Genomic DNA, 72,089 nt, shown 5'->3' with positions numbered 1-72,089 from the left:
AGCCACTGTCGGCCCGTGGATACACAGTCTTTTAATGTATGTCTCCGCTACGCAAGAGACAGCATGGAATCATTCAAACTAACCTTTATCTGAGAAGGTACGTCTCCATGTTTATTTGCCCTGTTTATTGCTATGATGTCTACAGCTCAATATGCGCCACAGTTCTGCCAACAACAGCTTCAGTTCTGCTGTGGAAGTTCATCGATTTTCTAATTAACTGTGATCCATTCGTTCATCATTATGACTTCCAGGAAACACATCGCGGCTAACATTTTCTTCATTCACTGCATATTTACAGCTGTTCTGTGTTAAAATCACTTCTATAAAAACGATTAAGTGCTTAAGCTTACAAAAAGGGCACAGCTGGGAAACCAAATGAGTACCGTTTAGAAAGATATTTGCTTTTGCTATACAAACGTGCACGAGTGATATTGTGTTGCACGTAAGCATATATCAAAGCAAATTCGAGCCTTTAAGCTTCATTTTACTTACTTTTATTTTCATATAAGGCATATTGATTTTAACCTTTAATGTGTGAAACATCAAATATATGGTATGAAAACAATAAATGTTGCATGTTGTGGTTTATATGTCTTTATTAAAAAGCTACACGCTGTGTCTGGAAACTACCTTTATTTGCCACTTTATAGCAAGCAGCATTTATAACGGTGTAATGTTCCACCGTTATTCGTGTGTCAGCTGTATTTCACACCATTCTTTAGAATAAACACCTCATTACAAGTAAACTATACAACTATTTTGACACCACACGCTAGAAGGTGAAAATATCAGCAAGATAATAAACAATTGCCCACACGAGATGAATTTGTACATTGGTATAGTCAGGATAGTTCTATATTCTGAAACCACTGCTAACTCACTATACAAGTACCGCTACTTCATAAACTGTGACGTGAATATACCGAGTTCAAAATCTGACATTTATGTTCTGAAGGTTTTTGTGTAAGGCTCACGGTAACCTACAAAACACGGTTGTCACCTCTCTGAGGACTGAGGGGATCAAGTCCCATGAGTATTTGATACACAAACACCAATCTTATTTTACTATAACATTTGCTTTCACAAAAGAGACAGTTAAGTGCCTTTTCTGTTAATGTTTATTGATATTTTTTCTTCCTCTTATTTTCTTTTCAATGTCTCTCTATATACTGCCATGGTGACGTATAATCAAACTTTCATACTAACCATGCTAACAGTCTGTGTTATTGCCTTGTTCGGCGATGATGTTATCGTTGTAGCTACCAGATGGTCCAGCGAGTCAAAGAGTCATTCATTAAAGCGAACGCGAAAGCAAATAGGCCTAAGTACACGAAAAGTTTGAAGCTTTAACCAAAGTTACACATGACATCATACTGCAAGATTAGAAAGAAGTTTTGACCGAAATTACACATGACATCATACTGCAAGATTAGAATGAAGATTTCGCCGAAGTCCCATATGTCATCGAACTGCAAGGTCAGAATGAAGTTTTGGCCGAAGTTACACATGACAACGTACTGCGAGATCAGAATGAAGTTTAGGCCGAAGTTACACATGGTATCCTTCTGCAAGATTAGAATGAAACTTTGACCGAAGTTACACATGACATCGTTCTGCGAGGTCAGATTGAAGTTTTCGCCGAAGTTACACATGGCATCGTACTGCGAGGTCAGAATGAAGTTTTGGCCGAAGTTACACATAACATCCTACTGCAAGATCAGAAAGAAGTTTTGACCGAAGTTACACATGTCATCATACTGCAAGATTAGAATGAAGTTTTCGCCGAAGTTACATATGACATCGTACTGCAAAATCAGAATGAAGCCTTCATCGAAGGTACACATAAGATCGTATGAATGTATGCTTGAGGTTTTACGTTTATCATTCATATGACGACACGTGACAGCGTACTGCAAAATGATTTTAGCTTTGACCGAAGTGCGCATTTTACTAAAAAAAAGGTAAGAATATGGCGTAAAATGAAGCATTCTGCTACAAAGTTCTGTTGCGAATTATGTAGGGTGTTCTTGCTTAGACTAGAAATTTGTCTCTATTGGGGTGCTTTCCCTGTACAAGGCAGATAGCCTATAGGCATATAGCCCTATATTGGAGAGTAAGATGGCGCGTGGACACAACCGATGTCTTATGGGCTCAGATAACACACATATGTGCCATTGCGACAAAATACGATTGATTTGGAAATACTAATGGTCCATTCGAGCAGATGATAGCTCCAGGTAGGAAAACGAGTGGAAAAGTTGGAGGTTGAAGGTTTTATTTCTTGAATTTCGGAGACATTGCGTGGTGCCGGCCGAAAGTCGATTCATATCTTTACATCTTATATGTAAGTAAGAGGCTAGTATATGGTATATATTGGGTTAACGGACTGGATTCCTTGACCAAAATCACACGCCGTAGGCTTACAATAAAGTCCTTATAAGCCCTTGACCCAGGTTACGGTCTGTACTAGTAAATCCTGAAAATCTTTTGACCAAAGTCAAGCACTGTATTGTTGACAAGATAATCTCCTAAACAAAGCTCCCCACTGTCCTGAAAAGTATGACTAAAGCCTTGGCCAAAGGTAATCTGTATCATTATCAAACCCGTAAGGTACTGACAATCTCTTGACAGAAGTCACGCACTCTGCTGTAGAGTATGAATAAAGCCTTGCCCGAAGTTAAGCTTTGTACGCTGATGTCAAAGTGAAGTCTTGACCGATGTTACACAATGTACTGTGAAGTCCTGACATGCTCTCGACGGAAGTTACGCACTGTACTGTAAAGTCCAGACATGCTCTCGACCGAAGTTACGCACTGTACTGTAAAGTCCTGACAGCCTCTGTAAAGCATGAGTAAAACATTGGCCGAAGTTACGCTTTGAAAATCAAAGTTAAGCGTTGATCGATGTGGAACAGTCTATAGGAGTCTTCTTCATGACTTTGGGCCGAGAGGAATGGCACGCCAGGACGGCGCAATGCCCCAGGGCCTCCCACCACTGGTGTCGCCGTGGGTTCAAATCCAGCTCATGCTGGCTTCCTCTCCGGCCGTAGGCCGTACCAGCAACCTATGGATGGCCGTTGATTTCTTCCCTTGTTCTGCCCGGTTTCGGCCCATCACAATGCTGTCCGCCGTCGTATAAGTGAAATATTCCTGAGTACGGTGTAAAACACCTAAATAAATCTTCATGGCTGGACGCATACTAACTCCTCATTGTCGTCTTACTTTCTTTCACAATTCCTGTTCATGGATTAAAATATTTCAATGAATTTCTTGCTTTGTTTCTTCCTTTAGGTAAATCACCAGAAAGATGTGCAACTTGATCTCGAATTTTACAGGAGCACCCGACATCGATGATCTGCAGACGACCCCTGTGGACGGTCTAACCGGATGTCAAGAAGCCAATACCACCACGCAGGCCCCAGTCACAATGTGGCCACAAAGACCCCTGTCGGCATATCCGGAGTACAAAGCGTCGCAGATTATTTACGACTATAACTTATGGATATTCTGGGCCGTGGGTTTGCTGGGGAATGTCGCCGCACTGTTAACCATTACTAGGATGAAACCTTTCTCCTCCGTGCTCGTCTACATTGGCTGCCTGGCCGTGTCTGACATAATCTATCTCACCGTGAAGCTAGTTTACGAGCAAATGCGCAACAAACTCAAGTATCTGGGAACGTTCGGCTGTGGACCCCTTCTCTTCTGTCTTCACTGGACCGGAAAAACCTCACACTGGATCATCCTCTTCATGACTGTCGACAGGCTTATCGCCATATGCTTTCCCTTCAAAGTCTCTGCGGTGTCCACCAAGAAGAACGTCACTCTGGCAATGATCTCTTTGGCGCTGTTCCAAGCCGGCGTCAACTGCCATTATTTCTTCTCCAACCAGGAGACGTTTCGCGGCGGAGGCATCACTTGCACAACCAAACCGGAGTTCAAAGACTTCCGAACGAAGACTGTCTGGGTGTTCTTCACGTTGTCATCCATCATACCGTGTGGAGGCGTTTTGCTGATGAATCTCGTGATGGGGGCCATAATGATACACACGTCGAGAACAACGGCGAAGCTAACAGAGGACGAAAAGATGACGGGAGTGTCGAGACAAACCCGTAAGGTGACGCTGATGTTGATGACGGTGTCGGTGGCATTCCTCGTGCTTGTGACTCCTGGACCGGTGTTTTATCTGTACCTCACCTATTGGAACTACCGTGCCAGCACCGAGCAGACCGCACTCTACTACTTATTGCGAGAAACCGTCAACGCGTTCATCAACGCTGATCATGCCATCAACTTCTTTCTCTATTTTCTCAGTGGGACGAAATTCCGAACGAGTTTCTTGGCCATTTTTAGAGGCAGCGGAAAGAAATCGCAGGTGTCACGTTCCACCGTGTTAACGTCATCAAACACAGCCAGGTAATTCCTACCCCTACTTTTTACACATTTCCTGCATTTCTAAATCAGTTACAAAGCGACATTTTTTAGGATCCACGAACTTATTCTACACCTTTTTACATGATATTTTGCAAGGTCTCTCCAGATGAAAGAGAAAATTATCCCATCGACAGTAAGCGACTATTCTACAAACGTGGGGGAATATATCCGTTCGTATTCATAATAGTTCTCGAAATTATCTCAGAATTAATGTGAACAAATAAGGAATAGAGTCAAGTAAGTTCGTGAGAATCGTGAAACCGCACAAAAGCAGTGCGGCCATTTTGCATAGATGTGGGTGAAGCTTGCTTGAGGTATATTTCGAAATAAAAAATTATGCATTTACCTATGTCAGTCAGTTCCCTTACAGCTAATAGATTAAATCTGGACTAAAGCGATCTTCTGTGAAAGTGTCCCAGTTAGTGATAAATATTAGGTGGTCACGATACCGCCAGGCGCTTAAGGTGTAACAGACGTCGCCCAGGCCGACTAAGACCCTGAATTTTCTATAGTTTTACCATGACCGATTACAGAATCGAAGTGCCCGTTGCAATGAAGAAATACGTTTTCTATTTGTTCATTTGATTGTTGTTTAATGCCAGACTCCAAAAACTTTCACTTAACGATATTATTTATGTTAACTAGTCTTGAGTGGTTTGGTTAATCATGAACCCTTGGGCACGTTACTGACGAACTTTCCAAAAAGTGACGTCCAGACTTGAACGTGATATTGGTGGTGGTAATATTGGTGGTGGTAATATTGGTGGTAGTAATATTGGTGGTGGTAATATTGGTTGTGGTAATATTGGTGGTGGTAATGTTGGATGTGGTAATATTGGTTGTGGTAAGATTGGTACAGGTTTTCAAAACATTAACTTTGACTATATACTAACGGAGCCAATTTGGGCGCTTGTCTATTCATCTAAATGAGTTATTGTGAATTATTCACTTATCTGTACCACGGTATACAGTCATACAGTGTTGACAGAATAAAAAAATCGACAGGTCTTTTATAATGACAATAAGAGATTTGCCAAAGCCCACCGTTTGCCATTCTAACACTCCTGCGGCACAGCCCCTTTTGTCGCACACCTCTCTGTAATTTTCTAATATTCCGTTCAGCCCATCACAAAAAGACTGGCTGCTGTACGAAATAACATGCAAATACTTGCATTTGAATTTTACGCTTTATTATTTCCTCATTTCTTTTCATCTTCGTGTGAATGGATTGTCAAGGACTTTTATTTCATAATGCTAGTCAGTTAATTACATCTGTTAAGTGAGTGCATAGATGACGTCTAGTGCTAAAAGCTAAAAAGCTCTCGAGTTGTGGAGAGTAAAATTAAGCCAATGGCTCAGGCGAAACATAGTGGCGAAAGTTTAAAGAAGGTGTTTTATTGATTCACACGTTAAAAGGCAGAAGGGAACAGCTTACAGATTGTCATTCTGTTTGTAATTGACTAACAGGTACATTGACGCTTTTATTAGAAAATAACGACAGCGTGACTGTCATATAGCTAACAACAGTGTATCATTCATTTTTATTGTGATTGAAGTTGGTAAATAAAGTGTCCAGACAACATTTAATGAACAAATAAAAATATATAAAAAAAACCCCTAAGAGCTGACTGTACTTCTATACGTTTACAGGATTAATTGTAAATCCAAAGTGCCATCATGCAAGCACGAGATTGCGCACTTGGATCCACTCCCAAGTAAATGAAGAAATTCTAACGTGTCGTTTTGAAATGCACCAGGAAGATTATATCAGTAAGAACATGCAATGGAATCATTCATTTCCTTAATGTTGAAATCAGGCAAAGATTGTAAGTGTATGCAGAAAAAAATAAACAAACTATACATGCTTACCTAAACCCAAATGCGATATCTTGTTAATTATCAGTAAAACAAATAACAAGTATAACAACCATACAAGTATATAATGTAATCTTATTTATCATATATGATTTCTTAACTCGATATTAATTTCGCTTCACCTGTTGTCACACATTTGTCCTATTAAACACGACAACAATTCAGTATATCTTCGCTATTTCTCGTGCTCTCCTATCTCGCTCGGTCGCACAAGACGCCAAACATTCATGTAGATGTAAAGGTCAACTACGGACGGTCTCCCTGACATATGACATAGTCGACTATGCGTTAAAGAATATTGCTGATTAACGTTTACACACTGTACCAATTCCTAACAGTACATGTTAATGGGGATCTTATACAAACAATGAAAGCCTTGGTTTTCATAATGGGATATCGTGACATGTCATAAGAGCAGGCTTTCTGTGAATCGAGGTAAAAGCCATAGCGGGAGCGGACGAAAACGATAAACAACATGCACTCCAAGGGTCAAGCAGCTGAAAAACGTAAAGCTGTTGGCGAACATTTTCCGCCTTTCACGAAATTAAGGGGGCTTGGATTGGGCTTGAATCCAGTGTATCTATTTTATTTACTCGGGGTATTAAGAATGTTTATTGGTGTGCTTTGCTTAGGCTGTAATTTCCTACAGACTCATCAGTGTTTTAGGTTCGAGACAAACATATACTAGGGGAACACATAAAAGATTACAATTTTCTCATGAATCTTTCAAACGATGATATAAAAAGGAAAATTGGCAAATTTTGCTATAACTCGGGGGTACGTAAAGCTATTTAAAACCTTTACTCTGTTGCGCTCAAATATCACCGTTAACATTTTAACTACAAACTCTCTTAGATGACAAAAATTGAACCCGTTTCGCCTTTTCGTCTCATAATCATCTGTTACAAAATCTCACAACGTTCATGAATTTGAAGGTCAATGTCTTCGTGACGATCGTGTTGACGTTTTCTCTGCTGTCCAGTTAACCTTTAGAGAAAAGGTAGGTGAGATTTATACGGATGGCGATCAGTAAAAGCCAAGCCGCACCTCAGCGAGTAGCGCGGTAAGACGACGGCCAATATCTCTTAATGGAAACCTCTTACCGTGGACATCCCGCTGTCGCTAATTGGTTGCTGAATCGCACGGACGTCTAACACGGGTTTTAATTGGACGAGAACGGAAGAAACACCAGTCACCGCCTTTGAGAAAGAACTGTGATAATGAAGGTCAGCCCTTGGAAGTTTTGACAGCATGATCGTTAGCCATCGTATTTAACCGCAAAACACAGCAGGTATCGACTTTTAAAATATGTATATGTAGACATATTTGTAAAGAATTGTAAAAATAAAGACCAAAACTGCGATAATCAAAATATAGCCTTCCGAAAAATAAACGCATATAGGTGACACCCGATGCTGAGATGAACATAGACTTGTTACTCAGTGTCATCGCTGAGTGAACTTATCACGGAGTGGCTTATTTATTTATTTGGTGAAGCCACTTACTCACGGTGCGGAAGAATCTTTCACTCGTACACCAGTTGTCGGTTTAAGGATATGATAAATGATATTTTCCTCTGTGGTTTCAGATACACGGAAAAATCCCGCTTGCCGGCTGCGACTTGATCAAGATATAGCACGCCATCCGTGACCTGTCAGTTACGTGAAATGTCAGTGACGTGACATGTCATTTATGTGATCTGTCAGTTACGTGAAATGTCAGTGACCTGACCTGTCAGTTACGTGAAATGTCGGTGATGTGAAATGTCAGTGACGTGACCTGTCAGTGACGTGAAATATCGGTGACGTGAAATGTCATTTATGTGACCTGTCAGTTATGTGACCTGTCAGTTATGTGACCTGTCCTTATGTGACCTGCCGGTTGTCTTACTTGTGAATTATACGACATTCCAGTTATGTGACCCGCCATTTGTGTGACCCAACAGCTTTTCAACGTGGTTACCTTCCAGTTTTGTGACCTGTCAGTTATGTGACTTTCCAGAAAACAAACACCAAATTTGTGACCTGTGGGTTTTGTGACATGTCTGTTGTGTGACATGCCAGATATTTAACGTCTAAATTATTTGACAGGTGAATTTTGTGGTATATTTGCATTGTGGATTATATAATTTATGAATTGTATAAAATGTCAATTATGTGGAGTCTCATTTATATGACTGAAATAACAGGTAAATAACACAGTTATGGAGTTCGTGAAATGTGTCATTTATAAACGATATGACCTGTGATTCAAGTGGCTTGTGAAGTAGAGGGCCTGTGAAGTGCATGATCCGGCGACAGTGCCGACAGTGCCGACAGTGCCGCCTGTACGACCTGCTACAAAATGACAAAATCTTGCCGACTGTACGACCCACTACAAAATGACAAAATATTGCCGACTGTACGACCTGCTACAGAAGTGACAAAATATTTGCGTACTGTACGACCCTCTACAAAAGTGACAAAATACTGCCGACTGTACGACCCACTACAAAAGTGACAAAATACTGCCGACCGTACGACCCACTACAAAAGTGACAATATACTGCCGACTGTACGACCCACTACAAAAGTGACAAAATATTGCCGACTGTACGATCCACTACAAAAGTGACAAAATATTGCCGACTGTACGATCCACTACAAAAGTGACAAAATATTGCCGACTGTACGACCCACTACAAAAGTGACAAAATATTGCAGACTGTACGACCAACAACAAAATGACAACACATAGCCGACTGTAAGACCAGGTACAAAAGAGACAAAACATTTGCCAACTGTTCGACCCGCTACAAAAGTAACAAAATATCGCCGACTGTACGACCCGTACCAAAAGAAAGATAGTACTGCCGACTATGCGACCCGCAGCAGATGAAACCTGTCCAGTTGTCTCACCTGTCAACTCCTACCGCCTGTCAACTGGGAGACTTTGAGCGGCTAAACAAAGAAACCCAAACTGCGGAAAGATCAATTTGTCTTCTTCTGTAGCGATACAGTGCTGGTGTAATACTTAACTGTCATACCTGCAGGCACACACCGTAGCTACAGAAAGCACACATGTGCAGCTTTAAAAAGCTTTGTTAAAACAAGGGAAGAACTTTACAGTATCTCCAATAGGCTCCTGTGTAGAATCGACTGTATACAAATTTGCACATCCACAATGATAAGTGTAAAAGTGGTACATCGTTTGGCTACAGATTATGTGGATGTACATTTTTACCACAATATTATGTACTACTCGTACACAATCGTTTTAAGAGAATAAGTAGTAAGTTTTAAGCGAAGTAATGTCCCCTTTGAGTAAGCTGGTGTACAGCATACCGGTAACACCGCCTGTGATGTTATAACAATGTCTGTTATGTCGTAGAATTCCAAAAGTCCGGAGTGTATCAAGATTTAAATAAACTCTTTGGCAATATATTTGTTTGACTGATGATTTACTCCCTGTTTAAGAGCCAGTTAGTTTTAGGAATGTAGAAAGCCTTCAGAAAACCACCGTCTCCCAGCAGGTATCTCATGAAGCCTCATGTCGCACGGCACCAGATGAGCAACTCGGTGCCACATTCAAACTAGCGACTTCGCTGACCGAAGGTTTAGCCATCTGAACTGATTGTCAATCCAGAAGGTTCTCTAAATCCCTAGTAATTCAGTGCGAATATGAGTTATATAGTAGGTACATTTAAATCTGAAATAAGTTGAGAAGATAAGAAATCAGTAACGTGTTCTAACGATTTTGTTGTTGTTGTTTCTCTGTCGAGCGCTTCATAAAACTATCTCGTCAATCAAGGTTCACTATAAAGAGCGAACACACGAACTGAATTGAGCGTGAACTTGACCCGTTTGTGCGGACAATGGCACTTGAGACCTGTAAATGTCATGCTTTACACAGCCAACAGTTCACCACAAAGAGAAAAGCGGTAATCCATTAAGACCGGAAGTGAGGAATTGTCAGGTAGCAGAGGTCGATTTTCTGTCAGAAATTAAGCCCAGTCGGGAGAGCCGTACATTCTTTTGTTGTGGAAGTGCAATAACAAAACGGGAATAAAACTGAAAGCGCTTTTGTTCCCGTGTACTAAATTTTGTATTGACAATGTGAATGTTTAATGGTCCCATTCTCAACCCCATGTCTGTGGTGAAGTGCTGTCCAACACACATTCTATAATGGCTCTGAAACCACTCACAGAAGGATATGGACATTTCAAATTGTGTATAACATTTTTGTCAAATATCACAAATACTCTCTAATGATATGTTATTTGTCCTCCTTAGAGGGTTGACGTTTGGTACTCCACCTTTTCTTTCGCCACATTCAATATTATTTCCGCCACCCCGTACAGTACTTCCATCACTTTGTACAATATTTCTGTCACTTAGTACATGAGAAAGCCTAATGGCTGATTCCAACTATTTCAAAGTTCTGAAGAGCACGACACTGGAACGTCTCGTGCATGTTGGTATAGAATCTGATAAACAAACAAGGACGTTGTAAAAAAAAAAAAAGTCTTGCTCTCTATACACCACACGTTTTGTGGACGCTACATGTAGGCCTATATCTAAACAAATTAGTTTAACCGGCATATTCAGCCGAAGAACTCAGATGCGATATCAATTGCTCCTTTTAGCCAGGATATTCTCTGATCAAAATTGCGGGTTATCTGTTTTATTTGACATCACGTAACACAGGGTTTTCTAAAAGAGAGGGATATCAGGACCCCCAAGCCCCACTCCCTTCCGCCGTTATTAGTTATGTCTTAATTTGATAAACAGTAGGCCTACATCCGGTTCTTAGCCGAATAAAATACGACCATCATACATGCAACCCTATTTCTCTCACTGCTGCTTTTCTGACGCGATTCTACGCTCTACGGTCATGATCAGCCCACCCTGGGCCCCCCATGGACATATCATGGGCCCATCATGGGCGTACCGTGGGCTTATCATGGGTGTATCACACTGCCATTCTGATTAGTATTCAGATTTAATCGGGTGTTGCGAACCTCTGTCATGCAGCACACCCTTCGTGTCTTCGTGTCTTCGTGTTAGCCTGATTACCAGAAGCATTTTTCTACTCGGCACTGTGTCTAAAACTTCGAGTCAGTTCATTCAGCGTTTGTTGCCTACACTTGGGACTGTTCTGAACAAAATATGTACAGGCATATACGCCGAGCATGCATGTATGTAGTATAATGTAGATTTTAAACTTCCAGGCTTGCACCAAATGTGACCTGTGGACGTTGTACTTAAATACAACTGAGTAGGCTTTTCCCGCTGACTTCGTACATGATTCATTGCCCGACAGAGGTGATAACTGGACGAGATTTTAATGCCAAAACGGCCCCTTACCTAATCCATCCACTGCACCATTTTACCAATGGCCGAATTCCATTCTGACAACCACCAGTAAACACAAAACCGTCGATCTTGGGTTCTTGGCCCATTAATTCGCTATTTAAGTCGGTCCTGTAATATGGAAAACAATAAGCCGTGATTTAAATATTCGGTGTAGGCCTATGCTATCACTGTTCTGCAACGGTATAATGCCAGGCTGACTTCAACACTGATTTACTTTATGAGAGGAAGAAACCGAAATGTCCTGGAGAAAAAGACCAGATTCTGTTAGCTACTTGACCATTCTTCTTACCTAAATTCGAGTCTACAAGATGAGTGGTCAAAAGTCGGGCGCGTCAGACGAAATGGAAACTGATGAGCCTCAACTCCAAGCTCCCGGCGACAGCTAAGTTATACAATTCAGAAGAACAAAAGATCTGCGCTCAAGTAGTATTGGTAAGTGGGAAGGTCTGCCAGCAACTTGCGGACGGTAGTAAATAGTTTTTTTCGTCCGCATACAGCTAATCTGACAAACTGTCTCATCGATTTCACACCAGCAGTGAATAATTTCCCGCCAATCTGGATTTAAAAAAGACAATTAATACCATGAAACATCCGGTATAACAAAAACCCGACCTAGGACAGAAGGTTTGTTTTTCAGACAACAACAACAACAAAACAAAAAAACAACAACGGAATGGCAAGGCTCTTAGCAGAGGGTCCAGAGGAGAGGGGCGTGGTTCTGTGGTTCTGAGAGGGGCGTGGTTCTAGTGCAACTCCACTAGACAACACGAGCTGTGGGTACACAACCACAAGGCAAGCACACGAGCTGTGGGTACACAACCACAAGGCAAGCACACGAGCTGTGGGTACACAACCACAAGGCAAGCACGCGAGCTGTGGGTACACAACCACAAGGCAAGCACGCGAACTGTGGGTACACAACAAAGCAAGCACGCGAGCTGTGGGTACACAACCACAAGGCAAGCACGCGAACTGTGGGTACACAACAAGGCAAGCACGCGAGCTGTGGGTACACAACAAGGCAAGCACGCGAGCTGTGGGTACACAACCACAAGGCAAGCACGCGAGCTGTGGGTACACAACCACAAGGCAAGCACGCGAGCTGTAGGTACCCAACCACAAGGCAAGCACGCGAGCTGTGGGTACACAACCACAAGGCAAGCACGCGAACTGTGGGTACACAACAAAGCAAGCACGCGAGATGTGGGTACACAACCACAAGGCAAGCACGCGAGCTGTGGGTACACAACCACAAGGCAAGCACGCGAGCTGTGGGTACACAACCACTATACAACAGCAGATGTGGGTACACAACCACTAGCCACACGAGCTGTCGTGGCCCATGGCAATTTACTTTGTCAAAGAAGCAATCTGCGCCATCCGGAGCCACTGCATTGATTGCCTGTACTTGGTCAACCATCTGACTGTAATTGTACACGATGTCACATCGTCTCTCTCACATACACTCCTCCTCTATGCCAGTAAAGGAAATCACCTTGCAGCCCTGAAACAGTATTCACGACATATGGCCGGTATCAAACCAGACTTTAAAAATGATGCATGTTTCTGCTTCACACGGTGCTCAGCAGAGTTTAAAGCAAGGAAACATGATTAGGTCGGGTGTCATGTCTGGTGTTTCGGCATGATACTTTAGTGGTGGCAGCATTTTGGCGACACGGACTCTCCTTGCTACAAGAAGAAAATATATATGTGCACACACCGCATGACTCCTCGTCGTCATATGACTAAAACATTGTTTAAGTGCGACGTAAAGACCCATGCATACATATAAACATACATACATACATAATACTTCTCAGCAGGCAGCCCTGTAACCTTATACACAACACAGATTGAAACAAGGCAGACAAATGGCTCACTTCACCGACAGACAGCTCTGTAACCGTATTCACAACAAAGGTTGTTATCAGAGGAACAAACAGTTGTTATCAGCAAACAGTTCCGTATTCACAACATAGATTGATACAAGAGGAAACAAGTGGCTCATTTACTGGCATGGAGCCCTGTAACCGTATTCACAATATACATTGATACAAGAAGAAACGTGTGGCTCATTCACCAGCATGCAGCCCTGTAACCGTATTCACAACATAGACTGTTACCAGAGGCAACAATTTGCTCATTCACCAGCAGACAGCCCTGTAACTGTGTTCACAACAAAGATTGTTACAAAAGGCAACAATTGGCCCATTCACCAGCAGACAGCCCTGTAACCGTGTTCACAACAAAGATTGTTACAAGAGGCAACAAATGGCCCATTCACCGGCAGACAGCCCTGTATCCGTATTCACAACAAAGATTGTTACAAGAGGCAAAAATTGGCCCATTCACCAGCTTGCAGTCCTGTAACCGTATTCACAACATAGATTGTAACAAGAGACAACCATTGGCCCATTCACCAGCGTGCAGCCCTGTAACCGTATTCACAACAAAGATTGTTACAAGAGGCAACAATCGGCCTATTCACCAGCTTGCAGCCCTGTAACCGTATTCACAACATAGATTGTAACAAGAGACAACCATTGGCCCATTCACCAGCGTGCGGCCCTGTAACCGTATTCACAACAAAGATTGTTACAAGAGGTAACAATCGGCCCATTCACCAGCTTGCAGCCCTGTAACCGTATTCACAACATAGATTGTAACAAGAGACAACCATTGGCCCATTCAGCAGCATGTAGCCCTGTAACCGTATTCACAACATAGGTTGTAACAAGAGACAACCATTGGCCCATTCAGCAGCATGTAGCCCTGTAACCGTATTCACAACATAGATTGTAACAAGAGACAACCATTGGCCCATTCAGCAGCATGTAGCCCTGTAACCGTATTCACAACATAGGTTTTAACAAGAGACAACCATTGGCCCATTCAGCAGCATGTAGCCCTGTAACGCGCTTTTCCTTCATGGACTGTGGTATAAATAAAAGATTTGTTTTACAGCCTTTAACGCGAAAGTATAGCAAGCGACCTTTGCAAATAATGTGAAACCCTACAAACAACATTTTTGTTCACATCATAGATAAGATTCTCTCTGAATTTGCTCAGTTACATACACAATTCAGTTTTACGACAACTCAAGAATAACAGTGAATTGGTGCTCCCGTGATACATACGAGTATCCGCAGCAAGCTACAATTCTGACAAATCATATTTCTTATTTTATGTTCAGTGTCCTGCGTGTCTACATAGACATCTTGAGCCTAAGCCACACTTTACTGCCGAGTGGAAAAACATGAATATATAAATATAAACTGTTCTGTTTGAAATCTATTCTCGTAATCGGATCATGTCAGCACGTTTTACTGTATTGCAGACGTTTAGTTCTTTGCTCCTTATCCTATCAAAACCCCACATTTTACAACATTAATTTTTTTAAATACAAATTGTTGATGTTTGAGTCAGCAGAAAGTATTTTATGCAGCTTAGATCAAAATGACTCAGCACTAGGTCAAACTTCGGATTTCGTACCGCGAGATGAAGGCAATCGTGAGTCACATCGTCATAGGCGGGAGCCAGATAAGGGGAGACAATCCAACCTTTAACTTTGCGATTTGACCCACTAGAGAGCCCACAGCTCCACCGACTCCGTTCACAAGAAATACTTCCTCTTTCTACCGCTTTTCTAGAAAGATTTCTAGATTTTTATTTCTGGAAATCCAAAGTAAGTCATCATTCTGTATGAACATACAGTTAGCATACAATTTAGGTGACGGTTAATTTTAATTACGAGGTGTTCAAATCTGCCTTCTGTCGGTATCTGGTTTCCTGCACGGCCTACCCTTGCCGCGATCTTGTAAGTAACTCTCGTGTACTGGCGTTATACACAAATAAATAAAACTTGATCTGACTAAATCATGCAAGTATAAACTACAACCTGTAAAAGTTTACTTTGACAAAACGTCGTTCTTGTATCACACAAATGATATGTTATTTACATCATGCTACGTTTTAACATGCTAACTACCGTGAAAAAACGTTACAGAGCAGTGCAGTAAACTCACAGTACCGTACAGTAAATTCAAAGACCCTTCTAGTAACCTTACACGGTCGTGAGGTAAACTCAGTTTTTATAAGTACCTTTCAATGCCGTTTAATAACCTTTCAATACCGTGTAATAACTTTATAGTGCCGTTCAGTAAATTCACAGTATCTTGCAGTAACCTTACAGTATCGTACAGTGCCCTCACATTGCCGTGTAGTAAGCTTTCAGTGACTTGCGCTTAACTCACACAGGTGAGTAGCAGGCCTAAATTCACTATGCTTTCTAGTAAACCTTACACTACTGTGAAATAACGTTACAGTGCCAAGCAGTAACGGTGTTATGGGGTAAACCCAAAGTACAGTGGAATTATCTCACAGTGCCGTCCAGTAAACACACAGTGCCGTGTAGAAACCTTTCAGTTATTTGTAATAACTTTACAGTACCGTGAAGTAAACAAACAGTGCAGTGTAATAACCTTTCAGTGCCGTTTAATAACTATAGTAAATACCATTAATGTGCAATAACCGTCAATAACGTACAGTAACCTTACAGTAACTCACCTTAATCGCTCACATCGCCGTTTTGTAACCTTTTAGTACCGAAAAACGTTACAGTGCAGTAACCTCACGGTGACAAGGAGTAAAATTAAAGTACCGTGCAATTACCTCAACGTGCTGTGCAGTAAACACACAGTGTCGTGTAATAACATTACTGCACTGTGTAGTAAACAGACAGGCACGTGTAATAAAGTTACAGTGCAATGCAGTGCAGTGAACAATGCAGTACCCTGTAGTAGCTTCACTGTGCGGTGAAGTAACTCAAAGTACCGGACAATCACCTTAAAGTGCCGTGAAGTCACTCTACAGTGCCGTGAAGTAAAGTCAGATTGCTGGATAGTAACCTTACATGCAGTGCCGTTCTGTGAAAATTTCGTTGTTTAAGGTTTGTTTACATACATATTACCTGTTATATTATGCGCTTAGTATTTTTGGCATTATAAAGAGGAGGTATGATGCGCATATAGGGCCCAAACGGCGGTGCAAGACCGTACACAGGCATTATAGAACTGTAAAAGTAACGCCATGGAGAAATAAATACAGAAGGGTACAGGTGTACATGCACATTTGTGAGTTAATTTGTGAGTATTTATCACATCGTTGTGTTAAATCTCTCCGGTGGTTGAGGGAGTTAGCACGCAATGACCCAGGAGCATCCCACCAATGCAGCCGCTGTGAGTTCAAGGCCAGCCCATGCTGGCTTCCTCTCCGGCCGTAGGTGGAAAGGTCTGCTAGCAGCCTGTTGTGGGTTTCTTCCCACCATAATGCTGGGTATCGGCATATAAGTAAAATATTCTTAGTAAATTCTCAAGTAGATAAATAAATTATAGCCGCCTTCCCTCATGTAAGGATCCACACTAAGGTAAATGGCCTCACAGTACATTTGAAGAAACAAACATCAGCTATACATCTAGCATGCTCAGGGGTGAAGATCATTGAAAGCTCTTCTGTTACAATGCAACTCATGCAACATTAAAATACATTTTGTTACAATGATACGTTGTAGAGTGACATATTCATGGAATACAGAGATATCACAGTATTTTGATTACTAATGCAAATTGGTTAAGTCACTGAAAGAAAAATAACACACAGGATCTAACAAATGCTACAAGGCGAGATATGTACACGCCATACGCAGGTCAAAATTGAAACTATCCCTCAAGTCGTTAAGACTGCGTGACAGGAAACCGTTTTGGTCTTTGTACATGTACAAGCTCAGATAAGATGCAGCCGCTTTGCTGTAGGTTTAATATCATTATCCTCAGGCCAATACATCAGCAAATCTGAGCCACTGAATGGGTAACTAATTCAGTTTCACATAGTCATTACACGCAGTCAGATGTACCACGTAGATGCTTTCTCATTTTAAGAATCATATTGTGGCTACAAACATAAAACGCCTTTCTTGCTACTTGATTGATATTGCACGTTTTTCCCCCGATATGCACTTTGAGAAAGGAGTTTTACGTGCGTATGAGTTACAAACATACCTCCATCCTTCAGTTGTGGAGGAGATTCTGAACAAGTTGTAGATCTCTATTTTTTGGCATGCCGTCAAAATATTTGACAAGCACCCATTTCTTCGCGTTCCCCATTTTTTCTGTGTTGGATGTCACGAAATATACATTGTTACTGGTGCCGATGAATATTCAGGGTCTGTCAGCAAACCTTGATTCCTCTGATGACTTCCTCTGAAAACGTGAATTTCGGCAAACTTTCATACACAAACATTGACCTACGTCCACCAAGAGAACAACGCCGCCCAGTGAAAACACAGGCAACTGCAGAAAGCTCCTATACTGGCAGCGCAATAAAGCAAGGTCATAAGACGGGAGGTTACGGACAATTCCTACCATCGCCATCTATATATATATACATGATAGGAACACAGTCAAAGCATCCGGCTGTTCAAGTGTTTAGATATGTACTCGTCATGGATATTATTGATTTAAATTATGTTTAATTGTGTATTAATTGTGACTTTTCTCGATTCCCTCACGTTACAATCAATCAATCCATACCTTATCGGTACACAAAATTCACCCTGCCAAGTTTATAAACAGCATGGGGCTATTTTACTGTGTGACCCTTGTTATGTATAGAATGACTGAATGTCGAGCTTGGCGCGATACTTATTTATTTGATTGGTGTTTTACGCCGTACTCAAGAATATTACACTTGTGCTACGCTCACCAGCATTATGGTAGGAGGAAACCGGGCAGAACCATCCGTAAGTTGCTGTATTGCCTTCTCCGCCACATCGCTAGAATCAAGTCACGGGTGTATCGAATAGTTAGTCACAGAACTTGTACGACAGAGGTCAGGTTAATGGTGGGTGACACCACCGCCCGTCGCCTGCCATAGTTACTGGATACACCTCCAGACTTGAAGCTTCTGCCCAAACAACCGAGGCTGGATTTCAGGAAATCCGCCCTATTGATTAACTGTTATAATCCCTTTTTTGGATTGCCTGACCTTGATTATTTACTGAGTGAATGTCAGTGAAACCCCCAACTGACAAATGGTCACAGGTAACGGTGAAATGCGGCCTCGTGTTAAATCACTTCAGCTAGGCTTTTATTCTGTTTCTGTAAATGCATATATAGCAGCAAATTATACGCCCCCTAGCACCGTGGCTTAAGGAGAATTAGGTAAAAAAAATACAGTGACGTTAACTGCAATTACTCAAGATTTTCTGACTTAATCTGTACGACGGCCTTCAGGCTCAGTGATAGAGGAAGCACAAGCTTCCTGAATTTAAACATACAGTCATCCATTGTGTAGTTTCCTAACGAGAAAAAGATGCGTTAGCGCTAACTTTCAAAAATAAATATGTACCGGTATTTACACCTGCTGATAGACAGGTAGTTCACACACGAGAACAAGCACTTGGCACTGTAGAAAGAGGCAAACATATATAATATCTACTCATCATGCTCACTTCTCTGTCAAGAATCGCAGCATACCTAGCCTTTGAACTCACAAGTATCAGGGTGCCTCCGTGGCTCATTTGGTTAGCGCGCTAGGATAGCGTAATGACCCAGGAGTCTCTCACCAATGCGGTCGCTGTGAGTTCAAGTCCAGCTCATGCTGGCTTCCTCTCCGGCCGTATGTGGGAAGGTCTTCCAGCAACCTGCGGATGGTCGTGGGTTTCCCCCGGGCTGTGCCCTGTTTCCACCAACCATAATGCTGGTCGCCGTCGTATAAGTGAAATAGTCATTTAGAAGGCATCAGGGAATAAGGCTCTGACTTAAACGCAGTCATCTGAAATATGAACATATGAAGGTCATCTTAATCTCGCCATCCAGATGTCTGCCATCAGTCCTTGTCCCATCTGAAGGTTGGTCAAACATCGATGTTTTATGTAAGATTTGGACAAAATTTCACTAAAATTATAAACATTTGATCAAGAATGCCAAGTTCCACCATAGATGTACAATACTCTACCTCTACCGTTTCACCCACGGCAATATATTTAATAAGCAATGCAAAATAAAGATTTTCAACATTTTTCCACCAAATCTGTTGATCTCGTAAAATCAATGGCATTTTGTTTCACCTGATTCTGTAGTGGTCATCATGCTTGTATGGATGGAGACAATTACGTGTAGCCCAGCTGAAATGACACCGGACGCATGATGACGTACTGACAGCCCCGTGACTCATGAATGCAGACCGGCCAACACCATCAGGATACGAATACAATATGATAATAGTGAACCGACACATTCCAAAATCATTTCTCTGCTGAGGTCGACAGCTCGAATGAACTGCATTCAAACTGTTTCTGTGCCAATCAAACATTGCCTTTACTAGACTGACTCCAAAGAGATCTAGAATGACTCAAATTATATCCCATGTGGAACACACAGCCCGAAGTTAGGGAAATATGAAAATAAATAAATAAATACTAACACAGTAATAGTGAATCACAATTTATACGTTAGCAGCATGAATGCATTATTTTCATAATTAATTTACATGCATTTGTACATATAAAACAAGAGAAATCAGGGGAAATTTTTTCTCTTCACACATATAATACCAGGTGATGTACAGGTAAATCCTTAATCCAGGTACTAACCGGGATTATCTGACAGCAGGGGTGGGTGTCATGTAGGACATTCATACGTGTAGAGTCATTATTGGTGCCCTCAACCTTTCGCATACGAAAGAGCAGCTTTCAGTGCAATTTATGTTGGTCTCTGCCCCCTTCTCTTTACAACAAGGTGTAATCTCTTGCCAGACCCTGAGTAATAACTGTTTTTGGATCACTGTAACTGCTGATATTTAATTTCTCCTGCTAGCTCCCCTCTCATTTCTTTACAATAAGGTGTAATCTCTTGCCAGACCCTGAGTAATAACTGTTTTTGGATCGCTGTGACTGCTGATGTTTGATTTCTCCATACAGGCCTGCTAGCTCTGTTCTCATTTCTTTACAACAAGGTGTAATCTCTTGCCAGACCCTGAATAATAACTGTTTTTGGATCGCTGTGACTGCTGATGTTTGATTTCTCCTGTTAGCTCCGCTCTCATTTCTTTACAACAAGGTGTAATCTCTAGCCAGACCCTGAGTAATAACTGTTTTTGGATCACTGTAACTGCTGATGTTTGATTTCTCCTGTTAGCTCTGCTCTCATTTCTTTACAACAAGGTGTAATCTCTTGCCAGGCCCTGAGTAACAACTGTTTTTGGATCACTGTAACTGCTGATGTTTGATTTCTCTTGCTAGCTCCGCTCTCATTTCTTTACAACAAGGTGTAATCTCTAGCCAGGCCCTGAGTAACAACTGTTTTTGGATCACTGTAACTGCTGATATTTGATTCCTCCTGCTAGCTCTGTTCTCATTTCTTTACAACAAGGTGTAATCTCTAGCCAGACCCTGAGTAATAACTGTTTTTGGATCACTGTAACTGCTGATATTTGATTTCTCCTGCTAGCTCCCCTCTCATTTCTTTACAACAAGGTGTAATCTCTTGCCAGACCCTGAGTAATAACTGTTTTTGGATCGCTGTGACTGCTGATGTTTGATTTCTCCTGTTAGCTCCCCTCTCATTTCTTTACAACAAGGTGTAATCTCTTGCCAGGCCCTGAGTGATAACTGTTTTTGGATCACTGTGACTGCTGATGTTTGATTTCTCCATACAGGCCTACTAACTCTGCTCTTGAGTTGTAACTGCTGATGCTGTTGATTTCTCCCTGAAGTTTCGCTCACTCCACTCTCTTCTCTTTACAGCAGGGTGTTATCTCTTGCCAGGCCCCGCATGATAACTGTTTTTGGATCGCTGTAACTGCTGATGTTGTTTGATTTCCCCTTCCAGGTCTGCCAGCTCTCTCTTCAATTTTTCATTCATGTGCTGTAAGTCTTCTAAAAGAAAATAAATGATAGAAGGTTATATGTTTAATATCTTAGGACGGATATATTGACCAAGCAAGATAAATCATTTTTAAAGTTCAGAAGACAGCCAAGAGATCTCAGATGGCAAATAACGTCAGTTATGTCAGTGGAGGAAGACAGGAGAAACTCACCACTATAGCAAGAAAATCACTCACCTTTAGAATTATCTGGGGCATTCACGTTCCGCTGTTTGGATGGAGAAACTGTCAAAAAATATATTGACAATAATTTAATAAAACAGGCCAGATTATTTTATCCCAAATTGTAGTCTCCTAAGACTGACTGCCATCACATGAGAGAACTCTTGAGTACATGCAACCTCAAAAAGTACCAATCAGCCAAATGAATTTCAAGTTCAGAATCTGGAGGTCTACTTAGATTATGTATGGTCAAAAGTTTCAGGTGAAAGGATATGCATGTAAAAAGAGATGAAATGGATAGGTATGTGTGATAAGTCTCTGCGTGCCCTGTACGGAGTGAAATATTTCCATGTGCATGCAGCCAGTGAATATAATTGGTAGAGACGTTTCTGCAGGCCTCCAGGTGTGATTCTGTAACTTTTACAAAACACCTCTGGTGAAGTTCATTTTCAGAAGACTGGTAATAATTTCTGCGTGACAGGTAAGGCAAAATTTCCGTGAGACAGGTATGGTAAATGGCCATATCACAGGTAAGGCAATCACTGTCACCCCCTTTCAGAACCCAATGAGTATTAACCGTCCCCCATTATGTTCTAAAGTTTAATACTTGTGACTGAAGAGGCTTTAATGTTCACTAATCAATTCAATTTTCTTCCACAAACAGCTGAAATTATAACCTTTAAGTAAATATCAGACATGTACCTGTACTACTAATACTGCTAAATTGATTCTACAGTTTGAAAAAGTTCTAATATGACTCGCTTTATAAATTTTACATGTATTATCAAGTTTGAATATTAACGCATGCACAGAATTGAGCTTGATATTTTGTCAAGGCCCGATGATCATTTGGGGTATTCTACAATATTACCAACAGTTTGCCTGGATTTGTCCTGACTGACTTCTGTAGTATATAGCGTCTATAAGATGGTTATGTACACATACCTTTCCTGACGAGCCTGGGTGAGCCTGGGTCATGTCCATGGTGGGTGGAGTAGCCCTGGTTGAGTACCTGATGGGGTGCCACAGAATGCCCCTGGGGTGAGGGCATGGTGTATCCATCCGCGGGCTGAACCAGGCCCATCTGGGAAACATGGGGGGCACCTCGGCCTGCCTCAGGGTTCCTGTACACATCGTAGAGAAGCAAGCCTATATAAAAACATGTTTTGTAGGCTCAATTGTAAATGACCCATAAAGCACAACAGGTTGTTTAGTTTTACAGCCACTCCAGGAAAATGGCTTACATTAAATCTCTGGGTATTTCTGAATTCCAAAGACTAAGTCTAACAGAAAGAATCGGAAGTGCATACCCCTGAGTTGGTCTGAGGACAGGCTCTGACAGACGGTGGGGAGGTTTCATCTGACCTTGAGGTCGTCTACCACTCGGACTGCTAACATAGCCTGCATCTGGCCCATCAGTCTGCTGAAAATGTATCAGAACTCTCTCATCAAGACTACATGTAACTCTACAGCTGGGCAATACCACAATATAAGACAAGGGGATAATAAATAAATGAATAAATAAATAAATAAATGAATAAGCACTGATATCTTTCCACAATGATATTCTGAAGACAGTGCTAGGGTTTGGTGGTGTAAAGTCCCAAAGTAATTGTTTGTATCCACCACAAGATGATCCACACATGGAACCACTACAACTTCTATATCAAGGATCTTTGTCTGGGGACACAATGACAGATATAAACAATTGTCTGTATCCACCACAAGATGATCCACACCTGGAAACACTACAACTTCTATATCAAAGATCTTTGTCTGGGGACACTATAAAAGATATAAACAATTGTCTGTATCCACCACAAGATGATCCACACCTGGAAACACTACAACTTCTATATCAAAGATCTTTGTCTGGGGACACAATGACAGATATAAACAATTGTCTGTATCCACCACAAGATGATCCACACATGGAACCACTACAACTTCTATATCAAGGATCTTTGTCTGGGGACACAATGACAGATAGAAACAATTGTTTGTATCCACCACAAGATGATCCACACCTGGAAACACTACAACTTCTATATCAAAGATCTTTGTCTGGGGACACTATAAAAGATATAAACAATTGTCTGTATCCACCACAAGATGATCCACACCTGGAAACACTACAACTTCTATATCAAAGATCTTTGTCTGGGGACAGTATGAAAGATATAAACAATTGTCTGTATCCACCACAAGATGATCCACACCTGGAACCACTACAACTTCTACATCAAGGATCTTTGTCTGGGGACACAATGACAGATATAAACAATTGTTTGTATCCACCACAAGATGATCCACACCTGGAACCACTACATATTCTATATCAAGGCTCTTTGTCTGGGGACACAATGACAGATATAAGCAACTGTTTGTATCCACCACAAGATGATCCACACATGGAACCACAACAATTTCTATATCAACGATCTTTGTCTGGGAACACAATGACAGATATAAACAATTGTCTGTATCCACCACAAGATGATCCACACTTGGAACCACTACAAATTCTATATCAAGGATCTTTGTCTGGGGACACTATGAAAGATATAAGCAATTGTTTGTATCCACCACAAGATGATCCACACATGGAACCACTACAAATTCTATATCAAGGATCTTTGTCTGGGGACACTATAAAAGATATAAGCAATTGTCTGTATCCACCACAAGATGATCCATACATGGAACCACTACAAATTCTATATCAAGAATCTTTGTCTGGGGACACAATGACAGATATAGGCAATTGTTTGTATCCACCACAAAATGATCCACACATGGAACCACTACAAATTCTATATCAAGGATCTTTGTCTGGGGACACTATAAAAGATATAAGTAATTGTCTGTATCCACCACAAGATGATCCATACATGGAACCACTACAAATTCTATATCAAGGATCTTTGTCTGGGGACACTATAAAAGACATAAGCAATTGTTTGTATCCACCACAAGATGATCCACACATGGAACCACTACAAATTCTATATCAAGGACCTTTGTCTGGGGACACTATGAAAGATATAAGCAATTGTTTGTATCCACCACAAGATGATCCATACATGGAACCACTACAACTTCTATATCAAGGATCTTTGTCTGGGGACACAATGACAGATATAAGCAACTGTTTGTATCCACCACAAGGTGATCCATACATGGAATCACTACAAATTCTATATCAAGGATCTTTGTCTGGGGACACTATGAAAGATATAAGCAACTGTTTGTATCCACCACAAGGTGATCCACACATGGAACCATTGCAAATTCTATATCAAGGATCTTTGTCTGGGGACACTATGAAAGATATAAGCAATTGTCTGTATCCACCACAATATGATCCATATATGGAACCACTACAACTTCTATATCAAGGATCTTTGTCTGGGGACACTATGACAGATATAAGCAAATGTCTGTATCCACCACAAGATGATCCATACATGGAACCACAACAATTTCTATATCAATGATCTTTGTCTGGGGACACAATGACAGATATAAACAATTGTTTATAATGACCACAATGACAGTGATCCTATGTAGAACCATTACAAAATTTACAACTGTCGAGTGTCACTGAAAGATATATATCACATACACCTCCAAGATTACTTTTTCTGCACAATACTGACAAAACATGGTTGCATATCGTTGATCTTTGATGATTAACCCTGCTCTGCAGGAATTGCCCAGGGCAGAATTACCCAGTCGCTTCCTATATATAATGCCTTTTACTTTACAGAGTAAAATCTTCTCATTTTGGGAATACAGGGATCCCCATACATAATCTGAGTGATGTCACATTTTCACATTTTGGCACATTTGTTTTATTTTTTTTTTTTATTTCTTTTTGTCACAATATCTTAGCTAAATTCATCAGATTTTGTCAGAGCATGCATGCAGATGACATTATTGAAATCAAGTTTCTTTAGTCAATTCGTGCAAACTGAATTAAAAAAATTTTCCAAAAGGTCACATTTTGTAACAGTTAAGGTGAAACTGTCACAGAATGTCACAGGAAATCATTTTTCAGATTTTTTCACTTAATCACGGGTACTGTGGCTCAGGGGAGCAACTAGTGGTCCAAAACTCTCTCTGTTTTAATACTTATAGCAACAGACTGATATACTTATTTATTTCATCATTTAACACCATACTCAAGAAGTTTATAGCAATGGAAACTCAAAACTGATATTTACACTAAATATTATAGCTTGACAATAGTCAATAGATGTGGGAGCCTCTGTGGCTGAGGTGGTTAACACGCCGGCACAGCGCAATGACTCAGGAGCCTCTCACCAATGTGATGGCTGTGAGTTCAAGTCTAGCTCATGCTGGCTTCCTCTCCAGTCATGCATGGAAAGGTCTGTCAGCAATCTGCGGATGGCTGTGGGTTTCCCTCAGGTTCTGCCCGGTTTAATCCCACCATAATGCTGGCTGTTGTCATATAACTGAAATATTCTTAAGCACTGGGTAAAACACCAATCAAATAAATAAATAAATCAATGGATGTGTATGTAACGGTGCATCAGTTGTTGACACTGAACCTCACCACGAAGGCTGCGTTGTTAGGAGCAAATGAGGAGCCTCTTGAGTAGCCCTTCCCGTTCTTCTTGTGCTGTGGACTGGGACTATGGAGGGGGGAGTTCTCAAACGAGCTTAACCCCCCAGACTGAGTAATGGAGACTGGGGACATCCGGTAAGGCAAAGGGCCCTGATTACCCAATACTGTTCTACAAGCATAAACACATGTACCAGAGTCAGTATTATTATAAACTTTCTTGTAAGACTGATAGACATACTTTGTTTATTTAAATTCATTTCTCTTTTTCATACTTTTTTTTGATACATGTATACTTTATACATTAGACTGACATTAATATCCCTTGCATTCGCTGATGTTTGGGATTAAAAACAGGAAGTTAATCAAAATCTGCAATAAGATGGTAGAGCCAGAGGACAACAACTACACCAAACAAATGCTAAGTGTCAAATAAACACCCATCTTGGTATCAGCTGTATCACAAAGCACAGAACAGTGAGTCCGTTACACACTTACTTTTCTAGAACTTCTAGCCTCTTCATCAGCTTGTCATTCTCCCTGTACAGCAGTTGTTGTTCCCTCCTCAGTCTGTCCTTTGACGACTGCAAGTCAGAGTTTTCTCCCCTGAAGGATAATTTACGTGTAAATTAATAAAATACCTCATATAACAAATATACAATCATATTACATGTTATCACATCAGAGTTTTCCTCATATTTTTATTTATAAAATATGTAACTTAGTCCCTGTTCAAAAGTTTAAGACATCGCTCAAAAACATACTGTTGAAAATTGAAAATATGAAACGCAAAGAAGCTATTCACTGTCTTTAAAATCATCATAGTCAATTTGACTCTAAGCTCTTGAAAATCATAGTTTTGAATTCTTGAAACAAAATATGAATATAAATCAACCAAAACAACACCTTACTAATACTAAATGGTTTCTTCGCTATCATTGTTCAGCGCTGCAAGTTACAACAATATTAAACATTGTTGGGATACTACCTTAATGATTCATTTTCCACCATATATTCTTGGAGCATTTCATACAAGCCAGAATCTGTCTGTGTGCCATTTGGCTTTCCTGAACAAACGAGAGAAACACAGGCTTGAAATGATACCATACACATGCAACAATGTCCTCAGCTACAGGTACTTCTTCTGAAACAAAACTGCATGCAAAATCCCTGGTGGGGTCTTTGTTAATACTCTATATACCCCTTACTCCCATGATGTAGATTTCATCTTAAACCATGTGTGATGTTAGAGGGAAGAACTTTGTTTACACTGATCCCTGTCTTCACTTCTCTTATTGTGCTATTATACAGTAGACTGGATCAAACATTCTTCAATATCATTATGTGCTCACAAACAGTCATGTTGTACATATCTTATGAACCAACAGCAGCCATACTACTGCTTCGCAGATCTCAAGCAACTACATGTAAGTGAATAAGTGTATCTGAACTCCCCTTAATGGTACACTTCTTGTGGGGGAAAATATAGACTACATATGTGTAATTCTTCTCTACAGTAGTTTAAATTCACAATTTACCCGTTTTTTGTTTTTGCTCTTTCATGAACTGCACCAGTCTTTCATCATTCTCTTTCTGTAACTGTCCTTTGGGTTTGGCTGGAAATTCCAACTGAAGCGTAAAAACACACCTAAATTATGTAGCTTTGTAAAAAATGTTCACAGCACTGCAGTGAAATTTTTCATGACAAACAGTGTATATTTAACTGGGCATGTAACATCTAACATATGGATGGAGAAAAGCAAAAGTACCATCTATGGCAAGTTACTAACAAACTTTCCCACAAATGCTTTCTTGTTGGTATATCCATGCACCTTTATATCACTAAGTCATGTCCCTTTCCGCTTTCATTCCAGGAGACTCTGTTATTATAACACTGAACAGTTGAGACAAGAGCCCATGACAGATTTCACTTTTTTCTTGTCAAAACCTGAAAAAATGTGCACAATTTTCACTTGTCATTTAAATGCCAAAATATAGATGCACTTCACCCTATTATACCTATAGATTTAATTCATATTTCTGTATGTTTTGCAAACTGTTGATACTGTTTGGAAGGCATTTATTTAAGTACATTCTTAGGGCATTACAGTCTACATAGACTGTAAAATTATACTTTTTGTGAAGCCCTGAAATCAGCCAACCTTTACAGTTTTGTCTCCAAAATTAAATGAAAAAGGCACATAAATTGCACTGAAAGTTGCTCTTTCATGTGCAAAAAGGTTGAGGAATTAAGGTGTTGATAGTATAGAGAGCTTACCTGCTGCCTTAAATAATGATTTTCATTTCTTAGCACTTTGATTTCTCTCTTCAGAGTGAGTATTAACTTCTCTCGTGGATCCTTAATGCAAAAAGAAAACAACAAGTTTACAAAAGCACCTGCATCAAAAAAAACAAATGAGTGAAAGCGACATTCACACAAAGTCCAGCTCTTGCAAATTCGCAGAGTATCATAGGAGTTGGTTTGTATCACTGTACCAGATCTTAAAATGGTCCCCAGTACAAATGTAAAATCACATGGATTGAGTCCACACACTGCAACTGCAAGCACTCTGAAAGTATTGCAAAAGTTGTTGTTATCTGTTTGAGCTGTCAGAATAACAGCTGCCCTAAATGACCTAAAAATTTGACCACATAAGAGCATTTTTGGAGACACATAAATGTCATGGGATATTACTTCCGTTGCTAAATATCAACCTGAATTTAATCTACCTTCCAAACACCTCTCAAACCACCTTTCTAAAATCAGTAAAGCTCCCAGAATCTGGAAAAAATGAGCAACTTAAGTCACGGACGAAATTTTACGTCGTTTAGGGTATGTTGAAAGGATAGCACAGTCAGCACATAAAATAGTGCTGTAAAGTACTTAATATTCCCTGGAATTTCTTTTCACGGATTTTCTGCCAAAATATGCTCACAGGAATTCATTTTTGTGTATTTAAGAGAATAATGAAAACGTAAAATCTTAAAATTTTCCAAGTTATAATACAGCCGATATAATTCAAGCACGTCAAAAGATTTCAATTCATTATTACTACTACCTGTAGTATATGATTCAACACTGGATATTTTTCGATGGAATTATTTTTCGTTGGAGTTATTTTTCGCGGGAATTATTTTTCGCAGTAAATTAATGACCGCGAAATCCGCAAAAATTAGTTTCACGCGAAAATTAAGTACATCACAGTATTACATGTAAGAGATTACTGGCAATTTAACACAAAATATGCAGATGTTTTTGAAGGCAAAAATTACTCCTAAATGAAGTATGCATCACAATGAAAAACCATTAAAAACTGTGCAGAAAAATAGTTGGATTTATTTTCTTTATAATTTTTTCAACCCAGTAAAATGCATTTGAATATTTTATTCTATGGTGGCCTTTTCACAATGGGACCAGTGACGTCGCATAAGGTTTTTGCTACTTACTACACATCAAACTGCTACATTTCATCACTCAAAATCCACATGCATAGGGATCTATGAATGCATTCGCTGAGTTGACCTTGAAACGAATTATTTCCGGGAAAAGTATAGCTGTGACATAACTGATATGTTCTGGGTCACAACCGAACACCTTATAATCTGATCTTTTCACACAATGTTTACTCGGTTAGAAAAATTCTAAAAAAAAATAAATCCAATTATTTTTCTGGACAGTTTGAATGGTCTTTCATCTGATATATATATATACTTCAATTTAGAGTCGTATTTCCCTTAAAGCTGGCCAAACATTGCCAGTTTAAGGTTGATAAAATAGTTTCAATTTGAAACAACAAACTGTTCAGAACTAAATGTCGAGAAAACTACTCTGATGGCACATTTCAATTTACCATCTTAAGGGCTGGCTTTTTCTGATTTGCTTATCTCTGTTGGAAAAGCTTAGCTTACCATCTTAACCACTGGTTTGCTCTTGATTTTCTTATCTCTGTTGGCATATCTTAACTTACCATCTTAACCACTGGTTTGCTCTTGATTTTCTTCGCTCTGTTGGCATATCTTAACGTATTCATCGTTTCCATGGTGTGGTTGGACGAGGGTGTCACACAAGCAATCTGCAAGGACATAATGATTGAACATGTCACACAAGCAATCTGCAAGGGCATAATGACTGAACATGTCACACAAGCAATCTGCAAGGACATAATGATTGAACATGTCACACAAACAATCTGCAAGGACATAATGACTGAACATGTCACACAAGCAATCTGAAAGGACATAATGATTGAACATGTCACACAAGCAATCTGCAAGGAAATAATGATTGAACATGTCACACAAGGAATCTGCAAGGACATAATGATTGAACATACAATCTGTACAAGTTGAGGATAATGGCTTGAAAATAAACTAAATGACTTATATCATCAAAAAATAACAACAATTGATTGGCTGATTGATGTTTAGTGTTACAGGCTGGGGAAACTGCCAAAACAATTTATAAATCGAAATTTAAAGAGAAAAAACCCTAATGGACCCTAGAAGCATTGCTGACTGCAAATATATAAACTGGCCAAGGAATTTCAGACAATGCAAACAAAGACTGGGATTCAAACAAGAACCAGACAATAATACTGAGGTTGATATACCATGAGGGTAACCCCATTTCCTCCCAGACTGTCAGCCAGCAGCTTGGTCAGTTTGCTGTCTCTGTATGGAATGTGACCTTCACGTCGTTTGGCATTCCCCAGGCTGGATATACAGTTCCCTACAAAACACAAAAAATCCTTGATATACACATACACATGCATGCATCATCTTATCTGGGACACACATGCACATGCATGCATCAACTTATCTGGTATACACATACACATGCATGCACCATCTTATCTGGTACACACATACACATGCATGCACCATCTTATCTGGTATACACATGCATGCATCATCTTATCTGGTATACACATGCATGCATCATCTTATCTGGTATACACATACACATGCATGCATCATCTTATCTGGGACACACACACACATGCATGCACCATCTTATCTGGTATACACATGCATGCATCATCTTATCTGGTATACACATACACATGCATGCATCATCTTATCTGGTACACACATACACATGCATGCACCATCTTATCTGGTACACACACACACATGCATGCATCATCTTATCTGGTATATACATACACATGCATGCATCACCTTATCTGGTATACACAAACACATGCATGCATCATCTTATCTGGTACACACACACACATACATGCATCATCTTATCTGGTATACACAAACACATGCATGCATCATCTTATCTGGTACACACACACACATGCATGCATCATCTTATCTGGTATACACATACACATGCATGCATCATCTTATCTGGTATACACATACACATGCATGCATCATCTTATCTGGTATACACATGCATGTATCACCTTATGCAGTATAAACATATACATACATGCATCATCTTATCTGGTATACACATACACATGCATGCACCATCTTATCTGGCATACACATACACATGCATGCATCATCTTATCTGGTACACACATACACATGCATGCATCATCTCATGCAGTATACACATACACATGTATACATCAACTTATCTGGTACACACATACACATGCATGCATCATCTTATCTGGTACACACATGCACATGCATGCACCATCTTATCTGGCATACACATACACATGCATGCATCATCTTATGTAGTATACACATACATATGCATGCATAGTCTTATCTGGTATACACATACACATGCATGCATTGTCTTATCTGGTACACAAGTATGCAAGCGAATGTGGGATAAAAAAAAATGTAATCATGTTTGTGCCTAGAATACCAATCTGCCTCCTGCAGGAATCTGTGATGTACTGTTGAACATCCTACATGTGTGTGGCAAATCTGTCATTACCACATGGCAATGTATTACAAGTACATAGTGCTTTAATATTTATTTATTTACACTGTATGTATTGTATTGTTGTTTCACACTTTATTGAGAAATTTGGCAACTAGTTTTATGATTGAACGGGAATGCCCCTTGTAAACCACAAACCTATGGCAAGTCATTCAAGAACTTCACCTTCTCAGACAGCCAAATGACCGCCTATAGTCAATGAAGGACCAACAAACAAAGACAGCGAGGGAACTGATGCTATAATACATATCTATTTACTGGTATTTTACACCACACTCAAGAATATTTCACATATATGACGGTAGCCAGTATTAGGTATGGTGGGATGAAACTTGGCACAGCTCATGGAGAAACACATACTCTCGTGAAGCTAGCAGACCTTCCCACGTACAACCAGAGATGAAGCCAGCATGGGCTGGACTTGAATTCACACCGACCGCATTGATGAGAGGCTCCCACGTCACTGTGTTGCATAACTACACCAACGAATCGGCCTGATGCTTCAATAAGCAGGCTAAAGCATAAAGGGCCACGTACCTAACACAAGCAGGCTCTTGTTAATACTGTTAGATTCTAACAATGTCTCCCCAGTCTGCTGATCCTTAACCTTCTCGCTCCCTGAAATAAAACAGATGGTAGATTAAAGATACTTGTATCTACAATTTCACCAATTTCATTTAATTTTACAATACATTAACCATGATTAATAGACATTTTAATATTGTTTTCATCAACTTATTGTTGAATATGTAATTTAGGCCATCAAGTATCATCCCAACTCAGTCACAGTATCTTCATGCACACACTGGGCTAGCCGGCATCCTTTACTGGTTGAGCCTAAAACCCGGCACATGTTGCTGCCCTTAGGACTTTGTACACCCTTCTCCCCAACCCTTCCTCTTTACTAATATTAGTGTGACTAGGGAGGCAGATCCACTGCCATGACCGCCGCTGAACGATCCCTATGTATTACTAGGTAAATGCATTAACACCTGAGCAACTGAAGTGGATAAAGCTTAGGATGTGCCTGTACCTGCGAGGTCCACAAAGGACAGCTTGCCCCTCTTGGTGACATACAGGTTGTCATCGTCAGGGTAGTTCATGTCAGAGTCCAGGTTCAGGGTTAACATGCTGTGACTTCTACTGGAGAATTCATTCTGACTCAACGACCCACTCTGACGGTTACGCAGGCCTGCAGGAGATAATTAATACCAGTACACACATCATAAATTTGTTTCTATCTCTACCATATATATGTTTCCATGGACATGACAACTGATGATAACTGCAACAAAAAAGAAGAAAATAAATAAAAAACACACCTAATGTACACTGGGGTGTCAAAGCTGGGCTAGTTGAGAGGTGAGTTAAAAACAAGAACACATATATGCCATGTTCCAAAACTATGCATACTATAAACAACAGTTTCATATAAGCAAGTGCCTTGTATGTTAAAATAGATGTAAATGGGAAACAATTATGCTGACTCCAATAACTTCTACCCACCCACATTTAAACTGTAGCAATCACAGCACAACATAATCCAAAAGTGCAGTTTCTAAACACAGGGAAACGAAATAGAATCCAGACTTAAATTGTCAGGAAAGACACATGCTGACTCAGCATTTACCACAAGTGAAGATCACCAGACCTATTGAACTACGGACCTAAAGTAAAGTACATGTATGAGGTCAATGACACACATCCAGTGTTCATTCACATCTTTATTCAATTTTAGGATTTTTCTTGATTTATGTAAAATACGTCAGAATCTTTGTTGGTTTACGTAAAACATAAGGGCTCCTTGACTCATTGAAAAAAAAAAGGGTTTTCATGAATGAAAACTTAAATTAAAACAGTATTCTTTTCAGTGTGAAAACCTACAGATCTCTCTGTTGAGACCTTTTTGGCACAAATTATGTGAAAAACCTACAGATCTCTGAGTCATTCGGCATAAGTTATGTGAAAACCTACAGATCTCTCTGTTGAGACCTTTTCGCACAAGTTATGTGAAATCTACAGATCTCTCTGCTGAGACCTTTTGGTATAAGTTATGTGAAAACCTACAGATTTCTCTGCTGAGACCTTCCGGCATAAGTTATATGAAAACTTGCAGATCTCTCTGCTAAGGCCTTTTGGCAAAAGTTATGTGAAAACCTACAGATCTCTCTGCTGAGGCATTCTCGCCAAGCTATGTGAAAACCTACAGATATCTCTACTGAGACCTTTTGGCACAAGTTATGTGAAAACACAAGGATCTTCCTTGTGAAAATAAACATGTTTCATAAATCATGTGAAAACAATCCCATAAAAACAAAAGGATCTCTTTGCAAATTAAAGCATTTCAACAGCTTTTCATAAATTTCGTGAAAAACATGGATTTTTCTTTAAGTATACAGATCTTTTTTTTTCTCCTAAATCTTGTGAAAACAAAAGGGTATTTCTCTTGGATAGAAGTGTATCAAGGAATTCCTTACAAGCCTGTTATGCCACATTACTGATAGCATTGCAGCTTTAATCCTGATGCGCTCCATGGTGTCCCCCTTCTGCCATCTCCTAACTAATAGCATTGCAGCTTTAATCCCTATACGCTCCTTGGTGTCCCTCTTCTGCCCTCTCCTAACTAATAGCATTGCAGCTTTAATCCTGATGCGCTCCATGGTGTCCCCCTTCTGCCATCTCCTAACTAATAGCATTGCAGCTTTAATCCCTATACGCTCCTTGATGTCCCTCTTCTGCCCTCTCCTAACTAATAGCATTGCAGCTTTAATCCTGATGTGCTCCATGGTGTCCCCCCTTCTGCCATCTCCTAACTAATAGCATTACAGCTTTAATCCCTATACGCTCCTTGGCGTCCCTCTTCTGCCCTCTCCTAACTAATAGCATTGCAGCTTTAATCCTCATGCGTTCCATGGTGTCCCCCTTCTGCCATCTCCTAACTAATAGCATTGCAGCTTTAATCCCTATACGCTCCTTGGCGTCCCTCTTCTGCCCTCTCCTAACTAATAGCATTGCAGCTTTAATCCTCATGCGTTCCATGGTGTCCCCCTTCTGCCATCTCCTAACTAAACTCACCTCGTCCAACTTCCAAAAATAATGAGCAACAATTTATGTTGTTCATTGAGTTTAAACTTGTGTAAAAAGTTTCTGATAATCTCTCAATTAACCATTACTCTAAGCAAAATCCTTTGCCGGAGGACATGGCAGTCAACATACATGTAAGATCATTTGACTGAGCCATGGAGATTTATACACTAATTCTTGTCACTAGCATACACTGTAATTCTTCAACCTTGTCGGTTGTTTGCCAGGTTTTTATTGAAGTAGATTCTGAAGGCAATAATAAGCTTATCTGATAAGGTTAAATTTTTTGTGAAGCCCTGAAATTGGCCAATCCAACCAATTTTGTATCCAAAATCAAACTAAAAATGTGTATAAATTGCGCTGAAAGTTGCTCTTTAATTTGCGAGAAGATTGAGGAATTAGGGCATACACCAGTCTCCAGAGGGTTGATTATAGTGATGTTATCACTGGGCTAGCTGGGAAAGAACTGTGTGCCTTGAAGACATGTGCCTTCTTTGGCTCATTCAGCTGAGTGAACAAATGGCTCAATGGCTCATCAACAGCCTGTTAATATATAGTCAGGCAGTGTGTCACGTACCTGGTGAAACACAGCAATTTGGTTTCCTCCTACCAGAAACCAGATAGCTGTTATACAAAAGTTCTGGAGTATACTTAATGTTAAACAGGTACATGACCATAAATTACCATGCTACCATGCAGTTAGAGCACAGATTATAAACACTGCTGTTAGAATATGGTTGTAATGTAAGACCTGCGGTAAAAACACGCCTACAACAGGTAAGTGTATGCGCTTTACCTGTAGAGCACATCTCCATGTAGAGCTACATGTAACATTATATAAATATTCAGTGTTACAAAGAAATGTATACCACTTATTAGTACTTGCAATAATAAATCAAACACTCATGGGAATGTGCATATAAAAATGAAGCACAAATACCACAAGACTATTGGGAACCTGATCATTTCACTATAATTTCAGCATTATTGTATATAAAGGGTGTCCCAGAAGTTGCGCACAATCCCAAGCGGTGTGTTGCCCCATCTCTGCCAAACATAAGAACCAATTCAACTCTTTTTTGTACTGTTAGTTTATTAGCCATAATTAACTCCGAAAGAGGGGGAAAAATTTAACATCAGTATTAAATCTGAAACACAGAAAAAAAAATGAAAATCAGGATGGTGCGCGACTTCTGGGACACACTGTATATGTAGAAGATTCTTTAAACACGCATGACAATGCACTCTGATTGATGTATGTATGCAGACATCGACATGGAAACTACGTCCCTTCAAAAGAACGTTGAATAAATAATAACTTGTTGTATATATGACAAGACAATTGTCCACTATTTGAGCAAAAGGCCACAGATAATATCACTACAAGTTACTGTGTATTTGTATTCTTACGCACCACAAATTTTTAAAATTTTAAAGGTATTAATAAGATATAGAAAGGACTGGACGTTGGAAGAAAATTTTAGATGAGCTAGACATGGAGGAAAGAAACAATTAAAACATGAAAGGCTAATCAGAGGTGCAAAGTGGTTTTGTTTTCTGTACAAAAATGTTCTGTTAACTGTTCTTTGCTCTGAGGATAAAACGTCTTTGCCCATCAGATTTGTCAGAATTTAAACTTACAAGTTGCCCTAGGCCTTTGATATCATGTTGATATCAATATAATGCTCTCAAAAAAACTGGAACACACTGACATTAGCATATGAGAAAATACATGTAAGCCATGCATTTCAGTAAAACTATTCCTGTTGATTTCTACATGTAGTACACATCAAAGTGTCAGTTCAACTGGAAACAGCAATGTCGGTCAATCAGATTAAACTGTAGAGATAAAAGCCAGCTCACAAACATGCACATACCACACAAGACAAACATCTCTATACACACATTTGCACACCTGTTGATTATTATAGCCCTTGAGTTTGGTCCACTGCCAACACAGAGCCAAAGTTTGCCTAGTCCCGGATAAATACAAACACTCCACTCTTGGGTAGGTGTATGTATAAAGTTCACAGTAACTGCCAAGGAGAGCCTGGTACTACATCTTACCATGAGGTGGATTAATGGCTGCTCAGATGACTCTGCATGTATGTAACATATATACAAGCTATCATGCACAAGCAGATGTTTGTTGTTATATGTTAAATACATACACGTAGTACCCGATGCTCTAACCATGTTAACTTTAGCATTTTTGCCCATGTATAAAGATGCACACTTAGTTTATTACGACTACATATTTTATTCAAACTGGACATTCAAGTCCATAGCTGACTCCGCCAAAATCCTAAAATAAGCACATGCCCCAATTGTGTCCCTATCATGACTATTTGAACTTGTTTTGATGGGCAAAATGGTGCAGGTAACCAACAAATGTATGAAGTTTTTCAACTGGCGGATGTAATGTCTGTGACTTCAAGATTCTGAAAGCTCTAGCTATTAATCCTAGAAAGGTCATGCTTGCATGGGGTTTGCTTGGAAGGCAGGATGATAGTGTTCTTGAAAAATGTAAATCTCAGCACTACAAGTTATATTTTATAACCTTTTTTGTCTCTAAAAATGCACTTCCTGTGGGAAAATTTTAGGTCAAATACATGTTTGCATGCTTGGATTATTGCTGTTCCCATGGATGGGCTTCTCAACTTGGCATACAGTTACAATTAACATTGATAATTGAAAATATTACACGATACAACAGCTATGATTCCAGATTTCAGTTTGTTTTAAAACCGTTATGAAAGTATATGCATCAAAGTCACAATGAATTGTCCAGCATGGTTCATGGGCATATACAGTAACAGTTCTCCATCCTTAAACTACTGTCAAATATAAATAGTCGATTGTCAATTATAACACATGGGGGTACATGTACATTATGCCAAAGTGCTTGAGATGCTAACTGCCTTTGATTATCAAGAACCCACACATGATGTATTACAGGTACTTCATTCTTAGATTGGACAGGGAAATCATCAAGAACTCACACATGATGTATTGCAGGTACTTCATTCTTAGATTGGACAGGGAAATCATCAAGAAACCACGCATGATGTATTACAGGTACTTCACTCTTAGATTGGACAGGGAAATCATCAAGAACACACACATGGTGTATTGCAGGTACTTCATCCTTAGATTGGACAGGAAAATCATCAAGAACACACACATGGTGTATTGCAGGTACTTCATTCTTAGATTGGACAGGGAAATCATCAAGAACACACACATGATGTATTGCAGGTACTTCATTCTTAGACTGGACAGGGAAATCATCAAGAACCCCACACATGATGATTACAGGTAGTTCATTCTTAGATTGGACAGGGAAATCATCAAGAACACACACATGATGTATTGCAGGTACTTCATTCTTAGACTGGACAGGGAAATCATCAAGAACACACACATGATGTATGACAGGTACTTCATTCTTAGATTGGACAGGGAAATCATCAAGAACACACACATGATGATTACAGGTAGTTCATTCTTAGATTGGACAGGGAAATCATCAAGAACACACACATGATGTATGACAGGTAGTTCATTCTTAGATTGGACAGGGAAATCATCAAGAACACACACAGGGTGTATTGCAGGTACTTCATCCTTAGATTGGACAGGAAAATCATCAAGAACACACACATGATGTATTGCAGGTACTTCATTCTTAGACTGGACAGGGAAATCATCAAGAACACACACATGATGTATTGCAGGTACTTCATTCTTAGACTGGACAGGGAAATCATCAAGAACCCACACATGATGATTACAGGTAGTTCCTTCTTAGATTGGACAGGGAAATCATCAAGAACACACACATGATGTATTGCAGGTACTTCATTCTTAGACTGGACAGGGAAATCATCAAGAACCCACACATGATGATTACAGGTACTTCATTCTTAGATTGGACAGGGAACTCATCAAGAACACACACATGATGTATGACAGGTACTTCATTCTTAGACTGGACAGGGAAATCATCAAGAACACACACATGATGATTACAGGTACTTCATTCTTAGATTGGACAGGGAAATCATCAAGAACCCACACATGATGATTACAGGTAGTTCCTTCTTAGATTGGACAGGGAAATCATCAAGAACCCACACATGATGTATTGCAGGCAAATCATTCTTAGATTGGACAGGGAAATCATCAAGAACACACACATGGTGTATTGCAGGCAATTCATTCTTAGATTGGACAGGGAAATCATCAAGAACACACACGATGATTACAGGTAGTTCCTTCTTAGATTGGACAGGGAAATTATGATGATTTTCTTGCCTCACTGTGCCAATATTTTATTCATTTATTTATTTATTGGATTGGTATTTTAAGCTGTACTTGAGAATATTCACTTATACAACGGCAGCCAGCATTATGGTGAGAGGAACCCAGATATATCTGGTGTTGTAAAACTTGCTTTGTAGTTTGACACTATACACACCATTATCAAACAACAAAATACAATTGCCCATACCTTAAAACTTCATCAATATGCACGCACATGCATGTGGTGTACTACTTATACCCTTTGACGTATCTCATGTACCATAAACGATGTACCATAAACACCGTACCTGAAGATGCATCCAGTAATCCCCCTAATTCCACGTTATCGATATCCAGCCGTAACGGGCCTATGGCAGCTCCTCTCTCTGTCACCAGGTAACACAGGTAAACGTCCTCAACACGAGAGTCAGACTCTCTGTCAGACTCCTCGTACAGGTCCTGAAGTTCTGACTCAGAGCCACTGTCCAGGGAGAAGTTACCACTATAGGGAGTCTCTCTACCCTTCCCTGGCCACCCAGCTGCCCTAGGATGAGGAGTAGGGTGAGCGGGAGAGTCAGGGGTATGGAAGCTCTCCCTGTTTGAATATCTCTGTCTGTACGATGAACTATAGTGTACTGATGCATGTTGATTGTATGCAGCTGGATTTGAGCTAGTTTTGTTCGTAGAAACAAATCCTTGATCCTTGTCCAGATGTCTTCTTTTGGAATTGTGACTCTCCATGGAGGATTCCAGATGTTTCACTTGCTGAACAGGTGAAAATGCCTCGTTACGTCTCTCACTTTGAGCCTTTGCTTCCCTCAATCGCCTGTAATCCCCTACAGAAGTTCCATTCTTGTCCATGTAACCCTGACCAGGTGTCTCTCTCCCAGCCTTAGCACCTTCCTCCCCGGACACACCTGTAGACGGTTCCTTAAGCTGGAGGTAATCTCTAAGCTTTGGTAAATTCCTGCCGTGTACTGGAGGGTAGTTTGATCTCGACTGTGGTCTGGCAGATGCAGAGATTTGTTCACCTTCAAACGTGTTGACAGAGTTAATATCGGCAGTGCTCTTTCCCCAAGCCTTAACCTTTCTCTGATCTAGGCCATATCTCCTGTTATCAACCTCCCTGTATAAACTTTCACCTGTGTCAATTAAGTCTGATCTCTTATTGACATATTGTTGACGACTATTTACAGTACTCTTTGGATAACCTCCTCTCTCCCTCCATTCACTCTGATCCCATGGGGTAATAACTTCATCAGCATTACCTGGATAATTAACGTGTCCTTCGTTAAACCTGACAGGTGTTGAACCACCCTGGAAATCTCCACCTCTGTCTGAATGACCATTATTATTGTGAGTCCTTCTCTGAACTGTTACAGTCTTCTTGTCCACTATCTTTTCCATGGAGGGTCTGCTGTCATGAGTACTGCCATCCCCTGGTGAGAGTAAAGTTGATGTCAAGTCTCTATGACCTCCGTGACCTTTATTATCAGCTTCTGGACTTGCACACTCAACTTTACCTGTTCCGCTCTTTTTGTCGGCATTAATTCCATATGAACTCTCTAATCCATGACTGGATTGTCCTTGGACATGTCGCAGAGAGGATTGTCCAGACGATGCACCAGAGTATTCCTCCAACTGTGCCTTTGTATAGCTCCTTTCAGTGAGATCAGTAGATTTGGGAGTTGTCACATCCGCTCTCCAATGCACACTTTTGCGATGCTTCGGTTCAGAGCTAGTCTTTGACATATTATTCATTTAACGTGATAATTGGATATCGTATCAGCAGGCTTTTCTTTAGTGAGCTAAATACACTGACAAAAGATGCACTTTTTCCTCAAGTACATATTAAAAGGTTATAGTATCAGATGTGTTGACAACACCTCCAGCTATAGTGTCTGTACAAAGCTTTCACTCCAATATATAAACTGCACCCATGCATTAATACTCACATGCAGCTTGCTCTCCAAAACTACACAACAGTTAGTACAAAGTTCTCCACTTGATGAGCCTTTCACAGAGGTAGCCCCTGTTTAGAGACAACTATTTAGAGTCGTCTATTGATTGACATGTCTACCTGGTGCCCTCTCACCCCTACTTCCCCAGACCCCACCCCTACCTTTCTAGTAAGCCAATTAATACAGCCTGACTGAGAAGTCAGTGAACCAGTATGTGTAGAGCATAATGCGTTTTAATATCCTGAGACTCAGGACTCGGAAATCAAACCGACAATCAAGACAGCAGGTCTATGGTCAGATACTGTTACCAATAATAACATTATTAACTTCTCCTCTTTTGCCACAAGATCAGAATCAACTCTGACTTTACGTTCAATACACGACTATACTTCAGGCACCTGGCACATGTTCCTTGAAATCAGTACCTTCATATCTACAGAAGTCATGTTTTGGCACGCTCAGGGTCACAGCACAACACACACCTAGTTTACAGTAGTGCTAAACCACAAACACATAAACATCTATAGTGGGCATTCAGTGGAAATACATACCATGGCATATATTCAGACACAATGCATGGTGTACATTATCTTATTTAACGCTGCACTTTAGTGTTGAACAGAATTCAATTCAATCTTTACAAAATGGGCCAGTTAAATACAATTGCAAGTATCCCATAAAGAGAATTTCTCGCAGTCAGATTGTTCATATAGGGAAAGCATGTATAGCCTAGAAATGACAGAAGCAGGTCTAAATTCGTACCAAATGTGCATTAAATAAAAATATGCACCCAAATTCAAATTCATTTAAATTCCCTTTAAGTGAAATCCACATCATTATTCCCACCCAATAAATGCAAAGTACATCTGATTACAGATTATCAGTGAAGTACACTAACTGCAATCAAATATTTAAGGTCTTTGAAATACCACTACATAAACCATAAGACAAAAAAAAATACTCAATATATTAAAGAGTTTTTTCAATCCCTCCAAAACGTATGCAGGTTATCAATGAAGTACATTAACTGCAATCAAATATTTAAGGTCTTTGAAATACCACTACATAAACCATAAGACAAAAAAAAAATACTCAATATATTAAAGAGTTTTTTCAATCCCTCCAAAACGTATGCAGGTGGAGTCATACATGTACATGAATATACATGCACAAAAAATAACTGGCAAATGGCAGAAATCAGTTTCATGAGTAATTTATCATTTATATTAGATGACTTGAAAACAAAAATCTGTTTTCTTTCTTGAAAAACTATGCGCATATATCTCAAAGACGTTTGCTTTTATATTATCTGACATGTTTCTCTACTTCTTGGATCCCTGTCTATCCCAGGTTAATCATGCTAATTACATTCCTCATTAGAGAAGTGTTGTTACTACAACAGCCAGATTAGCCTGGCCTGCAAGTCTCTCTAACTGACGTAATAGTGACATAATTTTCAACCATGTGTGAGTTATATGGTCTAACAATTAGGTCCAGCTAACATATTCTGGCTGTTACAGTTTATCTCATGTACTTTACGCGTATTCATGAGTCCAGCATGATCAGCAAGGTCAGAGGTTCAAATCCACTACTGGTTGATTTGCATAGCTTCTGACACTCTACTTCCTTCCACCCACAAACCTGACCTTTGTTATGTATACAATGCAGGAGAAAAATTATCCAGTACAGAATTAAATGCCAATCAAATAATTTGATCAATTGCCGTTTATATCACAAAACTGTGATTTTAGGGAGTTACAAAATTAAAATATTAAAGCTATTTCAACACAAAAACATATAATTTGATATCAGAGTTTGTATCAATCATGTATCAATCATAATTTCAAAGGACATACTAAATTACATACCAAGTTTAAAACAGGTATTATAAATACACTCATTTGGTGCACTTCAACCAATCCGTATCGAGTGACTATATTTACTTGGCTCTTTTGGTAAGTCATTAATTTATTAAAACACCATTGATCACATAGTTCAACACTGTAGTTTGACTAGAAAATAGACACCCTGACCTAGAACATGGCCTGCCTGTCATTAACTCTCATTCAGAGTCAGTGTGATGGCAGAATTGTGTACATTCCTCGGCACAGTATACATACAGTGGGTAAACAAAAATGATCCGTCAGTATGCATGCAATTTACATCTGATTTATTATAGCCTGATTGATGTTCAAGGTCGTTGTTCGCATGACAGAGGTCATTGGCAGATTTATGGATAAACTCTACAGTATTTGTAATAAAATATCCAGTCAACGTCTCACTGGACAAAATCCAGTTGCGAACTAGCCTGATTTTCAGTGTTTTGTTATTATTGAATCATTAGTGAAAATATGTTATAAAATAACATGCCCATGCAAGTTAAAATCTCTTTATCTTGATCAAAAAGTTTACAGCCACCTGAAAGACTTTAGTAGGGTTTTTAAAGGCTTTGGAACAGTTTGAAGTGACAAGCAAATCATACCGGCCTTATATTCAGGTCAGCACAAAACAGATCCGGCCAACCATATGGTAACAGCATTCAAAGAGAAGGTGGGAAATAGATTACTAGATTTAAAATCCTCATAGGCTGAAGGATATTTAATGTACACGGTTGAATGCTATCTTGTACAGGAAAATTCATGCTATTCTACAACTGAGTCAGTACCAGGCAGAATAGACTGAAGGGGACTCAAGGATTGATTATCACATGACCAAACCAGAAATATGACATACACAATACAACTGACTCAGTACCAGGCAGAATAGACTGAAGGGGACTCAAGGATTGATTATCACATGACCAAACCAGAAATATGACATACACAATTCAACTGACTCAGTACCAGGCAGAATAGACTGAAGGGGACTCAAGGATTGATTATCACATGACCAAACCAGAAATATGACATACACAATACAACTGACTCAGTACCAGGCAGAATAGACTGAAGGGGACTCAAGGATTGATCATCATATGATCAAACCAGAAATATGACATACACAATTCAACTGACTCAGTACCAGGCAGAATAGTCTGAAGGGGACTCAAGGATTGATTATCACATGACCAAACCAGAAATATGACATACACAATACAACTGACTCAGTACCAAGCAGAATAGTCTGAAGGGGACTCAATGATTGATCATCACATCACCAAGCCAGAAATATGACATACACAATACAACTGAGTCAGTACCAGGCAGAATAGACTGAAGGGGAGTCAAGGATTGATCATCACATCACCAAGCCAGAAATATGACATACACAATACAACTGAGTCAGTACCAGGCAGAATAGACTGAAGGGGAGTCAAGGATTGATCATCACATCACCAAGCCAGAAATATGACATACACAATACAACTGAGTCAGTACCAGGCAGAATAGACCGAAGGGGACTCAAGGATTGATTATCACATGACCCAACCAGAAATATGACATACAATACTACTGAGTCAGTTCAAGGCAGAATAGACTGAAGGGGACTCAAGGATTGATTATCACATGACCAAACCAGAAATATGACATACACAATACAGACATAAGGAAAGTCTGTTCTGTAGGTACTGTAATTCTTCAACCTTTTCGCATGTGTGCAAGGTGTTTATTCAAGCACATTCTGAAGGTACTATTCTGCATGCATTGACTGATAAAATTATACTTTTTGCGAAGCCCTGAAACTGGCCAATCCAACCAATACAGCTTTTTCTCCAAAATGAAATTAAAAATGGCTATAAATTGCACAGATAGTTGCTCTTTCCTATGTGAAAACAGTAAGGAATTAGGGTAAGTTCTAAAGCATTCAGTGCCATAAAAGAAAAAAATCAACCCATTTTCGATGATTAAGTTCTTTCCAATTATCTCACTGGAATCTACAAATAATTATCAATTCTAATATTTTTTAATTTTAGGTGTCACCATTTTAATTTTGTGTTTAACATGTACGGTGACTCCAAAAAATCCCAAAACACAAAAAGTATACAATCGTAAATCCATGTTTTTATTTTGTTCCATCTTGAAATTTTTAAGACCTGTTTTCAAGGCTTTCCAATCGTTTAAATATATCTCAAATATATGCTGGGAGAGCACACATTCAGTACAAACAAGCTGATTTTTAAAAAATTCAATTTAATCATAATTTGTACACCCCCCCATCCTTCAACATTGATAAAAGATTCATTCAGGCCTTAAAACAAAGTTTTAATTGGCATGGCATAAAGTTAGTTAAAAATTCTTCAGCATGGCATTATAAACCCCACTAAACCCAGCGTTACGATATACATGTACAATGTCATTAATGTGTCCTCTTGATCAAGAGGGGCCTCCGTGGCTCAGTTGGTTAGCGCGTTATCGCAGCGCAATGACCCAGGAGTCTCTCACCAATGCGGTCGCTGTGAGCCCAGCTCATGCTGGCTTCCTCTCTGGCCATACGTGGGAAGGTCTGCCAGCAACCTGCGGATGGTTGTGGGTTTCTCCCTGGCTCTGCCCCGTTTCCACCCACCATAATGCTGGTCACCGTCATATAAGTGAAATATTCTTGAGTACATAAAAACACCTATCAAATAAATAAATAAATAAATCTTGATTAAGATTCAAGGGCCCTGCATCCTTACCTTCTTCTAAGACAGCCAGCAGATCATCCAGGTTCTCACACTCCACCACAAACAGATTCTCCACATAAAACCCACGGTTTTTGCTCCACCGAACAGCCAGGTACTTTCTCTGATTAGTGTTCAACAGATCTATGACCTGCACATAAAAATTAACTAACAATAATGTATAATGTTTTTGAGGGTTCAATACAATTATAATTTAACGAATGATTATTGTGGACGAGGGATTAGCAAGTCAACACGGTGCAATGACTCAGGAGCCTCTCACCAATGTGGTCACTGTGAGTTGAAATACAGCTCATACCGGCTTCCTCTCCGGCCGTACGTGGGAAAGTCTGACAGCAATCTGCAGATCGGATGGTTGTGCGTTTTCCTGGGCTATGCCCAATTTCCTCCCACCATAATGATGGCCACTGTCGTATAAGTGAAATATTCTTGAATACAGCATAAAACACCAATCAAATAAATAAATCAATGACTACCTGTTTACACCTTCCTATTTACTTCAACCTTCATTTTTGCGTTATGAAATGCAAATCAAATAAATTAAGTTCTTATAAACTCAGTCATTAGATTATACTAAATTATTCAGGCCACAAAATCATGTATCAATGTAGCTTCTCTGTTGAACATGAATAAATGAGGCACCAGTAAATCATGCTAAACGTTCTATGGTATGGCATGATTTAGATTTCAATCAAAGTCTCAACAGCTCAATTAATAATCCAAGGATCACTTATTATTTACACCTCAAACAAATGAACCTGATAATGCCTGAGGTCCACTAAAAACCACATGACTAAATTGAAATCCCACATTTGAATATAAAGATTTGGGATGTAGTGATAGCAAAGCAATGGAAAAGTACCGTAGTTGTCTCCCCTTCATCATCTATCTTACAGCCCAATGATTGCTGACCAGAGAAATCATTCTGATTGGCTCTACTGACCTACATGTACACTGGGCTGTATTTTCTCATTTAAGGGGCTTAAATTATGAGATGCCATGTGACTTACTTGCTCATTGTATATTTCCAGATAGGAGGCTCTAATCAGTATATTCTCCGAGTGCTGTTTCAGTTCCTGCAGAAGGTATCTGAAGGACCGTTGTATTAAACCTTCCTCCTCAAGGCCTGGTCGACCGTTGTTCTGAAACTGAAAGTGAAAGTAACTTGAACAAAAATAATCTAATAATCTGGCATTCTGAAAATAACAAGTCTGTAATCTAGCTATTAAAAGTAACTGGTTTTATCTTTTATCATGTCTATGCCAGGATATTTTTTTTTACGCATCTACATTTACATATAGGTAGTCAATCTCACAGAAGCAAACTATCACTATCCAAGTTTAACATGGACCTAGTCCTGAAATCAATCCCTAATGACGACCATGATGATTTGAGCTGAAATCTGACTTGGTGTGCAGAAACTTTGAAGGATTCAATGTTTGATTATGCAATTAAAATAAGCCAAGCATAAGTTAAAACATTTTGATTAGGCAAGCAATATATTTGTTTGAGCCTTAGCTTACAAAAACGTTCTCAAACTCAGTTAAAATTAGTGAAAAATCTATTTGAGAACCTTATGGAGAAGGGACATAAATGAAGTGATTGTCTAAGAATCAAGATTTATTTATTTATGTATTTGATTGGTGTTTTATGCCATACTCAAGAATATTTCACTTATACAACGGCAGCCAGCATTATGGTGGAAGGAAACCTGGCAGAGCCTGGGACAAACCCACAACCATCTGCAGGTTGAGGCCAGACCTTCCCACTTACTGCTGGAGAGGAAGCCAGCATGAGCTGGACTTGAACTCACGGCGACCGCATTGGTGAGAGGCTCCTGGGTCATTATGCTGTGCTAGTGCACTAATCAACTGAACTATGGAAGCCCCCAAAGAATGGTCAAGAGGTGTGGGAGATACAATTGCATTAGTGACTACAAAAGCCACATAATGAGTAAACAATTTTGAACAATAACTACTGATTAAAGAATAACCTGGAGGAGCGTTCCATTGCGCCAACTCCCCTGAGACATGATTCCGATGAAATACAATCATGATCTTAAGACTTAATGATTTTAATTCACATACTAAGCAATTGCTTATCTAAAATATTTTACCTTCTTTATATGATTGTTGCTAAACACCATAATCAAGAATTCATTTAAACGCTGGCAGTCTGTTTCATGGGTGGAGGAAACCTGCGTTTCTGGGGAAAACCACCGGCCTTTGCCAAATTACTAACAAACTTTCCCACATATGACATACAGATGAACACAAAAAGTATTTGCTTTGACATCAAGCTGCGCAAATGGTAAATGACCACTTACTGTCACTGGTCATTTGGAGACGCCACGAACAGTGAGAGTGAGGGAACCTACATTTTGTACATAAATCTAACATATACATAGTAACACTATCTCACATGTCAACATGCAATGCAGGTGGGGAGGTCGAAAAAAAACTGAGCCAATGGAGACTCCTTATAATACCATATTAATTAACAAGTGCAGGGGAAATAAGTGGAAGAGCGAAGTACCATTATAATGCGGGGAATCACTGGCTCTTGGTGGATACACACAAAATGCATGAAAAGAAATCATTCAAATCAATCCCAAAATGAACAGCAATGCATAAACAATAACTCAAGCATACCAATATGAAAAGTGTGCATGCACAAACATGCGTGCAGTGATGCTATATATATTAAATTGCTCCTTTCCTCAATCATTTAACATAAGTTTAATGATCAAATTATCAAGGGTCCAAGGTGTCACATTATAAATACCACTGGTACAATGCATCTAATTACTTGTTTCTTTCTTTGGTTACTTGAGATTTAAAATCACTTTCAACTATTTGAGCCATTTCACACATAGATCGCCTTGCACGTACATGTAGCCAGTTCATGTCAATGCTGACATATTTGCAGTGCTGCCTCACTGAATTATCCTGCTGAAGACATCACAGATACATCATATTAATATCATAAACAAGTTTACTGAAACAGCCTGAGGACTATACATGTAATTAATCCCAGCTGACACCGCGGTCAAGCCAGAAAAGCACATGAACATGTTCTAAAACATGTATAAAACAGCAGTATGGAAACAATGGACAGGCACCTGTTCATGAACCTCACAAACCAGACTTTAACAGCGGCTGGAAACCAGAGAAAATTGGATCTGAACATTGATCTGCCACTTTGCCAGCGAGGACTTAATCATGGATATCACGAAGAAAACAATGATTTACGTAAGTCATTAATTCCTGACCTACAGGTATAGAGGACAAAGATAAACGGCTTTCTGACAATTTTTACAATACTGTTTTTACTCAGTATTAAGCCAATTTAGAACTTTGTGCAATGTTAAGCAAAGGAAGTATGTAACATAATACATGCAAACACAGATAGTACACAGCTAGTCACAGACTGCATATCAAGAGCATTAAACACCCAGAGCATGCCAACACAACGAATACAGCAGAGAAGATAACAAATGCATGTAATATAACAGACTGACGACATGGACATGTTATGATTACCACGGTGGTGCTCAAGTTACAGAGAACACAACAGATGCATATACTAGAATACGTTCTTACCAAAACCTAATGCACACGTATGTATGATCAGCCCAAAAGAAAACAAACATTTTTAATTATATGCAAACCTTTAAAGCCACTCCAAGATTAGAAACAAAGCTTTGTCAGTTTTGTTAATATCACATATACATTTACATGTAATTAACCCTATATCAAAATAATATTTCCAAGTTTCATATTCTTTGCTTGAAACAAGCCACTCCAACTTTAATATATTCAAACAAAATCTTTCATTAAGGTGAACTGCAAAGGTTTTTGATCTGAAAATGAAAGTTATCAGCGCTAAATTACACATGGTGATGACTGCTTACAAATTTCCACTATTTTACATACACGATTCAAATTTACAGCTTAATGGTCAACGGTGTCAGAAAGTATATCATGTTTTTAAACACTGATGGTGGGGTGTCGGACCACCAATGACATCACAACGCTTCAAAATTATATACAGATAAGTGATGGACATTTTTTCTACCACGTTACACTGCACAATTACAGAGATTATTTATATTAAAATTAAATCATGAATTATTTTCAGCAAGAAAACCGCCACAGTAACACAAACAAAAAGGCAATTGATTTACTGCTGACAACAACTTTTGAGAAACTTGAAACTGTTGCAGTTCACCTTAAACATGTTGAAAACAGGATCTTTGTTATGGTAAAAACCACTGACAAGTACATGCAAATAATTAATAAGTTTCTTGATTTTTAATGTGCATTTATGTTCACAAACACATGTAGACACCAAATAAGGTAAATAATTTAAGCTTGAATTACTTTGGAGAATAGTTAAGAGCTCGGCTACTGTGCATAGATGATACATGTTAAATATCTGACACTATACGCAGAGTAAATTCTACCAAACATCACTAATAAGCAATACTGAATTTCCTTTGGATCTATGACACAAATGTACTCTACCCAATCTATTGTCTTCTCAAAATGCACTGAAAGATAAACATCTAAAATATATGAATGATGAAACCATGTAACTGTTATCCAGACAAAGCTAGTGTAAAGTTATAAGCCTTTCTTAAACCTGGTAACAATACTTTAAAAAACTTGTGTCTCTCGTGAGATTTTCGTGGAACTCAGATACTGCTTACTGTGTTACTATATGATTTAATACTTGTAATAGTTCCTGTATATTAATCAGTGTTAGTGTTACTGCCAGGTGAGTCCCAGCCACTCATGTTAAAAATAGAGAATCAGCTGTTCTACCTCCCTTCCACTGCAGAATCTCCAACTGGCTACGTAAAACAGGGTCAGATAACACCAGCATTCAAAGGGAGTTTCCCTGAATTTTGTTAGTAAACTTTTTGTAAAAAAAAAATCGCAGTGCCTATGGGCTTGGTTTATGTTACTTGATTCTCAGTCCCTTCTGACTTGATTCGTAAATTTTTCATTTTATCTCTGTTTGTCCTGATGTTACCTACCCTTGTTCTACATGGGGTGGGATGTGGTGGGATGGGATGGGGTGTGATGGCGATAGAATTGTAACAGGTACGAATATGACCTGGCTAATCTCACCTGCTGGGGTGGGCCTGTCATTGTATGAGTTTTCCCAGAACCTGTCTGCCCAAAGGCAAACGCTGTACAAGAATATCTGCAATCACATGTAAACACAGCAAACACGACACCCATGTACTACCATGGCCATGCCCATACAAACATGTGACAAGACCTTTCCAAAATTGTTCACAGTTATAATATCCAGTGTTGGACTGATACATGTTCATGCATGTACCCTGAATGTCACATCAGTTTCTTTTTATTAACACACTTCGTCACACACAATTTCGTCAGAGGACAAATTATCAATCCAGTTAACACATGTATGCTTAAAGTTAATTCACAGCTCTTGATGATCTGGTGACATGTTTACTGTATTTGAATACAAGAATCTCAAGCTTCAAACTCATGCACATGTATATGTAGACCTAAGTTTGACAACCATTATGTTTTCTCCTGACGACAATTATTCACTAATTGGAAATACAGAAGAACTAAAACAGGGCAGCTTTAATAAAAAAAAAACCTGTCTCTGTCTGTTTTATAAAGCTTTGTTGGTTTGTCATTTAATTACCCTTAATGTGGGGCACACAAAAATCACAATACAATACAGATTGAATTATTAATAAGTAATACTTACCCATTAACAGCCATGTCTATCAGTCTCTTGATCCCCGAATGATAAAACACATCTTCCTGTGAGGCTTCAGGTTCAAACACCACATTGAAACCAAACTGTCTCTTGGATCCATTACTCTCCACCTGTACAAAGGCAAACACCACATTGAAACCAAACTGCCTCTTGGATCCATTACTCTCTACCTGTACAAAGACAAACACCACATTGAAACAAAACTGCCTCTTGGATCACTTACTCTCCACATGTACAAAGGCAAATGCCTTAATGAAACCAAACTGCCTCTTGGATCCATTACTCTCCACATGTACAAAGGCAAACACCACATTCAAACCAAACTGCCTCTCGGATCCATAACTCTCCACCTGTACAAAGGCAATCACCACATTCAAACCAAACTGTCTCTTGGATCCATAACTCTCCACCTGTACAAACACCAGACTGAAACCAAACTGTTTCTTGGATCCATTACTCTCCACCTGTACAAACACCACACTGAAACTAAAATGTCTCTTGGATCCATTACTCTCCACCTGTACAAAGGCAATCACCACATTCAAACCAAACTGTCTCTTGGATCCATTACTCTCCACCTGTACAAACACCACACTGAAACCAAACTGTCTCTTGGATCCATTACTCTCCACCTGTGCAATGGCAAACACCACACTGAAACCAAACTGTCTCTTGGATCCATTACTCTCCGCCTGTACAAAGGCAAACATCACACTGAAACCAGACTGCATTTTGGATCCATCACTCTCCACATGTACAAAGGCAAACACCTCAATGAAACCAAACTGCCTCTTGGATCCATTACTCTCCACCCGTACAAGGCAATCACCACATTCAAACCAAACTGTCTCCTGGATTCATTACTTTCCACCTGTACAAAGGCAAACACCACACTGAAACCAAACTGCCTCTTGGATCCATTACTCTCCACCTGTACAAGGCAATCATCACATTCAAACCAAACTGTCTCTTGGATTCATTACTCTCCACCTGTACAAAGGCAAACACCACACTGAAACCAAACTGTCTCTTGGATCCATTACTCTCCACCTGTGCAAAGGCAAACACCACACTGAAACCAAACTGTCTCTTGGATCCATTACTCTCCACCTATACAAAGGCAAACACCACATTGAAACCAAAATGTCTCTTGGATTCATTACTTTCCATCTATACAAAGACAAGCACCAAACTGACCGGCTCTGATGGCTCATTTGGTAGGGCATCTGCTTTGGGGGTGGTAGATCCAGGGTCAATCCTGCGTCGGGTCACACTTAAGACCTTAAAAGAGGAAGTTGTAGCTTCTTCACTTGGAGCTCAGCATTAAAGGGAACAACGACGGGTTAACCCATATCAGTATAATGGCTTGTGTGAGGTGGCTTACTTGCCTTTGGTAAGTCATCTGAGTGAAGCAGCATTAGATAAAAGAATGATGGAAATCTGTCCTGCAACAAGGGGGCACATTACTTACACTCTATGTACTCTTTTGTCATCGTATGACAGAAAAATTGTTATGTACGCTGTTAAACGCCAAGCACTCCCTCACTCACTTGAAACCAAACTGTCTTCTGGATCCATTACTCTCCACATGTACAAAGACAGAGGCCACATTGAAACCAAACTGTCTCTTGGATCCATTATTCTCCACCTATACAAAAACACCATGCTGAAACCAAACTGTCTCTTGGATCCATTACTCTTCACCTATACAAAGACAAGCACCACACTGAAACCAAACTATCTCTTGGATTCATTACTCTCCACCTACACGAAGACAAACATAACACTGAAACCAAACTGTCTCTTGGAACCATTCCTCTATTGTCCATGGTTTCCATGCTCAGGCTGTATTATTGTCCAGGTTTGCGTGCTCAAGCTGGATAATTGTCCAAGGCTTTCATGCTCAGAGTGCCCTATTGTCCAGAGTTTCCATGCTCAAACTGGTTTATTGTCTAAGGTTTCCATGCTCAGGCTGGATTATTGTCCAGGTTATTCATACTCAGACTGGACAACTGTTCAGGGTTTCCATCCTCATGCTGGACTATCGTCCAGGGTTTACATGTACATGTGCAGGCTGGGAATTTTGCCCAGGGTTTCCATGCTCAGACCAGACTATTGTTCAGGGTTTCTATCCTCAGACTGAACTATTGCACTGGGTTTGGACTATTGTCCAGGGTTTTTATCCTCGGACTGAACTATTGCACCGGGTTTCATCAGGCTGAACACTTGTCCAGGGCTTCAATCTTCAGACTGGACTACTGTCAAGGGTTTTCTTGCTACGCCACAAATTTGTCAAAAATAATTGAAACAGTTTGAAACTGTCATGGTTAATCCACAAACCAAGTTTCAATTCAATATGATGGACCACTTCCGAAAAAATCCGAAAACAGGGCATAAATGGGTAAAATTTTGAGAAAAATGAATGACATGGACAGAAACTCAAAAGTGCTTTATAAGTCGTCATATTGAAGCCATCTATCGTACCAAAGCTTCAATTAGACCATTTCTGAAGAAAGTCCAGAAAGCCAAGAAAATGTACTAATTAATTTACAATTCAACATGAACACCTTTTTCAAAAAACCTCCAGAAAACTGTTTCATCAGGACAGAAGGATGCGGAGTAAATTGCCTACAGTTCCTCCAGTAGCCAATGGGCATACAATACTTGATACTGTCATGAGAAGGGATGGTAGGATACATCGATGTCCAATTACAGAAGAAAATCCTTTACCCACAAGGATGGAATATAAACCCTCTCCAAACAGTAACTTGTTATGGGTAGGCCGTTTACCCCAATTCCTAAAACCTTGCTACCATAATAATTATGTAACTGGAAAATTCTGAGTTGAGTACGGGATCACCTTTTCATAAGTTATCCTGTGGCATAAGTAATGTTCCAACATACACTGAGTAAACAAGAATTTTTGAGTCACTCAGACTAGCTGTTTCGCCAAGAAAAGCCCAAAAGTGTAATTGGTGAATGGAAATTCCTAAGTTAAGCCTTAACCAACAATCAAACAACAAAAAAGTACACATAACCATGAAATCCAGTGAGATGTCATAAAAAAACTTTACATCATCATGATCTAATGTGTCAAAAAATCAGGGAAGCTTGCATAATAAATCAGGGAAAACTTGAAACCCAAGACTTACCATTAAAGTGAGACTACAAATTATTCCCGGTCTATCAGGACTGTTAGAGGCTGACTAAATAATCCCCCGAGAAACCTCCGACCCAACAGTGAGACTAACCCATGATCTGAATTACCTCAGGGTCTATTTTTTCTCACCCCTGATTGATGAATAATTGGTCAGGTAGACCATGCAGGCAAAATGTCCACATTCCACCCAGGAATCGCAGCTGTCTCTGACACAACCACCTGAACCTGCTATAATCCTGTCTCCACAGTGTTCCTTTGAAATACAAACTAATTCAGCTCTTCTGTCGCTTGACGTATGTACGTGAGAAAAAGGTTCAATACATGTACATGCATTATCTGTTGTGGAATTTCCAATTCTAACAGATGCAATATGGAAAGGCCAGTTGGTACGTGTAGTAATGATCAAGACTCACCGCGACAGCACCTTGTCCAGGGAAAGTACACATGATCACATCTCTCCTGGCTATTTCTTGACTGCTGAGAGGACGGACTCTAAAATCAGTGCAAAAAATGAAGGTAGATATACTACTGTACGTGTCTATGAAACGCAGAAAAACAATGAGGACAACGAAACACAAGATAAAGAGCAAGCATTTGACTATTAATTTGGATACATGTGGTCCCTGGTGTAAAGTTAGGGATATAATAGGCTGACGGGACACCTCTATATTAAACCTGGCTCACTATTTGAATTATTTGTTTGATGTTTTACTTTGTACTCAAGAATATTTCACTTACATGCAGATGGCCAGTATCATGGTGGGGGGAAATCTGGCAGTGCCCAAGGGGAACCCAGACCTTCCCACATTTGAATGATTGTAGAGGACGCTGGACTTAAACTCACAGCAATTGTATTGGTGAAAGGGTGATTGCAACACACCGGCAAAGCTAACCACTCGGCCACGAAGGTCCCTTATTATAATTGGTTAAATCTTATTCATACTTTGAATAATATCATCTGAACACCCATGCTCATGATGTTAGCCCAATGGGTTGAAACCAACTAATGAAGCAACCAGAAACAGAGGACATATTTTATTTTCAAAGTACCATGCACTGGTACATTTTAGAATACCAAAAGAATGTGATCTTATGACAAATTAGCAGAATGTCATGAATGTACATGTACAGTGTACTTTGTTTTTGGTTTAATGAACTTATTATTCAAATGTTTTGTTGTTGTTTTTTTTTTTTTTTTTCAGTCAAGAAATTCCTCTTCCTCGGCCACTTCCTGATGATTTTTATGAGTATGGGCAGGTTCCACAATGCTTGTGATGAACAAAACAACAAAAAACATGCATCCACTGTGTCTTCAAGCTTCTGGTTGCTTTTGTTCTATACTCATATTTCACTACCGTGAATTTTATTCTGTACATACCCTTTGTGTTCCTTTTGAACTCTGAATTGTAAGCCGTGTTAATGTTTCACACCGGTGACTATCTGAATGTAACTCAGTTCCATGCTTTTGTGTGCTTTTCACATTTTTGTAACTTGCTACCTGTATGTACCATGTCACATTATTGCCATTTTGCGGTTTGCCACTACACCCGACTATCTGATGATGGATCATGTACAAAGTGTTTTTTTGTCATTTTGTTCATCACTAGCATGGCCATAAAAATTAAAAACACAAATGTAGTCATGATAATGCCCCTTGAGAGTTGAATAATACAGAAATGGAGAATTCATATACAGTATGCAGGGATTAAATCGTAGGTTGAGTATCTTTGAGATGCTCTATTCTGACAAAATTAACACTGAACAGATAGAGAGAATAGCAGAAAATTTGAAATAAGACTTCAAATTCTGACTCAATCTCTACATCTGGTAAAGCACAAACTGCAACTGTTGATTGATTATACTCATGTCATTTTCATTTCTCTTTTTTCAATTGAGATGCCTGGTTTGGACATATTTACCCTTGTTTTGCTGCTGCTGACAAATATAGTCTGGTATGTACAAACTGTAAAGCCCTTACAATGATACTTTTGATGCCAACACATTAGTTTTTCTGATAAGAAGTTAATTAAACTTTTCCATAAAACTGTTAGGTGACACTATATGAGGTGGACCAATTAGTCAGAATCAGGCAAAATTTACCCCTTGAAAAATGCCAAATTTTTAAATTGATGAAATGATACAGTATATGCAGCCTTATATTACAGTATATAAACAGACCCATAAAAGCCAGCTGTTGTTGCATGACGGGCCAAGTAGTAAGCTATGGCAGTGATATGTATACACATAGGATCAAATATGTATATGTTTAACATGTGAATGCTCTAACGTGATAACTGGATGATATTAATTAAGATAAACATGACGGCATACATTGACGAGCACGTCGTTTTAGCTGTACATTTACTACTTGTAAAGCATTGTCACCAACGTCATAATTTATTTATTTCATCGGTGTTTTATGCTGTATTCAAGAATATTTCACTTATACGACAGCGGCCAGCATTATGGTGTGAGAGATCCAAGGAGAGCCCGGGGGAAACCCACGACCATCCCCAGGTTGATGCCAGACCTTCCCACATACAGCCGGAGAGGAAGCCAGCATGAGCTGGACTTGAACTCACAGCGACTGCATTGGTGAGAGCCGTCTTGGTCATTATGCTGCGCTAGCGCGCTAACCAACTGAGTGTGTTACAAAAAGCTGTCATTCTTGCAGCATAGCAGCATTTGTATAGCAGTACTGAAGAACATTTGTGTGAATTGGAAGATGATGGATGGTTGGGGAGTCAAGAGGGGAACAGGGTCTACAAATATTTGTACATGTCATGTACTTTATAAGCATATTATATGCAATTTGTAACCTGAGGATGGTCACAGCTTTCCACCACCAAGCCTCTGCCACCATCATGCTGGACACGGATATATATGAAATATATTCTTCAGCATGCCACAAAACACCATGTAATCAAATAAACAAGCAAACAAATTCAATTTGTAAATGAATGCTAATGAAGACAATATATTACCTGGACAGGAAGAAATCCTGGATCAAATGTACATGTATGTATATTAAATATATTCTCACAGCATATGTGTGTAAAATGGAAGCTACATGCAGGCTTTGTCCTGTAAATTACTTTTCCACTCTTTACAAAATCGAAACGGCGACAGAGCTAGCTCGCATCAAAATCCCATCCTCAAGCAAATGTATGCACATGAGACTAAGTTAATTGTCAGTCTATCTGCACTGGAAACAACGTGTCAACAAATCAGCAGACAGGGAATTTACTTCCAACACACTGTCTGATCGGGATCAGTCGAATTAATGGCATTACGGGGTAAAAGTCAATAGAAGGGTGTTTGCACAAGTAACTACATGTACACTGTCAGCAAACATTGAGGTAACATTTGATGAGATAACAACAGTATATGCTCCACTCAGTTTTACCCTTCTCTCTGCTCAAATGTAGCAGCATATCAGTCACAAAATGTTTAATATTAATGTACTTAATATTCATAAGAGTTTAAATTTACACACATGTACATCAGGGGTCAAAATGTTTGGTCATTCACTTGTTTTAGTCCATCTATTTATCTGGTTCATGTTTCATGCCGAACTCAAGAATATTTCCCTTATACGATGACGGCCAGAATTATGGTGGGTGGAAACCAGACAGAGCCCTGGGGGAAACCCACGACCATCTGCAGGTTGCTGGCAGACCTTCCCACGTACGACAGGAGAGGAAGCCAGTTCCACTCTTGTTTTAAGAGCTCAAAATAAAAATGACTATCTCGAATTTATCTCAAAGATGACTTTTTACCATGCAAATATTCATAATAAATTTTTATTTTGGATTCCTAAATGATTGTTGTATTTTATCCACTTCCATGTTGTTGTACACTGATACAAATGGGATCTAATTTATTTGACAACTTTGAAACACATTGGATGACCTCAATTTTAGTCAAGGGCACCATTCTGAAGAGCTTAAGGGTTGGAATCAAAAGTATCATTGTAACGCCTTTATGTGCATAAAAATCTGCATGTAACAATTTGTTTATCATCGGCACATCAATCTGTTTTATAATATAGTATATAGTGGACGAGTCAATCAGAATAAAGCAAAATTTTCCCTTTGGAAAAAGATAAACTTTGAATGAAATAAATATATAGTATTTTTTTTACTTGATTGGTATTAAGCACTGCATAGGAAACAATTTGCATATATACAATTGTATATGCCCAATGGAGGTCAGGTTTTAGGGTGGAGTGGCTGCAGGGCAAACCATGCACTGCCCCTCATCAGGAACTGGATAATTCATCCTCATTACAAAGCCACACTGTGGATGCCAGTCACCAGAACTGGATCTGAGCATGCTATATACCTGAACTTGGCAAGCTACGGTAAGACCAATTAATACTTTATGAATGAGTCTGCCTGCTCGGTGCTGCAGTGGATCTTAACTCAGTCAGAGCAGGGCAAGTTAAATATATGTGATCAAGCACGCTGTCCCAGATGGTTGCCCTTATGGGAAAGAAAATTTCCCACAGCATTTTATTTCAATGCCCATTCATCACTAGGTAGTACCATACCATTTGAACGAGAAAGCTTTCTCTGGAAGTACGTCACATGTTTTTTTTTGTTGCTGAAAGTCACTTGCCATCATAAAAGTTATCTTAAAAAGTTAAGTTTCAGCACACGTATTCATAATGCCTGGCCATTCATTCATACGACACATTCCATGAACACGCTAATCCATATACTCTGACTGACAGGCATTCCTCTTCTTGAGCACACATTGAGCCAAATTCCCGTCTTGTGATCACATGGTACAGCCAAGTACAAGTGTATCAGATTCGAGCCATAACAAATTTCACAAAGAGGTCATAAATTTAAACCATCCATTCTGACAGTTATTGGCCACTTACTGACACATGTATTTCTAGTGGGTTGTGACATATTAAAACAAAGCAAGCCTATGAATGTTGAAAGGCTTATAGGAGCGGGCCTGTACATGTTGTATGCATACACATACATCTATATAAGCACATACACTGTGTATACTTAAAGGAAAAGACCTCTAAAAATCGAAGCAGACATCATGGAGTAAAAACCACTTAAAACTAGGCACAAAGATACTTTCATTTATTTTTTTTAGATATTTGTGAAAAGAGCTAAAGTCACTCAAACACCTGACTTCTAAGGTGGGCTTTAAGGACCATACTATTAGAGGTTAAGAACTCTGACATCACAGGGAGTTTATCCAACTCTAATCACCACACTGAATGTTGGAATAACTCTTTTTACCCATGAGTGAAAGATTACTGAAATAATGTTCCCAAAAATTCTTTCCTTTTTTAAATAAACAAATAGTTTTCAAATATTTGAATGCCTTTCAACACTCTCCAAAACAATGTGAAAAAATAAACGCATAGTTTTCGGTTGTCTTTATGATGAACTTTACTTCATATTTTAGCTTTCTTTTCCTTCAAAGAGAGTACTTAGGGAAATGCATAAACCATCATCATCCCACAACTATATACAGGGTGGGGCAAAAGTCTGGACTCATAGGCAATTTACTATAGAATTTGTTTTCATTTATTTTTAAGATAATTTTGATCATTTAATTTAAACATCATGTATAATTTTATTTATTTTCTTTCAGATTGTTACCCATGGCAGAGAAGCTAACAATTCCAGAAAGAGTAGAACTTATGCTTTTGTAGCAGTGGTTTATGCTAACAAACCAAGAACATTACAAGCACTAAAAGATACAATCACACAAGAAATTGAAAACATAACAGGGAATGACTCTATATGCCTCAAAATGTGCAAAGATCATGTGTCTCCCGAGTAAGAAAGTGTTTGGAGGAAGGTAGAAGTCAGTTCAAACAATTATTGTAAACTGTAAACTATATAGTAAATTGCCTATGGGGTCTAGACTTTTGCTCCACCCTGTGTATTTATATATATACCCGTATTCGCCAATGCCATACATGTACAGCTAAATTCATGTTCATTCAATGCACGTAAACAGAGGCATACTGATATCTTTCTCCTGCGCGGAACAATGACCCAGGAGCATCTGACCAATTAGGTTGTTGTGAGTTCATGCTGGTTGCCTCCCCTGGTAGTACATACGTGGGAAAGCCAGCAGCCTGCGGATGGTTGTGCGTTTCCTTCCCTCTACTCGGTTTCCTCCCACCATAATTCTGGCCGCTATCGTACACGCGTAAGGGAAATATCCCTGAATACGGCATAAAAGACCCATCAACGAAATAAAGAAATAAAGAGCATTTGTCATCGAACTGTATAAGCGAAATATTCCTGAGTAAGGCATAAAACACCCGCAAATCAAATAAATAAATAACCCGAACATTAAGAGGAAGTTACAAACAATTAAAGTGAATCAAAGGAAATCCTGACAGTAAAATCAAAACTAAGGCATGCATGTATATGATTCTTTCATGTCTTCATTTAGTCAGAGTTTACTTTAGCAGTGTCTACTGCACTTTTTCTCAGTGTTCAATTAGTCGATGCTAGTACACAAAGCTCCTTGATTCTCAGCCCAAGGAACATGTACCATGAAAAAAAGTGTATCCCCTTGTTTCATTTACTTGTTCTGACAACGACTACTGACAAAAGAATGTTTCTAATTATTACTGCGTTGAAGGTTTACAGATGGTCTGATAAGAGCCAATTACATGTATATAAATGTATCAAAAACAGAGATTCACTTTCATTGGATGCCTTTGATTGAACAAATGATGATAGATTAACACTACATCGACAATATTGCAGTCATATCAGTGTGAGGCCATCAGTGACTGCCCTTTGGGAAGCTAGATTAGGCCCTTTTCATTTCTAGGAGTACAGTTCTTCTAAAAAGTTCAATTTCCATGGATCTTTCATGTGCACAACATAATTTCTTCACTTCTTCATTAATTAATTCATTTGATTGGGGGCTAATTACATGTACATGCATTAATTATTCAAGAATGCTTCACCCATTCAGGATTACAGATAAAGGGCACAAAGGGAAATTATTGTACTAAAATTCATTACACAAATGGCAAAGAATATTTGAGAAACAAACATTTTACACACTGTATTTCATCCTGCAGGATAACTCTGTGCATATCTATACATGGACATGTACAATTTGTACACACGTACACATAGCCATGCAATGACTGTATCATATCCCACTTTAATGGTGCCTTCATCTGTTCCTTCTATCATACTGGTGGTCGTTCTGTTTTCTTTCTCACTGTCACACTAATGTATTACATACTTGTCCTAACTACTACTCTGTTTTTTTTTTTGAGGGGGGGGGGAGGGGTTAACCTTAATTTATAAATTACTTTATGGATAAGTTTGAACTGTGAGTGAATGGATGTGGGAGTGAGAGGCCCTCAGTTAAGATCAACAGTGTGCTGACGGAGGTTATCAACCATCTGTAAATAAAGTTTATCAATCAATCAATCACTCTTGAAAATAACATGTGTACTATGCCTGTGAAACGGGAGTAGCTTTCCAGTGCTTATACCAGCAGTAGCTAGAGGGAATTTCCCTTTAGCTCAGTTGGTAGAGTACTGGACCCAAGTTCAAATCCTGGTGTGACCCAGTTGATGAAATCCTTCAACCATTCCACATGATGTTGGTTTAATGACTTTGGGGAATGCCATATATCTCTTGCTTCTTTCCCTTTACAATTATGTGTTATCCTACTGATATTTCCATGTATGAGGGGGCCTCCGTGGCTCAGTCGGTTAGCGCGCTAGCGCAGCGTAGTGACCCAGAAGCCTCTCACCAATGCGGTCGCTGTGAGTTCAAGACCAGCTCATGCTGGCTTCCTCTCCGGCCGTACGTGGGAAGGTCTGCCAGCAACCTGCGGATGGTCGTGGGTTTCCGCCGGGCTCTGCCTGGTTTCCACCCACCATAATGCTGGCCGCCGTCGTATAAGTGAAATATTCTTGAGTACGGCGTAAAGCACCAATCAAAAAAAAAAAAAAATCCATGTATGAAATTTTTGAATGTGAAACAGTACACCGAAAGTGCTTTGCAAATGTTCATTTTCAAATTACTGAAGGTTTCTATGATTATTATGACTTACAATAAATGATTTATTCTAATAAATCTGATATATACTTGTACAAGACATACCTGAGAACAACGTTAAGATGGTCATCATCATCGGTTTCATTGGTTACTGTGGATGAGAGGGTTGTCAAGCTCCTGCAAATCAACACAAATTAGTCATTATACTGAATAAAACTTTGCACTCATTATCACAATCAGCCATTTATGAAAACCATATATCCAGCTCTGAATATTTCTGTCATGTTTCTTCTATGAGAAAAAAATTTCTTTAAATAAGTACACAAAATATATTCGAAACACTGAATACTACAATACTGTCATTTACTTGCCAACAGCCACTGGTTTTATACCCTGCAGAAAATTCTCCACAGAGCTTACTCCACCCATGAACCTGAGAGCCATGGTGTCATATAAGAGATATGATATTCTGTAAAAATTGTGTTTGAGTATGTGTTGTGAAATAGAGTATAGTGTCATGGAAGTACTGGAATACATGTAAATCCCAAGTTCATCTGACCAGCAAAGTTTGTCGTTCCTTATGCATCGATACATATGCGACAAGGGAAACATTTATGAGTATGCCATTATCAAAACACTCATCATGCAATCAATCAATCAAGCCTTTGTAATTAAGACAACAATTTTAATTCTACTTAATCAACAACAATTGCTACATCAGAATAATCATAACTATGACAATCAGCTACATGCCACTATAACATCCTGGGCACATGCATGTATGTCCATCTACCAGTCAGCTTGTGGTCAAACTTTTGATTTTTTTTTTTTTTGTGGTCAAAAATCGTATCAATATTTCACACAGATATCCAATCTCTTAACATCTCTTAAGCATGAGCTGGACTTGACCTCACTATATCAAAAATATGACATGATAAATTGATTGTTATTACACTGTTACAGTAAGTTATTACTGACAGTCAGCTCAATGTGCATGTAACAATTGCTGTCCATAAAAAGAGGTTGATCCTATGTCATGGAAAATGCAGTGGTCAATTAATTTACAAATTATGTTTATTCAAAGCAAATGCCACAGAGCACACGTTAGCAAACAAGCAGAATACTGTCAAATCATCATATATCACACGGCCACCCATTAATTTATCTTTGGCCAGCAATCCCCTAAGTGCTAATATTTGACCAGGCTATCCACCATTACCAACCCAGTCTGACTTGTGACTGTACTATACATAACTTCTGTGCTGGAGTGCTTTTCCTTAATGGTGTATGGGCATCAGTAATTATGATCAAAACGCCATTGCATTTGTTGATCACAGTTAATGTTTAACACATCTACCTGTTTATACAGGCCACGTCAGTTTACAAATCCATGCATGTGCCTGTATTAGCCATTCTATTTACATGCAGGTTGCGTGCTCTCCCATGCAGTACACGTCACACCTTTTGCCACGGCAACACACATACCCTATTCTAGCATTAATTCTGCTATATGATCTACACATAAAATGTAACAACATATACATCTTCACAGGCCTGGCCATGAGATTTAGAACAGGTGTCAAAGATTGCAAGGGTTATAACATGTACAACATGGCCCCTTATTTGGTTGAGTGGCCTCCATGACCGAGGTGGTTGAGTGTGGATGGACCTGAGTTTCCCTCCCACCATAGTGCTACAACTCCAATATTCTTGAGCACGATGTAAAACACCAATCAGATAAATAAATAAACATACTTAGCTTCTTGTAACTCCCTTGTATATTTTTGGGTCCAATAACTTAACATGTATGACAAGTTATTGACAGGTTTTAGGAAGGAACAAAAAAAGAAATTTTGTCTTATACAAGATAAACACCAGCAGTAAATATTTTAAGACAAATTTCAAACCAACAGTATATGTTTCGCTATTTTTCATTAAACTAAAGTATGTTCCAGGTCAAGTGTACTAAAAATATATATTATAAATACATAAACAGGGGTTTGAAGAATGTCTTAACTAAGTCATTTCAGCCACAAATTTAGCAAATTTCATACACTTTATAAGAAGTTTATGGTAACCAAATGAAATGGTGCCAGTCCAAAATAACTGCAAAAGTAAGTCCAAATTAGGATTAACAAGTCAATATTGCTGCCTTTAAGAAATATTGCAATTTGTTCATGGTAGATAATTATACAGAAGTTATTGTGTATACACTTATACTCAACAGTGATGGAATTCTTCTGTTTTTTTTGTTGTTGCCACTGTGATGTATTATGGTTGCTATTTTCTTTTTACAAAACACCTTTCATTCAAAGGGATGCCTAAAATAATATGGCATGTTCTACTAGTATTTTACAAGAGAAGAGAAACTTTTAAAGAAATTAATATGAAATGTTATGATTTAAATTATATGGCCATGCATCAGTGACTGGACATGTGTCTACCATCAGTGTTCTCTACATTGTCTAGCAACTACTGTTCTCCTTTACTCAAAGACCTTTTCCAAATACTCAACAGGGCAAACTTCAAATGGCAATCAAATGGAATTTTACTTTCTGGCATGGTTAGCTTGTTTTGCAGCTTGAAAGTGATTTATTCTCTAATATTCTACTTATAACAGTTTACTCCGCCTAAAATCATTTCAATGCACTTTTGGTCCATTATCTGATTTTTTCAAAACAAAAAAAGGTGTAAGAGAAAGACTGGTCACCCCATCCAACTCATGAACATGAAGTAAGTGAGTGAGTGAGTGCTAGGGGTTTAACGTTGTACTTAACAAGTTTTCAGTCATATGACAACAAAGGAATCCTTAGAATGCCAGGGCCGCCAGGGCCGCCAGGGCCGCCAGGGCCGCCAGGGCCATTATACTGAAATGGGTCAACCAGTAGTTGCACCTGAACATGGAATATGTATATATACATATATATATCACTACATGTACACAGGTGCACACATTGGAGGAAAGGACCAACAAACTGCAGGAGGCCATCACTTGAAAACTCAGACATTATATAACCTAATATATGTACATGTATGTAAGGTGGACGTGATCGCCATGGCCTGGACAGCTGACCACAATATGTTCTGTTCAAGGGATTTAAAAAACATAAACAGGTTTATTAAAAACTTATTATTATTTCTCATCACAGAACCTTGGTATTATTAAACAGAAATATTTTAAACATTGATGCGGAGGTATCATTATTATGATTATAATTATTTTTGAATTTATTAATTCAAAAATCTATACCTATGTCATAAAATATGTATCAAGTATCAGCAGTGCTGCTCTGTCCTGCAAAAAAATATTTGCTTTTAAAGTTTAGGCAATGGAGATGACATTATAAAGAGGCAAAACACAAATAAAGAATGGAAAAAAAAAACATGATTATAATGAGTAAAACCACTATCAAATACTAACATTAGCTTACCCAAAAGTTATCTTTCCCGAAAAAGTCGACTTGGCTGAGTCAGCGTCAATTTTGTCTGGCATGTCTGAGTGTGGGGATGACACATCTTCATTCCTCTTGCCGTCCTTTGCTTTCACATCAATATTGTGACCAGAGGTTCTTTTCAGCTGACTAACACTGGTGTTTACGGACGATTCTGACATCTTCGTCCAATAAAAATAAATATGGTTAAATAATATCCGCTTGTGGAAATGGTTTGCCAAATGCTGGACACTTCCGCTTACCACACCCTTTCTTTAAATTCCGCTTCTCTTGACCGTTCAGATTCTGAAAATCTTCACTCTAAAAGACCCCCTGTATCTTGCAAGAGTCGTGAATCAAAACCGCACAAGATCCGATCAAAGCAAAAGGGTTGTCATGAACAACAGCCCTGGTGTACGTTGTTGTTGACGAGATCGTCTGCAAGCCGAAAATGTGTTATATACCAAAAAAAAATAATTAATACCAGGCCAAAACTGTTCCGACGCTCACGGCTCCGTTTATGCCGATGGAATTTTCGAGGTCAGACAGACAAACCTAGTCAAACACCACGGCCTTAAAAGGCCTTTGTCAGCAAACAAAAGTCTCTTCAATACGGGATTAAGTGAAGAAAGAAAACTGCCACCAGCTTTGTGAAAAGACTTCCCATACAAGACATCGATATGAACTCATTTCCACTTCATTATTATTCGCGATTGTCCCTAAAGCCATCTACAAGAAAGACGCATGTTTAGCCCAGTTAATGAAGAACCATGACCAGGGCTATTGACATCCAGAAGAGGCCAATACTCTCCTTTGTGAACTATGTGTTTTTCCAACATTGACTTTTCCGCCACACTCCATCAAATTTCGTCTGCTACGGCCATAAAGGACTCACCAGGTCACGCAGGTTGGCCTCTAAAAGGACGAACCTTGTCACGCTACGCTGCTCCCACCCTGGGACCTCTGACTGTTACATGTAATTACGTTAAACAAAAGTTTCAAATTTCGCTCCAAGGTTAAAAATATATCACATTTTTAAGGCCAGGCATATGGATCCATGGTGGTAATCTGTAAACGGTGTGTCAAGAGTGACACACACGAACGTCGTTACTTAATTGTGTCGTACCCAGATTTCCATTGATCTCTACACCCAGTATAGGCCTATCTCTCAAGGCATCCAGATATTCATTATTCACGGCGGCCCACCAGCATGCTCTGGCTTAATTACTGTTAGCGAAAAAGCTTCACACGTTCGGCTTCCTACCTGTTTAGCACCTTACTGTTTACCCTTACCATAAAGCGACTGAGCTATATAGCGTACGTAACATACTGCAAATGTTCTTTAACATATGCAGCCATATACAGGGCCTTTCAGTATAGGGCTACACTATATATTAAAGTGTCAGAATACCTCGGATCAGGTTACATATCTCCACGTGGCCCGTATACCTGCGGTATCACTGTGTCAAATATAAGCCATGCAGTGACTAGTCACATACAAGCCGGCAGGTCTCTATGTGCATGTCAGTTCACAAGATAGTCTAAATGTTGATACGATTATGTTATTAACTTAGCTTGAATAAGGCTTAAGAAGTTAATGCCGGAAACATAGGTTAATTGTGGCAACTCGATCGAGTTCAATCAAATGTATAGAGGTGTTGCACCTCGCCTTCTTCACGCAAGGTTAGCTTCGTTCACGTAGTTTTAAGCGATCATAGGTTATTATCGAACACAAAGGCCTATATACTGTCTGTAAATGAAATTTCCATATATATATATATATATATATATATATATATATATATATATATATATATATATATATATATATATATATATATATATATATCAGTAAATCAGCGCCCACGAGTGTGATAATTTAACAAGTATGTGTGTATGTATTCTTGGGGTTTAATGTCGTACTTGACAATTTTCCAGCCACATGACGGCGAGGGGCCATATATATGTGTGAACATATATTGTGACGCCTTGTGGCAGGGCGAATCCATGCCGCCATGAAGTATCATGCCGAAGACACCAGGTATGACACCCCACCCAGTCAACCAGTAATGTTTTCTTGCTCTAACCTCTCAGTGTTGAGCGCCAAGGGAGGCAGCAGCAAGTGTACCATTTTAGTCTTTAGCATGACCCGACCCGGATTTGGTCCCATGCAGATCTCCCGACTTGGAGAAGGAAGCTCTATCCGTAAGGCCACAGAAGCGGTAATAATTTAACGTGTCATGAGGTACATATACGTATATTGTTGAAAGCCGACAGGCCTTGATTCCATTCCCTGCTATATCAGTGCTGGGATGTAAGATGATACGCATAAGGCACTTGATGCAGGTCTCTATATAAGTGAACAAATCCTTCTTATTTATTTAAACTTTTTCAATTCCGTTATCTAAAAGGAACAAGGAAGAAATGCAAGGAGTAGTATGAAGTACCCTGGAAACGGGCAACTAGCAAGCATGGCATAGACCTGCTTGCAGGCGAGCTTGGATCGGTATGAGCCCTGTATTGCTCGTATACCTTACACTGTGACCAATTCTAAGTGAGTGAGTGAGTGCTTGGAGTTTAACGTCGTGTGAACATGCTGAGGAAAGTCGCTTTAAAAAAAACTATTCAAATGGTTCCGTGCACTTTATACTTTTAGAATCAAAATTGGTCTTTACGATTTGTTATTTTTCTAAATGTTAGTTCAGTTAAGGTATTTTTATACAGAGTTTCTATATATATATGTTCTCAAGAATTTTCCAGATATACGATACATGGTGATTGGCTTTATGGGTGATTGGAACTGGAGTGCCAGGAGTAAATCTCCGACCATTAACAAGTTACTGTCGAGCTTTCCGTCTTGACGTACAGATATGAACACCATATAGGTGGAAGACAAGTGATCTCTAACAAACATTAACGGAAATTAACGGACGTACGATCATCGAAAGCTTATTGTCACCAAGGCATTACGAACGGTAAGCAAAACTGTACTGACTGGGGCTATATACATGAAAAGTTATTACCAGAGAAAGCTGTTGATGAAGGTTTGAATGGCAGAAGAATGGTTGGGCATACACAGGCAAGTAACAATAATGCAATGCAAGATTTGATGCCAAATTAAAGTATCCACAGGCGAATTTACAGACAAATCCAAAAAGTTCGAGCCAAAATATCATGCTGAAGCTAATAACCGTGCGACCGAACTGAAACACGGACTGTTGGGCGTATATAGACGGACAAGAAAACAAGGAAACCAAAGCAAGGGTTCATGCCTAAGAACCAACAAGCGATATTTGAGGCCAGTTCAAAAAGTTTGAGCCAAGGTATCACGCGGAAGCCAAATACCAAAGGGATGAATAGAAACACGGACTGTTGGCGAAGAAGGGCCAAAAAAAAACAACAACCCAAATCAAGGTTTCATGCAAAAGGATCAACCTGCAAAATTTAAGACCAATACAAAAGTTCAAGCCAAGATATCTTGTAGAAACCAAAAAGCCAAATGTTGGGCGTGGGCAGCAAAAAAACAATACCGATCAAGGTTCCGTGTGAAAGTGCCTATAAATAGAGGACACTTCTGAAATCAATCCATAAAGTTTGAGCCAAGATATCATGTTGAAACCAATACCTGACGGGCGAGCATACCTAAATACCTAAAGCAATGTTTCATGCCATTGCGTCAATAAAATGTATTAAATCTGATACCAGTCCTAAACGTTTGAGCCATGATATCACGCAGAAAAATGCAGGACAAACGAACCGAAACTCGGACTGTTGGGCGTGGATAGGCGAGAACACAATACCAAGCAAGGTTTCTTTGTTTAGACATTCCAAATCTGATGCCAATCCAAAGAGCCTGAGTCAGAATATCATACGGCAACCAAATATCGGACAGATGGACAAACGAGCTAAAAAACGGTACATATCACAGTATAATACAGCCCTGTTTGGTTTGGCTTGCGGCTTTGAATCGGGAGCTTTATCTGGCACCTAGCCAGGTGGGGCATTATTCTGAGCAGTATGGCTTCAAGGCCAAATAACTGACTCAACAGCTCGTGAAAGCATTTAAGCTTGACATCACTCTATACTTCGTTACCAACAGTATAAATGGCAGCCGCCGACATCGTCCATGCAACAACAATTCAACGTCACTTATTGATCAGGTTGCCTACACCTCGAACATTTCCTTGCATCTTGCGGGCATGGTTGAAAACTGCTACCTGCTTTTCTTTATATGACTCTATTTTAATTTCTTTATGTAATCTTATATATTGTGGTTTGTATTGAATGTTGTTTTAGGAATTGGTGTCCATTATTGTTGACTGCTGTATTGTACATGTATATATACGGATGTCCATTATGGCACTTGGACTGTCATCGCGTTCTGTTCAATACTCAATACCTGTTCTGGGGGCCTCCGTGGCTCAGTCGGTTAGCGCGCTAGCGCAGCGTAATGACCAAGGAGCCTCTCACCAATGCAGTCGCTGTGAGTTCAAGTCCAGCTCATGCTGGCTTCCTCTCCGGCCGTAAGTGGGAAGGTCTGCCAGCAACCTGCGGATGGTCGTGGGTTTCCCCCGGGCTCTGCCCGGTTTCCACTCACCATAATGCTGGCCGCCGTCGTATAAGTGAAATATTCTTGAGTACGGCGTAAAACACCAATCAAAAAAAAAAAAAATCAATACCTGTTCTATACAAACGGCACCGAATCGGATTTTATTTATAGGAGTTCAAACATTAATGTTTGGCCATTTTTTACCTGAACTGTATGATTACAAAAATTATGGTTCGTCTGCATGCACGTGCAGTTAAATCACGCCATACAAAGTCATTTCGACGGTCATGAGTTATGACAAGGTCACACTGGCCATCTTTAAATTTAATTATTTGAGATAGGATTCGCGTAGTACGATGCGATCCACAATAGAGCTAACCCATAAGTACGTTACAGTTTATTTACACCGGTACATACTGTCAAAAAATCAGGTATGAAAGGCGTAATTGTCCGGTTCTGTTATCTGGTTAGCATAACATGTCTGGTTTTAAGGAGCTGCTTATACTTTGCTCTTATTTGTGTTAATAAGCCACTTCCAACTTGTTGTGTGCCAAATTGTATACTGACCACTCGAATAACTCTTGGTAAAGGAGTGTCGGGGAGGGGAGAAGGGGAGGTGACGCGGAAGAGTTATGAATGGATTCCGCGAACAGCCCCAATATCAGCTTTTCTTCCTATCGATGCGTATATACACATTTTGACCAGTCATCGTCCACGACGGCACAGAATCCCCGTACTGATAGCAGCCCCATATATGATGTGTACTAGTGTATTAAATTAAAAACACACATATAAGACAATCGTACGGTAATACTGACGTATAAAATATCGTACGAAACCGGGCCCAGGAGTATGAATATGACTCAGGAATTTGTCCCTCGTTGATTTGAGCTTGGTGGTTGTTTGCAATAGTATAC

The 72,089-nt window shown here is 39.4% G+C and overlaps 2 protein-coding genes across 2 annotated transcripts; one reads left to right on the top strand and one right to left on the bottom strand.

Moving 5' to 3' along the window:
• Positions 1–3,306: 3,306 nt before the first annotated feature.
• Positions 3,307–4,416, top strand: LOC135476501 (delta-type opioid receptor-like). Its single transcript, XM_064756537.1, has one exon. The coding sequence runs from the start codon at positions 3,307–3,309 to the stop codon at positions 4,414–4,416; it is 1,110 nt and encodes a 369-aa protein (XP_064612607.1).
• A 15,731-nt stretch (positions 4,417–20,147) lies between these two features.
• On the bottom strand, positions 20,148–67,157 carry LOC135476213 (kinesin-like protein KIF12). Its single transcript, XM_064756158.1, has 20 exons — positions 66,624–67,157; positions 63,298–63,369; positions 55,585–55,663; positions 52,000–52,121; positions 51,378–51,453; positions 47,253–47,390; positions 46,237–46,372; positions 33,305–33,463; positions 32,809–32,889; positions 30,962–31,080; positions 30,320–30,424; positions 28,630–28,710; positions 27,890–27,980; positions 27,340–27,418; positions 26,850–26,957; positions 26,343–26,523; positions 23,074–23,186; positions 22,709–22,887; positions 21,779–21,826; positions 20,148–21,593 (listed from the first exon to the last, which is right to left on the bottom strand). Exons 1-20 carry the CDS (start codon positions 66,803–66,805, stop codon positions 21,469–21,471), a joined length of 2,274 nt encoding a protein of 757 aa, XP_064612228.1. The 5' UTR covers positions 66,806–67,157; the 3' UTR covers positions 20,148–21,468.
• Positions 67,158–72,089: the final 4,932 nt, after the last annotated feature.

The sequence above is a fragment of the Liolophura sinensis genome, chromosome 10 (assembly GCF_032854445.1).
Source record: "Liolophura sinensis isolate JHLJ2023 chromosome 10, CUHK_Ljap_v2, whole genome shotgun sequence".
NCBI lineage: Eukaryota > Metazoa > Mollusca > Polyplacophora > Chitonida > Chitonidae > Liolophura > Liolophura sinensis.
Note: the sequence above shows the minus strand (reverse complement) of the source record. Positions and strands in the feature narration are given on the sequence as shown.

Excerpts from the sequence above, each read along its gene's own strand:
- LOC135476501 (XM_064756537.1), top strand. The coding sequence starts at position 3,307 with ATGTGCAACTTGATCTCGAATTTTACAGGAGCACCCGACATCGATGAT.
- LOC135476213 (XM_064756158.1), bottom strand. The coding sequence starts at position 66,805 with ATGTCAGAATCGTCCGTAAACACCAGTGTTAGTCAGCTGAAAAGAACC. Across the intron at positions 52,122-55,584 it reads CTGGACAAGGTGCTGTCGCG|GTGGAGAGTAATGGATCCAA; the intron begins GTGAGTCTTGAT and ends GCCTTTGTACAG. Across the intron at positions 27,419-27,889 it reads AGAGCAAAAACAAAAAACGG|GAAAGCCAAATGGCACACAG; the intron begins GTAAATTGTGAA and ends TCGTTTGTTCAG.